The sequence below is a fragment of the Megascapheus bottae genome, chromosome 20, assembly GCF_031878675.1.
Source record: "Megascapheus bottae isolate mThoBot1 chromosome 20, mThoBot2.hap1, whole genome shotgun sequence".
Classification (NCBI taxonomy): domain Eukaryota; kingdom Metazoa; phylum Chordata; class Mammalia; order Rodentia; family Geomyidae; genus Megascapheus; species Megascapheus bottae.
Genome location: NC_143528.1, coordinates 17,709,022 through 17,781,110, shown reverse-complemented (window position 1 = coordinate 17,781,110; position 72,089 = coordinate 17,709,022).

Below are 72,089 nucleotides of genomic sequence, written 5' to 3'. Positions count from 1 at the left end.
GAAAGAGAGAGGCAGAGACTGAGACATACAGAGATATAAAGAGAGAAACTGGTAATATGATTATGGGAGGTTCAGAAATGCTATTTATATTACTGGGAAGCTAGTAATTTAATTCAGTCTGAGTCCAAAGGCCTAGGAACCAAAATCATTAATTTTAGATCAAGTTGTTAGATCTATATCATATTAGATTTGGATCATTAATATTAGATCTACAATGAAATGTAAATCTAGAATGGGAAACATAGCTATACAGAAAGATACTTTAATATATCTGGCAATTTTTTGAAACTTACAGTAAACAGTGAATATTATGTTTTTGTTTAAAACTTATGGGGGCGGGGAGTTTGGCCTAGTGGTTAAAGTGCTTGCCTAGCATGCATGAAGACTCGGGTTCGATTCCTTGGCACCACATGCATAGAAAAAAGCCAGAAATGGTGCTGAGGCTCAAGTGGTAGAGCTCTAGCCTTGAGAAAGTCCAAGGACAGTGCTCAGGCCCTGAGCTCAAGCCCAGGACTGGAAAAAAAAAAAAAAAACTTATAGCTTTGCCAATACATACATATCCATTTTATTTTGTTTTGAAGTGTTAGGTCAAGCATATAAAACTGTTAAACTACAGTTTAGCTTTGCTACAGGAAAAATGATACATGTGTTGATGAGCAGTATTGAATGACAAAAGAACGGGGAAGGGAGACCAGCAGGGCAGTGGGTGTGTGATTGGCTCCCACACACCCTGTACTTATCTACCTTGGTGTTGTCCTCTAATACAGACTCTGCTATCGAGTATCCAATTACTTTGACAAGTGGGACATTAGTAAATATAGCATGTGTGTCGACTTGAAAGAGCAGACCAATGGAGGCTTAAGTATTGCTACAGAGTCCTGAGCCCATTCAATGATCACCCGACCAGGCAATTCCCTGACGACAGCATCTTAGTCAACAGTTGATCACCTTCCAGATCTCAGAGAAGCTATATTATTTCTGACGACTCTATCACTGACCTATAGACTTACAGATGCTCAGATGAGTCGACATGAGGCTTAAACTGCTAGTAGAGTCCAGCCTTAAATGTTTATTCAGAAAATAAGTTGCCAAAAGTGGTTATCATAGTAAGCCAGTAAGTTAGGGTGGTTATTTCAGAAAGCAAAAGCTAACTGACAGTGTAGTTAACCATTTCAATTCTGAGAGCTCATTCTAGGATAGTTTATCTCACAATGACTTAATTTCATTCATAATTCTTTGTATTTTTCTTTTAGGGAAGTATTTTTACAGAGAAGAACTAGTTGCTTTATTAGGAAAACAACACAACCTTTTTAAAAACATCTATGTGTAATTAGAAAATACAGCTGTTTTGAAGTCCTAGGAACATTTTTAAAAATTCTGCGTTAACATTTGTTGTATCTAAGAAGGCTCTTCCCTAGTACCTCACAATTAAATAATTCCCCCCCTCTTGTGACCCAGTTCATATCTTACCTATGCACTTGCCAACATGTCAGTGTAAGGTGTAAGGGTACTAGTACATCTTGACTAGTCAGAATTCATCATGGAAGTCAGAATTAGTTATGTTCATTATAAAATACACTGATTTCTTTCATTATCTAGGACCAAATCAAATTTTAAAGAAATCTTACTAAAAATATTAAACTTCAATTTGCTAAGGTTGGAGAGTGCCAATTTCTGTCCAGCAATATTTGAAGAGAAAGGCCGATAAAACCTATTCGTCACAGGTAATAAAGGAGAAGTCAATAAATTACTTTTTACTACAGGAGACATTTCTGCATTATAAGCCAACAAAGGGTTGAAATGCCAGAAGCAGTTGAAAACTAAATTACTAAACACTTATTTTATCACAACAGAATGCTAATGCCAGTGCTTGATTACAACAAGCAATCCAATTGTATGAATCTGAACTGTGAGGCACCCTGGCTTTTATATTCATTAGAAAAGTTATTGATTCTGGAAAGTTAGCACTAATAAAACTACACTATTTTCTCAGTCCTGTTATATGGGCACAGACAGATTATTTGATCAATGATATTGAACAAAAGGAGAAGCACTCATTGCTTCTAATCTCTTTTCCCTACTTTTTAAATTGTACATTACTAAGAGCAGAAACATGAAGAGTAAATAGCAGCCCAGAACAAGTTCAATGTCAGTATCTCTGGATTCAACAGAAATGCCTGATAGGATTCTTCCAGCTACATTGAATTTTTTATAATGAAATTGCATTGTGTCAATGAAATTATTAAAAAGAAGGTAAAGTTTTGAAAGGATAAATGTGGCTATATATACATATATATATATATATATATATATATATATATTTTTTTTTTTTTTTGCCAGTCCTGGGCTTGAGCTCAGGGCCTGAACACTGTCCTTAGACTTTCTCAAGGCTAGAGTTCTACCACTTGAGCTTCAGCACCATTTCTGGCTTTTTTTTTTATGTACGTGGTACCAAGGAATTGAACCAGGGTCTTCATGCATCCTAGGCAAGCACTCTACCACTAGGCCAAACTCCCAGCCAAAAATGTGGCTATATTGATAAACCAAATATTAAATTTACAAAAAAGTATAATTCACTGTTGTAAATTACTTAATCAGATTCATCTACAAGTTATATAAAGTACTTCAATTGGCAGTTGTCACAACTTCAGTCAGTGCAGTATCCTTTCTGCTAAAGATTATAGCTCCTTTTTCGTTTGAACTCAGGGCCTGGGTTCTGTCACAGATCTTTTGCTAAAAGTTAGCATTGTGCCATTTAAACCCCAGCTCCACTTCTGGCTTCTCATGGTGTGGGTAGTTTATTAGTGATGTCTCAGGAACTTTTCTGGCCTGGCTAGCCTTCTCGGGTGGCTAGGATTCTAAGATGGTAGGTGTCAGACATTGGTACCCTGTGCTTGCTCAGTCTTATGTCCCTGATATTTTCACAAAAAAAGGACTAGTGTTGGGCCAGGCATGGCCTAGTGCTAGAGTGCTTGCCTAGCATTCATGAAACTCTGGGTTCAATTCCTTGGTATCACATATGCAGAAAAAGCCAGAAGTGGTGTTGTGGCTCCAGTGGTAAAGCACTAGCCTTGAGAAAGCCTATGTACAATTCTCAAGCCCTGAGTTCAAGCCCCAGAACTGGCAAAAAAAAGAAAAAAGAAAAAGGAAAAGACTAGTGAGAACCAAACCGTATGGCTGTTGTCCAAAGCCAAAGATGAGGCCTTATGATGAAAGTTGCCTGGACTGTTTTCCTCCTTGACTTTCCAGATTCAGGATCTGTGACAGAATCAATTTTGGATGTTTGAACCACCCAGTCTATTATGCCATTTTGTTATGGGTGCCTGAACAGACAAAGAGAATGACGTTTGGCCTACGATACTACTGAATAAGTAAACTTCCTATACATCACATTTTAAAAATCTGTTCACCCACTGACAGGCATAGGGGCTGATTCCATATCTTGGATATGGTGAATAGTGCTACAATAAACACTGTTATGTGTAACTGTAGTATAAACTGATTTGTAATCTTTTGGATAAATGCTGAGGAGTAGAATTGTTGGATACCAGGGTAGCTCTATGTTTAATTTTCTGAGGAACCTCTGCACAGCTTTCCAAAATAGTTGAACAAGTTCACATTCTCACTGACAGTGCATTTTGGCTAATCCTCCCTAGTCTCTATTACTCTTTGTTTTCTAGATAATGACCATTCTAACTGGAGGGAGGTGGAATCTCGGTGTTGTTTTGATTTACATTTCCTTCACGGCCAGAGATACTAACTAAAGTAAGTTAGACCCAAAGCAAAAAAGGATACATGCTTTCTCTTATAGATGCAGGCTAGATTTAACATACAAACTCACAAGTAAATATATTGCATGGTTTGCAAATGTATATAAATATATTGACAATTGTGTTAGATTCAAGGGAGAATGCAAATAGTGTAATTCAAAGTTTGGTATAATAAAATACTAGGATGTGGGTACTCAAAAAGTATGCGGTCAAGGGGAAAAGGGTGGATGAAGAGAAAAATGCAGACAAGAATCCAAAAGTATATCATACAAAAGTAAGAAAAATGAGGAACAAGGAGGGTTTGGGAGGGACAGGTGAGAATGTTTAAAGGCATTTATCAAGACACATTTATTCATAAGATACTTTGTTCAATGGCAACACCTGTGTATAGCTAAAGATAATAAAAACAAATAAAAAATAATATAAGAATACTGGGATAGCCATAGGACTTTCCTGAATGTTGATTGTAAGTAGAAAATGAGTTTTGGACATGGGGTCTTCAATCTTTGTACATGGCCTGATCTCTTGTGTTCCTTGTCTCCCTGCTCGTCTTTATTCCAGATCCTTTGGAAATGAATTTTTTTTAATGCTTTTTAAATTTAGAATTTAATTTTCTCATCCTTCAGTCTATAGAAGTTATCTCCAATGTTGTAATCACTTTCACCCTTAAAATACAAAGGTGGACATTGACTACATTCTGAAGTGAATCTGCTTTCTCTTCTTTCCCTTCAAATTCAAAGTCCTTTACACTGCTTTATTTCCCATTATTCCTTTCAGAGAACATTTGAAATTGTCATTTTTTAAATAAGTTTGTTTTTATAATCCCTAAGCACAACTGTAATTAACGTCTGCATTGTTCATCAGACATACCTTGTGTCTTTTTCTTTCCTTTCTTTAAGACACGATGGAAACCCTTTCCTTTTTTTTAAATAACGTATCTTTCAGCAATTATTACATTAGGAATCATTAGAAGTGAACTCAAATTCTTCTCATGCTCTTATTTTGTCTTCAATTTTGAAAGCTACTTCAGCATGTAAACAATTCAAGATTGTCTACAATTTTCTTTGAACGCACTGAGGACATTGTGTTATATTCTAGACTTGTTCCTTATTTTTGTGGCTAAGCCAGCTGTTAGTCTAAATGTAACTTAGTAGGATTTATGTCTGTTTCTTCTAGGATCCTGTGACCATTCTAGGTGTAGGACCACTTTATATTATAATATGGGGCTTGGGAATTGAGGTCTATGTAAACAATATGAATTTAGGCTCCAAGCCAAATTCAGTTCAGTGAACATTAAATTAGCTGGAGAGATCTTTGTCTATTCCTTCCACCCTCATCTAAGTTAAGATAAAAGTTAGTTGGATATTTCTTCCCATATTCCTGAGTGTGGCTTTACGTAGATGATCTCAGATCTGAAATTATAGGTCACTGAAGGCAAAAGACAGCTTCCTTGCCTTCTTTTCTTTCCCTGATTAATTTCCTACTTCTCTCCTGATCACCTGATTTCCTTTACCTTTCCTTCCTTTACCCTCAAAGTTATGTCTATATATCTTTACTGAGTATTATTGATTGGCTAAACAGAGTCAAGGGAGCTACCACGGGTCAAATCAGTCCTATTTAGGGAAACACAAATCTCTTACAAAATATTTCATCTGTTACATTTAAGAGAAAATACTAACAGGTAGTCATGTGTGATTATTCTTAGTATCCATGTCTGTAACATGAAAATATATCCATTATAGTGTTGAAAAATCATTACATGAAGAGAAATTTAAAAACAACATCTCCACATTCTTTTGTTATAGATCCATGAGACAAAGAAGATGATGTAGTTTCATTTAAATTTTGCTGCGTACCAGAAAACTTGGATACAAGGCCATTGTGCAATCATTCTATTTGCTGAAGCTGGAAAAGGACATTGAATCATGTCAGCTAATTAAATGCGAGACCTATCAGAGACTTCCATGATTTAGATTTCCTCCTCAGTTTTGTTTCTCTGAGGTAATCCTGAAAATAGTATCTTAGCTAGCTTCTCTCACCTAGTCACTTATTTGGAGCTTGGAAAACTACTAATTCAATAGTCACTCAATCACACAAAGCATTCCTCTAACTCAGCATCTCATTGATGAGTTGCATAATAAAGACACCAGTACTTGCCACAAATTTTTATTGGTGACACTACTTAAACAAGGAAGTAATCCACACATGCTCTAAAACATATCCTAGGCTTAACTCCAGCAGTTACTGTCACATATGTTGAAGAGAAGACTTACACAAATAATATTTCCAACATCTAATGTGGCCCAGAAGTATGAATGGCAAACTTCTTTCGACAATCTTATTACCATGACAGCAATTTAAAAACTACCTCCATTCTTTCACACAGAAAAATGGATTTTTATCCTCACTGAAACCAGTGTATTTTACTCTTAAAAATACAAAGTTTGTGACTTAGGAATAAGGAATTTGTATATAAAACAAGTTGGTTTTTTTCTTTGCTATTTTATGAAGCTCTAATCAATCTTTTGTACTACTCTGATTTTGGGGTGACTAGGAAAAAGAATAAAACTAAAAAATAAGACAACTATTCTTTCTATACACTTAAAATCAAATAGAAGCAGTTGAACCAAATGATTCAACTCCAATCAATTATATTTCAGTGCTATAGATACTGTAAGAAAATAGGAAAAAGATAGATGTGTGCCTTTCATGAAAATTGATCAATTATCCATAAGGCAGAGGTAGTGATGTAGTGTACACTGTTTCTTAAGAAATAGTTGGCACCCAATACACCTGTGTCATAGTTATCATTTATACTTTAATTGTACAGGGGAAAATAGGTTCAGAAAACTTGCTAGGAGTCACACAGGAACCTATGATTCCTTTTATCCACTTGTATTAATTGAAATATGGTACATACAAGTGAGATCTCAAACAGTGTCCTTTCTTAGAAAGGTAGAACCAAAGTTCAGCAAAATAAAACACTAGGAGGCAGGTATTCAAAAGGGGTGGGCTAGGGTGAAGGGATAAAGGAATGAAGAGGAGAAGAGGGGTAGGGGGAAATGTAGCCAAAAGTTATCCTACAAAATTAAAAAGAATGAGGAAAGGGTATGAGCAAGGTGGGTGAGAATAATAAAAGGAATATATTGATCAAAATGTATTCATAAATTTCTCCATTAAATGGAATAACTTAAAGATAAAAGAACAAAATAGTGGGTCAGGAAGGATTTGGGACAATTTTTATTCACTGATCTACCTTGCTTTTCCTGCTTGTCTCCTAATTCACTTTGGACTTTTGATCTGTGTGAGTGTGTGTGTGTATGTGTGTGTGTTGGGGGGGAGAGGAAGAGGAAGAGAAACCTTGGGCTTGAATTTTTCTTGGCACTGTTTCTGAGCTATTTTGCTCAAGGCTAGTGCTCTACCTCTTGGGTCATAGCTCCACTTTCAGGTTTCTGGTGGTTCACTGGAGATAAGAATCCCATGGACTCTCATGTTTAAGGTGCTACAATCCTCAGATCTCAGCCTCCTGAGTAGCGAGGATTACAATATTAGCCATCTGCCTTTAGCTGAATTATTTTTAAAGAATACCTATGTTTTACCTATTTAACCAGCAGATAAGCATGTTATGATATATAACATGTGTTCATATATTTACATATTTTTGAATGGCTAAATCCAGCCAACTCATACTTTATCAACTAGTCACTAGGATATGCAATAGTTATGAATCTTTCCTTCTACCTGTCCAAACATTTTATCACACCGTGTTTGCTCTTCCCTCCCGCCCTTTATGTTGGTATTGATGGATGAATTTAGCCTGAGTGATGTCCTTTAGCTTTTTTCCTCAAGGCTTCAGTCAGCTCTATCATTTGAATCCCTAGCCCCATTTCCAATTTTTTGGTGGTTATTTACAGGTAAGAGTGATTTTGAAGAGCGATCTTTTGATATCAACATCCCAAGTACCGAGAATTACATGTATAAGACATTGCTGCCTGCCTGGTATTTGCTCTTTTATGAAAATAATGCCATAGAAAATCATCTTGCCTTCTGAAAATATCTGCATAAAGTCATCTTTTCTTCCTAACAATATTTACATGTTGGAATCCATGTCTTTATTGAGTTTCATTTAGGTGATTGCATTTATGAAGTTAATTAGTAAGACTAAAGAAGAATAATGGAGTATGTAACTGTGATAAGAGAATGGATCAAGTTAATATATTAGCAGGTAATAAGGCAAAGTAGGTCATATTTTACTTCTAATTCCAAGTAAATTTGCTGTTACTCTTCCCAGATCCTCACCTGGCACTGGTGTCCTCTCATCTAAGTAAACCCTAGATGTATTATTAAAAAGTTGGGATGAAAACTCTTTAACTTATTCCAAAAGTATCTATATTATTAATGTTTTAATTAATAATGCTTCCAGGTTTCCAATTCAGTCATTCAACAAATATTTATTAAATATACATCAAGGCTTATTCTAAATATTGGAGAAACTATATTGAAATTCCGGGTGCAGAGCGGCCACCGCGGAGAGGAAGGAATCAGGGCGCCTGAGAGCGGCTGAACCGAGCCGAGCGCCGAAGCTGGACCTGGAGGAGATGCTCTCCTCCATACGGAACTTCCTCATCTACATGGCCCTGCTGCGAGTCACTCCATTGATCTTAAAGAAATTGGACAGCATATGAAGACTGGGTGTCAGCCGTGACTGCATGGTTGAAGATCCTGACTACAGTTTGTCCTCCTGTCTGCAAATGGATAAGCCCAGAAAGGTGTAAGAGACCCGGATTGAATGGACATAAAAATTCTTCTTGTTTAGAGCAAGTTGACTGTGGTAACTGACCTTCCTAGTTAACATAAAATGATATTTGGAAAGTTTGCTCATCATGTGCCCTTAGGCCTGTGGTAACTTGGCTTCTGGGAGTGTTGGGGTAATGATAAATAACATCAAACTCCACTTTCTAGCAAGTGTCAATTATAAGGGGATTATGTCTGAAATAGCACTGTCTAGTCAGTCATTTCTGTTTACATTTTTATGTCCAGAGTATATTTGTGAAGACTCTTCTACAATTAGTTACATTTTACAGAAATCAGCAAACAACCCTGGTGACATTTAAGCACGAGACCATCTGTCTTTATTTTGAATAAACATACCAATAGAGAAAACCTGGGTTTTTATTTCTTTTCCTGCTTTTAGCTGAAAACCAACAATCCCAATCTGAAGTGTAACTATTGTGATAATCAAGGTATTAAGTGGAATTGTTCTTATTTTGGACATGAGGATTTGCTAATCCTGATAACGTGGCCTTGTGTTTTATTGGCAGTCTTCATGAAGGCAGTATTTTCGCTTAGTGCTGAGTATGCGTAATGTCAAAGAAAAAGCACTGTGTTTTTAAGTTGTTGGAACAAATGTATTTGTTAGCAGGAAGGGGTACTCTTTCCTCGGAGGTAATTACATTCACCTCATGTTAGCTAATTGTGTCTTACTATGTGATATTACTGTTACTGCATGATTGCTCTGCTTTAGATACTACCTAATTTTCCTTGGTTTATCAGGGCTTAGGCTTTTGGGATTTTGTTTTTTTCCTCTCTTTATGTTCATCATGCACATATTTCTTCCTCCAGTACAGTGTAATGTGATTTTGATTAGACCAGTATCAGTATTCCGCTGTTCATTTTCTTTTCCTACATACTTTTTTGGGGTTTTGTTTTTGTTTTTGTTTTGCCAATCCTGGGCTTGAGCTCAGGGCCTGAGCACTGTCCTTGGACTTTCTCAAGGCTAGAGCTCTACCACTTGAGTCACAGCACCACTTCTGGCTTTTTTTCTATGTATGTGGTACTGAGGAATTGAACCCGGGTCTTCGTGCATGGTGGGTGAGCACTCTACCACTAGGTCAAACTCCTGGCCCCACTTTTTTGTGTTTTTTAGGCTTTTGCCACTGAACTTCTTACCACTTAAATGCTTAATACTAAATTTCACATTGTTCAGTTTCATCGTTATACTCTCATTTTTCTTATTCTTTCCTGGAATTTTCTCGCTTGACCCTATCTGGGCTATAAGAGCCTTCTTGCCTACTCAAGAGCTGGGTTTCCTTTCCAGTTGTCCATATTGGATCTTGTTGCCTATTATATTATATTTCCTTCTTTTGATGGTTCCCTTTTCCCAGCACATTTCTGGGGAAGATAGCATAGGAGACACATTTAAGACCTTTCTGATCTAAAAATAGCTAATTTTCTTTTCTGGTTGATTGTGTACTGAATAAAGCACAGGTTGAATAGCTTTAGCCTTCAGAATTTTAAGGCCACCATATCTTTGCTTCTAGTGCTACTGCTGAGAAATCGGAAACCGTTCTAATTCCTCATCTTGTTGTTCCTAAAATATTTTTCTCTCTGAGGAGCTAGGATCTTCCCCTCCCTAATTATATTACTGTTCATGATGGTATACTTTTTTCACTCTGCTGGACACTTATTAAATCTGCTTAAGGTTAAAAGATATAAAAAAAAAGAAGTTGATGGTTGCTCCCAAGAAACTTATAATAAAAGTTTTAGATCCAGATTCCTGAGTGGACAAACTTTAGGACCCACCCTCAGGCATGCTACTATCTTTCAACAAGTTGGAGAAGGCCACTGGGGCTGAAGAAGAAACAGACAAGTGGACAAGTAGAAGAAAGATTAGGCCAGTTGTAAAGCAAAGTTCGTTAACGATGGTCAGAGTGTTGGATTTTATTTTCAGTATTGTTGAGTGGCTATTGAAGGATGGCATACTCTGTTTTACATTTTGAAAATATCACTTGACTTATGTAGAGGGAAGAACAGAAGCTGGAAGCATAGATTGGTTATTACAGTGGCCATAGAAGAAATGGGGTGCTACAAGTCCCACCAGTAACTGTGACCAGTGTGGTAGCCACAAACCATAACGGCAACCACAGGCATGTAGAACAATGAAGATACAGGACAAGCCTGGTACATAGAAATATATGAGGAAAGCCAGTTTAGCTGATAAACCAGAAATCTAATGTGGCTGAATTGTTGGAGCAGGCTAGTCTGAGGTGATATTAAAAATGCAGTATTGGAGTGTACATGAGACCTTTTGTAGGCATCAGGCACAGTTGTGTATTATTTTAAATACAATAAAATATCCCTGGATGATTTATATGTAACTTAACATGAATCACGACCTGTTAACATCTTTGTGATGTAACCTTGCCTTTTTTCCTTTCTTCAAAATTGCTGATAAAAGGAACAGCACAGTGACCCCCAGCTCCCTCAATATGGTGCTTTCCGAGATTGGAATGCCCTACTGTGCCTTGAAATGTCTTCATGTAGTAGTCATTTTCTCATCAGAAGCTTTTCCAATTTTCCAAATCTCAATTAAGTACCTACCCTTCAGTGCATACACAAACATGTACACTCTCTTATTGTACCAGAGTCTTCTTGACATAACACTTCCTATTTATTTTCTCCCAACCGGACCATTCATTTCTCAAAACTAGAAATTTTTCTCACATAATCTGTCTTGGGGACAAAATACAGTCATGGCACTGCATTAAGTGCTTTATAAATAAATATAATAATGAAAACAAATGAAGATTTCTTACATAGCAGAGGATAGGATTTTTAGAAAACGATTATAAGCTGAAAGGACTATAAGACTAAAGTAAGACATCTAGAGGAAATTGTATTTAGTAATCTGGGAGGAACAAAAACAATAAGGAAAAATTATTCAGGCTTGCTAGAGATTGCCTGTTTATCAAAACCATAAAAAGTACATGCAGGAGGAAACGAGTTAAGACCAGCCTGGGTACGTTATGAAACTATATTATCAATACCACATACATGCATATGTGGAAAAATAAAAGAGTAATAAAAATAGAAATCACTGTAAAACATAAAGAGAGTAAACAGACTGTTCTGATCATAGTCTATAAAGATAAAAATTTTAAGAAATGAGTGATTGGCAATGTTAAATGCATATGAACCTCAATTCTCATGGTGAAATGCCCAATAGATTTGGCAATTAAGATGACGTTGATGACTTTCTGAAGCCATTTCAGTATATTAGAGAAGACAGAAGCCAGATGATGAAGTCCTGCCTAATAAATGGAACATAACAGCTTCATTCTGTGCTGAGGTGTTCTGTGTTATTGTCCTGTTTTCTGGGGATGGTGAATTCTGGAGACTTGTGAATGTCTAATTTTCTGAGTGTACATGAAATCACAGATTTTAATATATCCCAAAGCAACTATGGCTGCTGCAAATTAGGATAAACTATAGAAGTAACAAGAAAAAGGGTAAGAGAGCACTTTGCATGCCATCTTGAAGAGTGAGATTTCAAAGACTAGATGAAAGGTGATTTTTTTGAACTCAGTAACAGATACCACAGCAGAGACTACAAAAAGAGATTTGTTGGTCGCCATGCAAATACACCTTGCACATATTCACATATAAAAAATATAATGGCGTATAACTCCTGAAATCCATCTCCAGTGACAACACACATCAAAAAGATTGCTCTGCAGGTCCAGTCATTGAGAGAAGGAAGGGTACTGAGGGATTCTGTGTCTGGAGACATGATCTTCTTTGATGGCCCAACTTGACCCAAATGAATAGCCTTGCCAAACCTTCTTAGTCACAAAAGCAGACGCTTTCTCCCAGCCTTTTCCACTTTCATCTTATGGGAATTTTGTTTAGGCTATTATGTTATTTTACTTTTCTTTATTGTTACACTTAAATATTCAGGACATTTAACATTTTTTTAATTGATGCAATAATTATGCATATTTCTGGGGAGCAGGCTATAAGTTAACACATATACAATTTGCAATGATTTAACCAAGCATTTCTATCTGCTTAAAATTAATCCCATCATTTGTGATAGGATAAACATACACAAAAGACATTAGGTAAAGGGAAGTAAGCTAGGCATAGAAAGACATATCTTTTTTTATATTTTTATTGTAATTAATAGAAGGATTATATTATATTCACCCGATAGAAGGTGCATTACTTAACAATCATTGCTACCCCTTCTCATATGAAAGACATATATCTTACTTGCTCTCTAATTTGTCAAAGCTAAAAAAGTGGATCTACAAGCAGGAAAGAGTTTATTAGGGATTAATAGAAGCTAGGAAGGGTAGGGAGCTAGGATGTAGCAAAGTTGAATAACACTTATCAAAATACAGTTAGAGGACCAGAAGTTTAGCCTAGTGATAGAGTGCTTGCCTACCATGCACAAAGACCAAGGTATTTTTTCCTCAGTACCACATACATAGAAAAAGCCAGAAATGGTGCCGTGGCTCAAGTGGAGAACTCTAGCCTTGAGAAAGCCCAAAGACAGTGCTCAGATCCTGAGCCCAAGCCCAGGACTGGCACACACACACAGACATACACAAAAATACAGTTAGAAAGAAAGAATGATTTGTAGCTTTCCATAGCACAAAGGGGTGACTATAGCTTATGACAACCAATTGTATATTTTAAGAATAACTAGTATAAGCCTTTTAACACAAAAATGATCCATGTTAATTTTAAAAAATCCTTACATACTTTTACTTAGTAAAGGGGAGTGAACTGTTGTACTATTGTGATGTGTTCCCTTACCATTTAGGCTTCTTCTTGACAAATTCAGAACAATACTTGGAAAATGAACTACACAAGTTGATGGTGGGAAAGGGAGGGAAAAACTGGGAGAAAGTTAAGAGAAGGGGTGACATTGCTCCAAAAGAAATGTACTCTTTCTTTGACTTAGGTAACTGTAACCCTTCTGCACATCATGTATCCAATAGCAATAAAAATACATAAAAGGAAAAAATAGTCATTTCTCCATAACAGGTAGTAGAATAGATTTCCTTTACTAGAAGATGGGATAAAGCTAAGTAGTGGAAAATTATTGAAGGACATCTTAATTACATAGCATAGAGTGATGTGTATATTGGGCAGTGATATTAATAATATACTATTCACATATATTAAGCCATGGATATCAGGTGATGTTTATTAACAATGACACAATGTATTCTTCAGAAGTTTTGCTCTATATGATTCTAATTGTGGAATACCTTGAGAAGTAGGAAGCAGATAAAATAAAATAAATTCCTAATATTACATTGTATATAATGTCAATAACTCATAGAATTTTAGAGCTATGACATTGTTTAATCTTATATGCTAATTTTTAATATACAAGTGACTGAATTTATTACTATTCATACACCAAAGTATATATAGATGTAGGAAGTGGGAAAATATTTAGTTTGTTTTTTTTTTTGTCCTGGGGCTTGGAATCTGGGCTTTGATGTTGTCCCTGAGCTCTTCAGCTCAAAGCTACCTCCCTACCCTTGAGAGATGAGTCTCACAGTCTTTAGTGCAGGGGCTGTCTTTGAACCTCGATCCTCAGATCTCAGCCTCCTGAGTAGCTAGGATTACAGGCACTAGCCATAGTGCCCAGATTATTTAGTTGTTTTTATTTATTTAATTATAATGCCCATTCTTGTTTGAGGAATAAATATTTGCCTTATAACTACTTACATTAAATGACCAGAATTCTTCACAAGACTCACAAGAGGTAAGTAATTAAATTCTGGTTTTGGCAGCACTAGGGTTTGAACTCAGGGCCTTGTTATTGCTAGTATCTCATAAGCTATGCCTGTATCAAATTCTGGTTTTAGAGATGATGAAATGATCACACAGAGAAGTAAGACATTCAGTATGACTTAGCCATGCCCTTTAATTGCACTTTCTTTCCCCTCCCCCAACTTCCCTCCCTCCAAGTTGTAAAGTTCATTTCCAACATAGTGTCTTGTGAGTATCACTGGTGTATTGGTTCAACTTCTGTCCTTTTTCTCACCATTTTGTTATTCCCCTTTCCTTCACCAGATCAGATAAATGTATATACAAAACACGTGGTACCAAAATAAAAAAGTGACAACAGGGGATAAATAAAAGGGAAAAAATGAAAGGAAAAAGAAATAACTTTACACAGCACATTAAAACTGATGCATTTAACTGCTTGGAAAACATTTGAGCAGGTGGATATTCAAGTGTGTGAAATGAACATATTGCTACTGTTTATTATAATTTTATTTACTTTTATTTGGTTAAAATACTTCAAGGTCTTTTGACATTTAAAAATGAGCATTTGTTATTTTTTTCTTCTTTTTTTATTTGGATTTTGTGTTACTTTATTTTTTTCATATATTTTTATTGTAATTAATAGAAGGGTTATATGATATTTGCCAGATAGAAGGTACATTAATTCACGTACATTGATACCCTTTCACACGCCATGGTCCCCATTTCCCTCCCCCTGAGCATTTATTTTATTGTGGTTCTCTCTCTCTCTCTCTCTCTCTCTCTCTCTCTCTCTCTCTCTCTCTCTCTCTCTCTCTCTCTCTCTCTCTCTCTCTCTCTCTCTCTCTCTCTCTCTCTTTCTCTCTCTCTCTCTCTCTTTTTTTGCCAGTGCTGGGGCTTGAACTCAGGGCTTGAGCACTGCCCTTGGGTTTTCCTCAAGGCTAGCAATCTACCACTTGAGGAACCCAACCCCCATCTTCATGCGTAATAGGCAAGCTTTCTACCGCCAGGCCAAACTCCTGGTCCTTATTATGGTTGGTTTAAGTAATGGTCAAAGCATCATTGTGAATGATAAAAATGAAAAGCTGAGGTTACGAATCCTGAACAAGTCCTAGAAATATGTCACACCATCTTATGCATATGCTTTTTTGTCTGAATCAAATATGAAAATAATTTTAAAATGTCTTATTTAATATATATATATAATTCTGATTTAAGTGTTACTAATAAATATTAATGCTGTTTTCTGACAGTCTTAATTTCCTTTTCTCAACCCCCATGGCTGGTATATTTTATGGAAACATACAATGCTATCAAGAAAAAACATGGATAATTTAAAAAATAGTTAATTAACCATGGGCACTTAGCTAAGAAGCTAAGTAAACTAAACGTATGTTTTCCTTCCCTCCCCCTCTTTTCATATGATACAGGCATGTTAGTTTTAGAACTTGTTTATTCTTATAATTTTAAGCATTCTTAGATCTTCTGTGATATATGGTAGAATTTTCTTTGCCCAGATTTTTTCCACCTCTTCTTTTCTACCATGACTGGTCCTTTTTGTGAGTGGAAATCTAAGAAAATAAAATTACATGTTGGAAAAAATTAGGGAAAATGAACTTATAGCATCAGCATAAATTACAATCAAAATTAATGAGAGGAAGCTTCTTTGCATTCATTGTGCATGTACTATTTTTAAATCTTTAAAAAAAAAAAGGACCTGTAGCTGTCACATTTTCCTTTTATTCTTGGAACACGAGGGTCTGAAAGTAACTTCCAAGACAAATAAAAGATAAGTCTTCCAATGAATGACTAGTGACAATCATCAAACTCTATGATGGTGACCCAGACCCAAGGAGACTAAAGATTTGTAACACAAAGGTAAAAGAAGATGAGAACCTAGAAAGATATATACTCCATAACCTGTTCCATAAACTTCTGAGACATGAAAGAAAATTAGGAAACATTCTATACTCTACACATGTACTAATTCATGTACTAAGTATATGTACTTTTATTTCTAGTATCAAACTCTTCTTTTTTAGACATTATAAACTTAACTGTGACTTTTTTTCAAAACAAATAAGGGATCAGTTGACTCTTAACAAAACCCAATCAAATTGAGTGAGACAAGAATCTCAAGATTGCATTCAACCCTTTGACTTCACCTCTGAAGAAACTGATTCTTCCAAGAAGTAGGCTTTCCTAGGTCATATTGTTAGTGATTGGCAAACCCTCTGCTCAAGCCAGAATCTGTTCTCTCATTCCAGCTTTGATACTGTGATAAGAGGAAATTCTGAGTAAAGAAAGCTGATAACATGTATAAGTATATGCACATACATTCACACATACACATACATACATACATACACACACACACACATACATACATACATACATATGTAGTGTCTTTGGAGTGAAGGAACAGGGGGCATGGAGCCACTGGTCACTCCAGTTGGTTAACAGTGGGAATCCAGTGGCATATGAAAATTCAAGGGAAAGGAAGAGGAGGGAGTGATGGAGACAAAGAGAGACAAAGAGAAAATGCAATGTAATGATCCCGTGTCTCAAAACAAGTGAAGATATTTTAAAAATGATATAAGTAGAAGTCCTTAAAGAGTAAGATACATGTCAGCTAAACATTTTACAACAGCACATTCTACTTATAAAGCTTTCCATCTAAAGCATCGTGTCAGTTATTTGTTGATGCACAACCCCATTTCTCTGGCACTTCTCTGCTCTTTCAGTTATATCACAAGGGGCTAGAGAGCTACAATTTTTCAGATTCTTTGGCAGCCAAACACCAATACATTTCTGGCCTTGTAAAGCACCAGCCAGTAAGTGACTGGAAGATGAGAGGAAGAGCAGGCCAATATTTTTAATTTTTGTTTTGTCCCCAGAGTGGCACATGGTCAGGGTCCTGACAAGGCAACCCTGTAAGCAGAAGATATTCCTTTATTAGCACCAATACTCCAGGGCCCTGACCCCTGCAGCATCAGGACCAAGAGCTCCTGGTTTAGGCAAAGTATTGGCAGCTATGCCAAGGATGTTAATGAGATGCTCAGAATCTTTGGGATCAAATCTGTATGGACGCAAGGTTGTGCCTTTCCCCTATAGATGTGGTAGTGGCATCAACAGTTATCAACAGCAGTTCTACATTTGCCAGTGTCTGGGGCCTCCTTGTCTCTTGTTGCTTCTTTGTTACATGGCTATTCTGTGATCAGTTTTCTAATTCAAATGGTTAAAATATTTAGAATTGTTTTTTTTTTTATTTCCTAATTGGAGCAGGGTAAACACAAGCAATGTGTGATCCTCCTACATCATGATTACGGCTATTTCTTTTTTTTTTTTTTTTTGCCAGTCCTGGGCTTGAGCTCAGGGCCTGAGCACTGTCCTTGGTCTTTCTCAAGGCTAGAGCTCTACCACTTGAACCTCAGCACCACTTCTGGCTTTTTTCTATGTATGTGGTACCAAGGAATCGAACCTGGGTCTTCGTGCATGCTGGGCAAGCACTCTACCACTAGGCCAAACTCCCGGCCCCCGATTACAGCTATTTCTATAAAAGTGTAAAGACCTTAAGCAAAAACATTTTTCATAAGTGCAAAGACTCAGTGGAAACAAGAGGTGTTTTATTGTTCTGTTCGAAGTGCTTTATATTCTGTTTATTTTGTTTGTATGTTTCCTTTTGTCATTGTTTTTGACTTCTAAACCCTTGGTTTTATATGTAAATTTATCTGATTTGGGAAAGGGGAGAGGAAGCACAAACATGGTGAGACAAAAGGTGAACTAATTCAGCAGTGAGACACAGTAGAGAGGGAGTTGGGAGAGAAAAACTGGGAGAGAATGAGGGAGAAGATGACACAGTTCAAAAACAAATGTACTCATGACCTGACTAAAGTAACGGTAACTCTTCTGTATATACCTTTAAAGTATATTTTTCCTAAAAAAGTGTAAAGACTATAGGTTACAGTTATAGAGGATACCAGAGCATTCTGAAAAGACTTCCAAGAATCTGCCATTTCACTGATTTGTAGCTGTGCTTCCGCATTGGTTAAATATTGTGATTTGATTGTGGTACCATTCATGTCTATATGCAATCAACATATACAATCTTAGAGTATGTGTGCATGCCTCCAATAATTAAAAATTTCCTATGGCCTAGAATTAAGCATGCTTGTAAGATATTTATGAATGTGAATATAAGCTATACTTGAGGGAAGAGAAAGCATATCAATCGTGCAGTGTAGTAGATCATTTCTAGGTAGTTTGAAAGTCATAAGAGCATATGAATTCATGGAATTATATTCAAGTGCCCACTTGAACCATAAGTATGCTCTCATTGAATGAGATTGTGCATTTCTGAAGTTCTACACAGAAAATTAGTTGGGTTTAACATTTTCTGCTGTACATAATAGCAAGAAGCACAGGGAGACATACAGGAAGAATTATACATCCGGAGGATATGCAGTACAGAGGACATGCAGTAGAGTCAGGAAAGTGCATTGAAGACCAGAGATAGGATAAATAGAGATTTGGCAAAAGGGCATTTATTTATTTTTATTCAAGAGGGGCATGAAAATGATTATCAGGCATGTTGGTGAAAGTTGAAAACTCGGTATAGAGAGATGGACACAATAAAGACTTTAAAAATATTTAGTCTCAGTGAGGATGAAGATATGGCTGGTGATGATTTTGAATAAAAATTACCATGATTATGATTATCTGTGCACAGTATGTTGCATGGAAAATCTCCAAAGTTGCTCATGAACTTGAAGTTGAGGAAACTCAGTATGTTCTCCAGATTTCTTTATTATTGATTGAGCCATTGAAGAGTAATCAGTGCAAAAGCTGATTTAGTAATTCTTGACAGGTATAATATTTTGAACCTCACAGAAAAAAAATGTTTATCCCAAACTGTATTCCATTTCTTCAGAGGAAGGTATGAAATCAGTTTTAAAGAACCATGGAAATAATATCAACACATATGTGTGTGTGTGTGTGTGTGTGTGTGTGTGTGTGTGTGTGTGTAGAGAGAGAGAGAGAGATGATAGATAGATAGATAGATAGATAGATAGATAGATAGATAGATAGAGTCCTCTGTTACTGTGGTTTAATCATCTGACTTCTTAAAGCAAACAGGAAGCTCAAGTTCAGGTAAAGCTGAGTGTATACTGGAGGCAGTCTTGTGGATCTAAGACAAACAAGAAGCTGGGTAAAGCAAAGGAAAATGATGAATCACAGTGTGGGAAGTTCTTACATTCAGAAGTAGTGTCCTCCCCATTTATTTCCCTCGGGTATTCCTTTCTTCTCTTGCGAGCTTTATACTACAAAGTCCCTTCTCCCAAATGAAAGGGTAAAAATAATGCAAATTGTCACCAGTCTGTATAGCGAGAACTAGCTTTTTCTTGGTCCTAAATTCCAGGCCTTAATGATATATGCAGATGATGTTAGAAAAAGGAAAAGCCATAGAGGGGTTGCACCTGTCTGTCTTTTCCTTCCTTACCATTCTTGCCTAAATCCAACAACTGTCTACTTGGAATGTAGTCATTGGCATTTTCATGAGAATGCTCAGCAGAGATCTGTCAAAGAAGCTGTATGGAGCAGGATAGGATGGGAGTGAAAAGCCAAGACAAACAAATTTATTGCTTTGCATTGATAGAGGTCAGAGATTTCTAATAAATATCTGACAGAAGTAATCTTCCTTTTGTTCACTGGATAATATTTAATTTTTTCAAGGTACCAATATTTTACAGCATTAGTGCTACTAGAAAATCCATTATAGCCCTATCTACCTATTCAAATAATAGCTCTGTCTCTACCTTATTAAAGCTGAGGTTAAAGGTTAATATAAGTCGATTGCACCCCTTATGTTCTGAGTGACTGTACAATTCCCAGATGAGGATGAACTTGGCAAATCTTGGCATTATCACTTTCTTTTTCTTTGTTTCTTTTTTTTCTTTGCCATTCCTGGGCTTGAGCTCAGGGCCTGAGCACTGTCCTTAGACTTTCTCAAGGCTAGAGCTCTACCACTTGAGCCTCAGCACCACTTCTGGCTTTTTTCTATGTATATGGTACCAAGGAATCAAACCCGGGTCTTTGTGCGTGCTAGGCAAACACTCTACCACTAGGCCAAACTCCCAGCCCAAGGCATTATCACTTTTGATTTTTATCTCAATCCTCTAAGTCATTCGCAAGAACAACATACTGAGACTTGACTTTGTATAAAGTGAAAATATTATGCATCTCTGTATCTATGTATTTATCTATTCATCTATTATATTCTATCTATTCATTATTTTCTTTCATTTGTTGTCTGAATCTCAATCTTTTTCTCAGAATAAATGCCAGAGTACCTCACAAAGTCCTTCTAAGCACGTTTGGCCTGCTGAGGTAATTCACAGGAAGCACATCCATTTGTTATTCATATAGTCAGTTCCAGTTGCAATTGCCATTTACTGAATTCCATCTGTTAGAGGTTTTTCTTGTACCCAATGGCAGCAAAAGCAGATTGTGACTGCAAGAGAAAATGTTTTCTTGGCACGGAAAAAGAATATTTGTTTTAATTGACAAGGTGTAACGTTTATGAAAAAAAAATGAATTTCAGCCATCTCATTTATTTTAGCTCAGTCTATTCAAGGCAATTATTGGCATTTGTGTGTGTGCAGAGAAAGATCTGGAAATTTTGGAAAGAAAAAAAATACAAGTCTCAAGAATGCCAACTCAAGCTGTCTAACTTAAAAATTGTGTGGTGCAGAGACATATTTGGAGGATGGATATAAAAAATTAGGATAGCAATAGAAGATCTTAGTATTCTGTGAGCTACAAAATTATTTATTTATAAAAAACAAAGGATTATTATTTTTGAAAGCAGTCTCCTCTGCTTGGCAGTGATAACATGTTTTTCTTCTTTACAAATGTATCTGAAGTCAATGCTCTCAAATGAGAAAAAAAGAAATCAATCTAGTAATTCATCCTAAGAATGATCAAATATTTCATGAATCCCTTTCCTCTGATAATGATTCATAAAATCTTATTTCTTGAAACCCTCCAGGAATAGTGGAACATACTAGGCAGTAAAAAGCAAATAATTTTTGAGATGAAGCCACCGGTTCTATTAAATGTATCACAATTAATAAGTGAGATGAGGATATCAGATGTACCATAGTTAGAGTGGTTAGAAAAAAAAGTGAAGCTGAAATGAACTATTCCTATCAGTGCAGAAAAACTAATTTCTCAAAGGAAACAAAAGCATTGGCACAATTCTCATGAGATCATTTTATCAGAGAATAAAAAGGAAAAATTGAAACATATTCTGTCCCACTTGCAACTCAATGAGTCTCATTAAGTTATTACACCATTCTAAGAAAAGAACTGTCTCTGGACAGAATCTCAGTTTTCATTTGGGACAATATGAGATGTAATCTGAAATATCCCAGGGGTAAAACTACTTGGGTATAGTAAGGGCATTTTTAATCAATACCAGTTGTTTTAAGTCCCTTGAGAGCCATATTACTCATGGTGTGTGCCATTATTGTGGGTCAATGTTACCCTCAGAGAGAATTTGCTCAGAGATGTTCCCCATTCTTTTAGCTGGTTTTAGAGACATGGTGAAAAGATCAATAGGAAATGCTAACCATTGCTTTACTCCTCTCCCAACTAAGCCAAATAATGTATGCTTATATTCAGATTTTCAGAAGCAAAAATCCTCTATACTAATATTGTGTGTGTGTGTGTGTGTGTGTGTGTGTGTGTGTGTGTGTGTGTTTGTGCATGTAATAAAACATATAAGCAAGTTCAGGATTTCTTTTTCCCTGTCAGTTTGATTAATATTGTGTAGACTCTTGTAAACCCCTAAGAATTGACCTAGGTCAAAAAGTCCATGGGGATAGCCCTGAGCATTGCTTAAGTGGCTTCATGGAGTGTTGGTATTCAGAGAATGCTCCTCCAGGTCTGTTTTTCATTGACCTTTCAGTCCTGGTAAATTCATGTGCAGTAAGCACTGAAAGTCAAGCCTGGTAGAATCAAGGAAGCCAAAGAGAACAGATGAAGTTTTCATTCCAAAGGGCACAGGCAGGAAGGAACAGGAGTGCAAACCATGTCAAATGAGGGACAGGTGGAGAAGTGGAGGTGTTTGCTGTAAGACTACTTGGTAGACAGGAAGTTGATTTGTTCAGCTTGACCTGAGGGTAACTGAGGAGAGAGCTGCCATACCCAAGAGTCTTTTCTGAAAAAACAGAGACCCTTGATACCCTAGATACATAGCAGGAAGATCTACCAAGTGGCTGGAATATTTCTGAGAAGATTAAAAAATCAGATGCTGGTAGCCTAGTGAAAAATTGTTTCAAATCTCAAAATTCAATGTTTTGTATTCTCAAATTACTTTATTTGGAGTTTGTACTTTCTAAAATTCCATCTAAAAATATCTGAGATGATAGTGGGTTTCAATGTGTAAGGAAAAGAATAGTGTGGGCCTAGAGTTTGGCCTGGTGGTAGAGTGCTTGCCTCACATACACGAAGACCTGATTCCTCAGTACCATATACATATAAAAAGCTAAAAGTAGCAGAGATCTGCAATAGAGCAAAATCTTGATACATAAGGCCATATAATGTGAAGGTAATTGAAAGGACCTCCAGGATATTGAAACAAAAGCCATGTAACGAATGATTGTTGTCCTTAATGTACTATGTTGTCTCTCATCTCCTTTGCTGTCCCTTGGTTATCTCATATTGGTATAGTATCTCACTTTGTTATCTGATATATTGAATTTATTTGTATTTGGATATTTGAAATTTGATAGGGAAGGGGGGAAAACCAAGACGGGTGGGGGGTGTGGGGGGGGGGGAGGGAAATGGGTACCAAGACATGTGAAAGGGTATCAATGTATGTGAATTAATGCACCTTCTATCTGGCAAATATCATGTAACCCTTTTACTAATTACAATAAAAAATAATAATAAACACACACACACACAAAAATAAAAAGCTAGAAGTGGCATTGTGGCTCAAGTGGTAGAGCTCTATCCTTGAACAAGCCCAAGGACAATGCTCAGGCACTGAGTATAATCCCCAGGACTGGCAAAAAATAATTAAAAAATAAAGAAAAAATAGGGTAAATATGGAAAATAATCCAATCCGCTAAAGCCCTGAGTTTTGGTATACAATATTGCAAATTTTTTTCTATGAATGACAAAATTCCTCTAGCATTACAGAGGAGACTAGCACATTTTTCTATTAAATTATTTTAGTTTGAAGGCTGCTCTGCTAAATCGGAGAACTTAGACAAAATTAGCTTTGGCAGTACAAAGTACACTGGTCACTATTGAATGCAATATATTAATCAGATTGAGAAATTTACTGAGAAGAAAAGAGATTGTTCGTTTCCTCTAGTGTCTACTAGAGCATAATACTGCTAGTATCAATTAAAAATGTCCTTCCTACATCAGAAGGCTGAATTACTGGCAAGAAATACTAGATTTGTTCCCCCTCTTTTAGTCACTTGCATATTTCTTAATCATTTTTTCCTTTTCTTCTTTTTGTCCCTCCCTTCCTTCCTTTGTTCATCTGTCCTTCCTTCCCTCCCTCCCTTCCTCCCTCTCTTCCTTCCTCCCTCCCTCCTTCCTTTCCTTGCTTCCATATTCTTTCTTGAAAAGCACATCTCAGTAATGCTTTGTAGTTTTATTTAACCCTGAAGATGAACTTCCAGGATTTCAATAGTTTTTCTGTTTGAATAGAACAGAGAATAGTTACACACTGCATGTCATACTGAAAACTCTACTATGCCTTCTCAGTTGAGAATTTGAAGGCAAAAGAATATATTGGGACATTAGGACCCCAAAAATCTATGAAACTTGCTAACATGAGGACTTGAGCTGCTTCCTGTTTAGGAAAAATACCATTCTCCAGACCTCTCTCAGGCTAAAGGAAGAGGGAATAAAAACAACTCATAAGACATTACTTCCTAAAAATGACTTGGTTAGCCTTGAATACTTGAAAGCCAGATTGAAGATTCTTGAGGAAAAAGAGAAAGAAAGCCTTGGTGTGCTTAGCAAGCTGTAGTTACTTCAGCCCTCTGCTAGGCAATTTGTCTGACTCCTGTCATATGGACAGTGTCATGATAGTCAGCACAGCAAGAAAGAAATATACTCTAAGAAATCAAAAAGGGGAGATTAATTAGGACTGTAGGGAAAAGTAGAACTTCAAGGAGAACATGTGAATGTAAGTGGTTTCTACAAAAGTTATGGAAGAAAGTACATAAAAATAGAGGAAGGGAGAACATGAGCAAATGAGATGTACAACTGTCTTGATTGTTCAATGAGTGCTTAGAAGGATTTAGAAAGAAACAGAGTGGTACATTTTAGATAGATGAAATATGATTTTTGAAGACAGAGATATAATTTCTTTTTTCCTCCTCCTCTTCTTTCTCCTCCTCTTCCTACTTTTCTTCCTCCTTCTTTTTGACAGGATTTGTCAAAAAGATTTAACTATGTAGACCATTAGTCTTGAATATGAAATCCTTCTGCCTCAGCCTCTGAGACCAAGGAAGAAAGGAATGGGCTGCTATATCTGATTAAGGCTAGAACTTTTGGAGATATTCTATAAGTAATAAAAGATAATGTCCTTTTTCTCTTAGGAAACGTTTTTTTTCAGATTAGCAAACTGCTCATCCTATAATGACTATTATAGAATATTATGGGTCAGGCAGTTTTCTAAGAGATAGGTATAGTGTTTGTTCTCCTAATCCTATATATTACAGAAGGCAAAAAATAGTAAATACATTAAGAAAAGGATAAATTATAACAAGAAATGAAAATAATGAGGTGGATAAGGGGTGGGAGTGGGAGGGAGGGAAATGGGGACCAAGACATGTGAAAGGGTATCAATGTATGTGAATGAATGCACCTTCTATCTGGCAAATATCATGTAACCTTTCTATTAATTACAATAAAAATATATGAAAAAAAGAAAACAATGAGTTGGCCCTATAGAAAAATTTAGACATTGGATAAAAAGGCCTTTGAGGAAGTGGTAGGTAATAAAGTTTGTTTCCTTGTGGAGCCATGAAGTATTCATTGAAGTACTTTTTTCAAGTTATGATGTCTCCTTTCATATTTACTTTTCTTGTGGATTAAGAACTACTGAAAATACTAAATCAGATAAGAATATATCTTATGACTATTATTTTTCTTTTTTTAGCCCAGTCTAATATCCCTGCAATTCTTTTCCTACTTCCTATATGTCATAAACTATTTAAGCATCATTTGCTGTCAGGAGTTTGTTAGAATTAAGAAAAGTCTTTAAGGAACACTTTTAACTTAAACTGGAAATGAGGAATGGTTGATTCTGATCTCAAAAAGACAGATTTTTATTTTAATTGTTGGGGTAATGTATAGAGGAATTACACTTACATTAACCAGGCAGTAGGTGCATTACTTCTCACACATTGGTATTCTTTCTCATGCTTTTCTCCCCATATCCCTCTCCCACCCTTCCCAATCATCTTATTTCCCCTTCCTTTTCTATTTCAAATAAACAAATGCACACATATATACAATATACCGGGTACCAAAGTCAGATACAGTTAACAATAAAGAAGACAGGATCTTAAAATATGAAATAGAGACTTTTATTCTCATGCCTCTGACGTAAAATTTAATAGCGACTATCTTCTCTTGGTGGCCAAGTTTTCTGTATTTGAAAAAGCTAAATACTTAGAATTTTATGTAAAATGTTATTTTAGGTAAATATGTTGAATAGTACACAAGTGTATATAAATATACTAATTGAAAATTGGTAGTGTTAAGGAAGCTCTCAGTGTAAGTCCTTAGACAAAATCAAAATTCAGCAAAATAAAATACCAGGAACCAGGGTAAGAGTGGAATAGAGTCAAGGGAAAAAGAGTGGATGAATGAAGAGGGGGAAAATGCAGACAAGAATCCAAGGTATTTCTTACAAAATTAAGAAGAGGGAAGAGGTGAGTAGGTGAGGGATGGGTGAGAATATTGAAAGTGGTGGCATTGATAGAGATACATTGTATTCATAGACTGTTTTCTTGATGTCAACCCTTTTATGCAACTACTTAAAAACAATCAAACATATTATTTTCATGTGTTGGAAATTTTAAAATGTAAATGTATCGTGCATTCCAAAAGAATGATACAAATATATCAATAAAAGCCGAACCAACCTAGGACAGTCCCATAAGAAAGGGGAAACATTCACGAGGATCTTAATGAAGAGCATTTATTTAATAATGTGACAACAGATGCTAATGAAAACCTGTCAGTCTGAGGATCAAGGAAGAAGTTAGTCTCTGACAAGGTACAGTCAGTGAGAGATGAGTCCAAAAAGGAGGAGGTGAGCTGAGCCTGAGTTTGAGGATCGAAAAAAAAGATGGTTCCACGAATTGTACCACAGAATCCAAAGAAAGATCAGGATCAAACAGGACAGCGACTTAAGCCTCCTACCCCATCAAGAAGTTTAACTTCTGGGACTGATTGATTTGCCGAGATAGTTTTCTCTGATACCCTCTACTAGTATTAGGAGAAGCAATGAAATGGTACCTGGATATATGGAACACCTTATATAAATCTCAAACAGCTAAGATGGGAAAATGGCATTAAAATCAAGCTCCAAATTTTTGTTACAAAAGAACCTTTCAAATCAGTCTTTATTGCAATGATGTGTAACTCTTTCTGAAAAATAAATGAAATAATAATATGATTTTATGAGAGATGATTGATTCTCCTTTTAAGTATGGTTTCTAGGTAATATTATGAGTCTAATATAAAGACTTTGAATAAAAAGGATCAATATTATCAAATCCATAAAATTCAAGCAATTAATAGAAATGACAAAATATAATGTGCATTGTTAAAAATAAGATAATCAGGAGACACAAGAATATTGTCAAACTAGCTAAATTTTCACTTAGTTTCAGTTTTCAGCTCCATTCAAAAAGTGTAATTATTCTTAGCAGTAAGTGCTATAAGTCTCATAGACTATCAGCAAATCTTTACTTTGATTTAGAAGCACCAATGTTGATTATATTAATGCCAACTAACTTGTTTGGAAGTCTTTGACAAATACTAATGAAAATGACAAGTCTGATACCTATAAATATGATTGGAGACTGGCCTGATTGTTTTAGAAGATTTTTTAAAAATATATTAACTAATCTGTAACTACTTGTTTTATCATGAAAGCTGCCATCTATAAAATCCTAGTGAGAAATCGCTCTGTAGCATAAATTGATTTGACACAGGAATAAATCAGTTAGCAGTAAGAAAATATGGAGAACAACCCAAATGGCACTGACTTCCATCCACTTCCAAATTCCATAAATTTTTCTCATCCTTCCATCTACTTATTTGGGTAGCTTTGGGTTTCTAGGAACAGCATCTTATTGCTTCTTTGTAAGTTGTGGGTCTAGCCTCTTCCCTGGAAGGGATCTATAGATCAGAGGAATTTGATAAGTACCTTTAATTCCAATTTTCTCTCCAAAGTATCATGTCTATTGAGTCTATCTATTTCACTTTTTAATCAGGAGCACCAGTTATATCAAATGATATAGAAAATTTGAAATATAAATTTAGAACAATATAACAATGTTATGAGTAAACAACAAGCCCTGCGAGGTTACTTGAAAAAATTTTATCTGTTCCTGATTATACAATTAAACCAATGTGCTATCAGTTTTATTCTATTAAAGTATCATTTAATTTTGACTTTAGTGGACAATATATTTTCAAGCTAATAAATTTGAATCAAAGCATAAAATAATATTAATACATAGTAATAAACTTCTGAAGCCATGAGTTGACTTTTCATAAAAGGTAAAAAAAATACAAACTTTTGGTTAAATAGACTAAGAAAAAATAAAGAAGGATTCAAATATTTAAACTTAGAAGTAAAAGTTTCCAATTTATAGAAATAGAAAGAATCATAGGAGACTACTTTAAGATGTAAGTCAATAAATTAGACAACATAAGTGAAATGAAAAAGTACAGAGAAGTTCACAAGTGACACGGACTAAATCATGAAGAAAAGAAAAATCTGAATAAATCATTACAGAGTAGCAATATGAAATCTTACGACTATTGAAATCCTTCCTCCCCAACACACACACACACACACACACACACACACACCGACACATACATACATACACCACAAATCAAGTAGCTTCACTAGAGTGTTCTACTACAAAGTTGTTTGCTGAGTGCCAGTGGCTCACTCCAGCAATTGTAGCTACTCAAGAGGCTGAGATCAGAGGATTTCAGTACAATGGCAGCATGGAAGGAAAGTCTCTGAAGTTCTTATCTACAATCAACCAGCAAAAAGACAAAAGTGGAACTGTGGCTTAAGTGGTAGAGTGGTAGCCTTGAGCAGAAAAGCTTAGAGACAGTGCCCATGCCATGGATTTGACCCCAGGACCAGCACAAAAACAAACAACAACAACTAAGCAGTCGCTTAACCAGGGATGCAAATGATTTACTCACTGAAAATTATAAAATAAATTAAAAGAAGATGCAAATTAATGAAAGATATCAGTGTTCATGAACTAGAAAATTAATAACATTAAGGTATCAGTATTACTCAAAGTGAACTTCCAAGTCAGCAGAACCTTATCAAAATCCCCAAACTATTTCTCCATAGAAACAAAAGCATTCTACAATTTCTGGAGATTCAGAATAGTCAAAATAATGAGCACTTTTATAAAGTCACAATACACAGTGGAAAGCTTAAAAATTGACTTTCACATGGATGACTAAATTGAGTTTTCATGGAGCTACAATACACATTGCAAAGCCTGGAAATAAACCCTCACATGGATAGCTAAATGATTTTTATAATAAAGCTAAGATCATTTTAGCAAAGTGATGGAAATACTTAATATCTACATATCAAAGAATAAAATTGGAACACAAAATGGGAAAATGGAAAAAGAAAAATACTCACAATAGCCAAGTGATGAAAACAATCCAGATACCTACTACAGGTGAATGGATACAAAAAATGTGGTTTTTATATATACAATGGAATTGTATATAGCCAACAGACAAGATAAAATAATGGCATTCGAGGGGAAGTGGATGATTCTAGAGCGAATCAAGTTGAGTGAGATAAGTCAAGACCAAAGGAACAAAAGGCACATGGTCTCCTTGATATGTGGTTATCAGAACCAAACAGTACAAGAGCGAGGACTCAATATTTGCGTACCCAATGCTAATAACATGGTATTGGAAATATAAACCCAACTACATAGACATGAAAATTTATGACTCTGTAGACCGAATGTTTTATTACATATTATTAAGATGTATCTATGATATACAAATTCTTAGCCTAATTTTAATTATATTCTAAAATCTAAGTGCCAGTGATTATATATTGAGATTCCCTTCTTGAATACTTATTTGTTAAATATGTCATTTGAAATATGATGTAAAAATCAATGTTAATAAATTGTTTAATAAAAAAAATGATGTTAGAGACTTATCTTATACCTCATGTGAAACAAAACGAACCCCAAAACTCAAAAGGGACCAAAGCCTTAGTTACAAGTCTTTTATAGTTTAAAATTATAAACTTTTAGATAAATTCACACAATACAGCTTTGTGGGATGACCTGACAAGTTATTACTTAGAAATGATACAAGTAGTATAGGGTACAAAAAAAAACAAATATACTAGACTGCATCAAAAATTTGTTTTAAAGTCTGTATATTAATGTACACAGCCAACAGAGTAAATGGACAACCACAATATGGGAGAAAATATTTGAGAGCAATGTGTCACTAAGGGATTAAAATCTATAATCCAGAGGAAACATTTCAACAAAGCAATAAGGGAACATAGACTCAAGGGTTTCCCTCATTTGTCAGAATTAGTACAAACCTTGGACTCTCCTAGCAGAGGTTTACAATAGGGCAAAACCTAGATACCTAAGTCCATATAGGATGAGGCTAAATGAAAGGACCTCCAGGATATGTAAACTAGAGCCATATAATCTGTGATTGTTGTTCTTAATGTACTGTTATTTCTCATCTCTTTTGTTGTCCCTTGGTTATCTCATATTGTTATAGTATTTTATCTTGTTATTTGGTATATTGTATATACGTTTATTTGGTTATTTGAAATAAGATAGGGAAGGGGGGAAAAACAAGATGAGGGGCAGGGATGGGGGAAGGGAAATAGGGACCAAGACATGAGAAGGGGTATTAGTGTTTGTGAAGTAATGCACCTTCTATCTGGCAAATATAACTGCAACCATTCTATCAATTACAATAAAAATATATAAAGTTTAAAAAGCAACATGATAAAAACATGATAAAAATTAAGTAAACATTCCTCTGAAAAGTAGATATGCATATATAAAAAATAGCTAGGGGCTGCACATATGGTTTAGTGGTGGAGTGCTTGCCTAGAATGCATGAAGACCCGGGTTCAATTCCTTAGTACCACATACATAGAAAAAAAAGCTGGAAATGATGTTTTGGTTCAAGTTGTAGAGCTCTAACCTTGAGAAAGCCCAAGGACAGTGCTCAAACCTTGAGATCAAGCCAGGACAGGCAAAAAATTCTTCATGTGTTAATAAGCACATGAAGGGATGCTCAACACTGTTACAGCTTTGAGTAATGAAAATCAAAGCCATAATTAAATATCCACTTTACACTCAATAGGATGGCTATCATAAATGTGTGTACCACCATTCTGGCTGATTAAGTTTATACTTTTGGTCATTAAATGTTTTTTATATCTTCCATGCTCAATAAAGGAGAGGTAAATATAAAAATTTAAGATGTGCTAGAAATTAAGAAAGACACCATTTTCCCAATAAAAATGAACCATTTCAATTAGAAAAAAGTGAAGATAATAAATAGACAGACACAGCCAATAGTTTAATAGAATGTTGTTCAGTATGAAATAATAAAGTCCATTGATTGCTATATTCAAGCTTTCAGCCCTTAAAGAAGATGAAAGAACCTATGAAAACGGCAACCAAATAAATAACTAAATACCTCTCTCCCTTTTCAATTAGATTCCAGATGTTGGTTCTTTTATCTAGGAACATACTACAGTATATCTCAAAGCAAAATCTCTACACAAAGCAGAGTAAGATTTTTTTCAGCTAACTATTGACTCTCCAGAGGTAAGCTACATCAGCATTTGTTGATGCCATGCACACAACAATGGACTATATTTGAATAAAATTCCTAATGGTATCAAGAATGACCCCAAGTGAAAAATGTTTGACATTTGTATTTATTCAGTACTACAATGTAATTTTATAGTAAAGTGTTCTTTAGACAATCAATTTCTTTTTTTAATAATTTTTTATTGTGATTAATAGAAGGGTTACATTATATTCACCAGATAGAAGGTGTATAACTTCACAAACATTGAGTCCCTTTCTCATGACATGGTCCCCATATCCCTCCTACCCTTCCCCTTCTTATCTTGATTTTCCCCCCTCCCCTATCCAATTTCAAATAACCAATTAAGCACATATAAAATATATCAGATAACCAGGTGAAAAATTGTAACAATATGAGATAACCAAGGGATGGCAAAAGAGATGAGAGATAACATAGTACATTAAGGACAACAGTCACTCATTATATGGCTTTTGCTTCCTTCTCCTGGAGGTCCTTGCATTTAGTGTCATACTATTTGATCTAAGGTCTCTAGATTTTGTTCTATTTTAAATCTCTGCTAGGAGAGCCCAAGGTTTCTACTGATTACGGCAAATGAGGGAGACTATTGGGCCTATGTTCCTTTGAGTCTGGCTTACTTCACTTAATATGGCAATCAATTTCTTATTGTTTTGTTGAAGGATTCCTTTTGTTTGCTAATAACTGGGTTAATTTGAAGGAAAATCTTGTTGTGAACATTATTTAGAAGGAAAAAGAACAACTATGTTAATAGCATTGTGGACTCTGGGTGCTGATCCATTAAATATGATTAGTCCAAGATTTGAAGGACTTTTTAGATAAACAAATTTACCAGAAACAAATGTAATTATCTAAAAGTTAAATTTAGTTACAAATAGGATTAAAATGTTTTTCTCCAATTCATGCTTAAATTTATCTAATGACATACAAATCATAGTAAGATATGAGCATAAAAGCTTCATTTATTCTGAGAAACATGTTTAAGGCATACTGAATGGCATAGCCAATGTAGAATGTAAGAACCAAGGTTCACCTTTGACATAAAGGAAAATGTACTTCAGTACCTCAACCTTGACAAAAACAAACTCAAAATGAATCAAAGAACTTAATGTAAGACTGGGAACTAGAAGTTTTATGGGAAGTACAGAGAAAATACCTGAAGATACAGGCATATGGGCATCAGTCTCCTGAAGAGCAACATGAGAATTCAGAAAACTATAAGGAGAGCTAACAAGTAGAACAGCATCAAACTAAAAAATGTCAGTAACAGGAAGAAATAGTCTATGGAAAAGGAGAAAAAAAATGTTGCTAAAACTATCTAGCAATGGTAATAACCAAACCTCCTCAGCCTCATCAAGTTAACTGATTCATTATCCATTCTTAAAATAATAATAACAATTTAAATTGTGGGAGTGGGAATTGAGCCTCTTATAGATGCTAAGTGAGTTGAGTTACATCCTAGATTATTTATAATTCAGGTAGCATCATTTTCTTGAATAATTTCTCTTAAGATGATACCCTCATATACAATCATTTGCTTCATTTAAAATTCAGGGCTTGCTCTATATTTATTTTTGTTTGGCTATTAAAAATAATAAGCAAGAAAATAAACAAGAGAAAATAAGCAGTTTATCATTGGTTCAAAATTCAGAAGAAATTATGAATAAGAAATGATTTAAAATGTAAAATTATTAGAAAGTGTATTCACTATCTCGTCTTGGAAAAATAATTTTCTTTAAAAGGAAAAAATATTTTCACTAAATATTACAAAAAATATTAGTTTTATTTTTTATCTAATCAAGTTCATATGTATGTATTTGCCCGCTAGGTAGGGACAATTGAGATGGCCATTAATATGTTCTTCTTTTCTCAAAGTTTTAATTTTGCCAAAAATTGTAAAAATGATAATGTTTAATAATATTAGTGACACTTTCTTCATTTTTTCTTAAGAGTATGATATACGCATACTGGTAAGAAATATATTTAATAGAATGGAGATAATATAAAATAAATAGCCTCTTTTAGCTTTATTTTAGTTCTCAAAGTAAATGGTTCCTTGCATAATTTCACTTAAATGCCATAAATAGGAAATATGTATAAAAACAAAATTTCATCATAAGTGAACTATCCTAGATATATTTTCTATAGTTTTTATAGTAAACAGGATATCTTTTCACCTGATTGAATATTTACTGTACCATTATTTTTGGTGATAGGGGATTATTATTGTTTGTACTAAAACTTCAAAATAAGATTCTACAAAGGTATCAACTTTTATCAGTAGTGAGATTAATGGATCAATGATTTCTGAAGACAATTTTAATTTATTTTCTTACATGGTAATATCAAATGGGTCATTTTATAGTAACTGGTTTTAAATTGTTATATAGCAAAATTCTGACTTTAGCCAGATGATTCGTTTTGCAAATGAATACATCTAATTTAATAAATGGGAGTTGTTAGTGAAAAGGTCTTTTTGTGTAGTAAAAAGGTCTTGCTTCAGCTTGTTCAGGTTTGTAATTAACTATGAGTTTCTATATATTTTAATATGTAAAGAAATACATATTGTACATATTCTCTCCAGTTGATTACTTTAAAGTGCATTGTTTTTCATTAGGTAGTTTTTTGTATAAAGTATGAGTAATTTAGAGATCTTCAATTTGGATATTTTTTCTTAGAAAGTTTGTAATTTTGTACCTCTTAGGTTTGAAATCTCAAGAGAATGAAATTGTAATTCAAAATTAAAAATGGACTCTAATGTCTGAATTGCATTTTTCATTTTCTCCTTCTCTCTTTCTCCTTTCAAAAGAAGGTCTTTTCCTATGTCAAATCTGGACTAAGACTTATGATCCTCTGTCTTTACCTCACAAGTGTATCTGTTTTGTTTTGTTTTGTTTTTCATTTTTAAACATCTCAGTCCAGCTGAAATAGGCCAGTGCATTTTTTTTCTGGTAAATTAGGAAGGATTGGGATCTGTGTTTAAATAAGTGAGCATGAAAATGACTTGTGGAATCTTTAAATAATTCTTTCTCTGCACCTCCCCCACACCATGTTCTGAAAAGAATGCCCTGAGCACTAATATCCTTTCATATCATATCACATCCCCTAAAACTCAATCTCCCCTACTCATATTGTCATTAGAAGTTAGCATTTCATCATTGCAGCTCTTGGTGTTTTATGGTTAAATAACACAAGAAAGGAAAGAGACTAATTGGTCAATCAGACAATTACACCAATACAGCCATCATTTTTTGGAATATTATGACCTATCTTCACATACGAACTTGCTACATGCTGTGCTTGTCAATTATCAAAGAAAACAGGTGCTAGGTCAAGATGCTGACCCAAGCAGTGTCTGCTTTCCTGTTTTACTAGGTAAAGCCATCATCTCTCCTCTGCTTCCAATGGTGAAGAAACCTATGGATTTGTAAAGCAGGAAACAAGTTCAAATAAGGTCAAATTCCTGAAGGCAGCAGGTTATTTCTTCTCCTAGGTCTGTTCCTTTGACCACTTGTGCTCATATCTATTCATGACGCAGGGAGTGAGGGCTGAAAATTTCATTATGATCAATAATTCCTTGAAAGTGCATTTAGAGAGTTGCCAGCTTTTTAGAGTCATAAATTTAGCAAAATAAGAGAAGCAGAATGTCCAAGGACCCTAAACAGCTCCTTTCCCCCAACTCTGTCATACCAGTTCTGCATAATAACTCCAGTAGTTACCAAATTGTGAATAAATTGAAATCAGAAAGGGCAAGAAGTTAATATGTTTGGGCCATAATCAAAGTGATACTAACAGTTTCTATGTTTTAACATGTCTTTTTTTTCTTTTCCTTTATTTATCAATATATTTTTATTGTAATTGTAATTAAAAGAAGGGTTATATTATCACCAGATAGAAGATGCATTACTTCATGAACATTGATACCATTTCTCATGTCTTGGTACCCATTTCCCTCCCCTCAATCCCCCACCTTGTTTTCCCCCCTTCCCTATCCTATTTCAATTAACCAATCAAGCATATATACAATATATCAGATAACAAGGTGGAACACTGTAACAATATGAGATAGCCAAGGGACAGCAAAAGAGATGAGAGATAACATAGTACATTAAGGACAACAATCACTCATTATATGGCTTTTGTTTCTATATCTTGGAGGTCCTTTCATTTAGTGTCATACTATATGGTCTTATGTATCTAGGTTTTGTTCTATTTGTAAAGCTCTGATAGGATATTCCAAGGTTTCTACTGATTATGACAAATGAGGGAAACCATTGAGCCTATGTCCCTTTGAGCTGGCTTACTTTACTTAATATGATTTTTTTTCTAAGTCTTTCCATTTCCTTACAAATGGGGAGATGTCGTTCTTTCTGACAGCAGCAAGTATTCCATTGTGTATAAATACCACATCTTCTTGATCCACTCATCAACTGAGGGACATCTGGGTTGGCTCCATATCTTTAATATGGTAGATAGTGCTGCAATGAACATCATTGTGCTAGTGGCTTTAGTATGTCCTTGTTTCTGGATGATTGGGTAAATGCCAAGTCTGCCAGCATCTGTTGTTATTAGATTTCTTGACTCTGGTCATTCTAACTGGAGTGAGGTGGAATCTTAGAGTTGTTTTGATTTGCATTCCTTTTATGGCCAGAGGTGTCGAGCATTTCTTCATATGTCCATAGGGCATTCTTATTTCTTCTTCAGAGAAGATCTCTTTTAAGTCTTTGGCCCATCTTTTATTTTTTTTTAAATTTTTTTTATTGTAATTAGTAAAAGGGTTACATGATATTTGCCAGATAGAAGGTGCATTAATTCACATACATTGATACCCTTTCACATGTCTTGGTATCCATTTCCCTCCCCCCCCATACCCCCCACCCCTCTTGGTTTTCCCCCCTTCCCTATCAAATTTCAAATATCCAAATACAAATAAATTCAATATATCAGATAACAAAGTGAGATACTTTACCAATATGGGATAACCAAGGGACAGCAAAGGAGATGAGAGACAACATAGTACATTAAGGACAACAATCATTCATTATATGGCTTTTGTTTCAATATCCTGGAGGTCCTTTCAATTAGCTTCACATTATATGGCCTTATATATGGCCTTTTGGTCTATTGCAAATCTCTGCTAGTAGAGCCCAAGGTTTCTACTGATTATGACGAATGAGGGAAACCACTGAGCCTAAGTTCCTTTGAGTCTGGCTTACTTCACTGAATATGATTTTTTCTGTCTTTCCATTTCCTAACAAATGGGGCGATGTCATTCTTTCTGACAGCAGCATAGAATTCCATTGTGTACAAATACCACAACTTGTTGATCCACTCATCAACTGAGGGACATCTGGGTTGGTTCCATATCTTTGCTATGGTGAATAGTGCTGCAATGAACATTGTTGTGCTAGTGGGTTTAGTATGTCCTTGTTTCTGGATAGTTGGGTAAATGCCAAGTAGTGGAATTGCTGGGTCATAGGGGAGTTCTATGTTTAGCCTTTTGAGGCACTGCCACACTGCTTTCCATAGTGGTTGAACGAGTTTGCACTCCCTGGCCCATCTTTTAATGGGGTGGTTTTTTCTTTGGAGTTTGGTTTTGGAGTGATTCAAATTTTTGAGCTGTTGATATATTTTAGATATGAGGCCTTTGTCCATTGAATAGTTACTGAAGATCTTTTCCCTCTCTGTAGGCTTTCTAGTTAATTTGCTAGCTATGTCCTTTCCCATACAGAAGCTCTAAGGACCAGAATTGTAGATGACATTCTGTGTTTTCAATATACAGAATTAAGCCTTGTTAATGTTGATGTAAGCATTACTACTCATGTTAACCATAGATTAATTAGAAAAATTGTCTAAATACCATCTAAAATTAATATGTGGAATTCTTTTTTTTTCCAGTCGTAGGCTTGAGCTCAGGGCCTGAGCACTATCCTTGGACTGTCTCAAGGCTAGTGTTCTACCTTGAGCCACTGCACCACTTCTTTTCTTTTTCTATGTATGTGCTACTGAGGAATTGAACCTGGGTCTTCAGGCATGCTAGGCAGGCATGCTACTACTAGGCCAAACTCCCGGCCCAATATGCGGAATTCTTAATTCTTTTTTCTGCATATATATATGATGCTTTATTAAAATTATTGCAGATATTAACATGGACAACATAGTATGTTGGTATTGTATGCATAGTGGTGTGATTAGTAAAGAAAACTCATATATAATGATTACATCTTTACACACAGACCCCAATCTCTCCCAACTGTTTTATAAAATTCTTTTATTTTTGAAATTTTAATGAATAGTAGTTTCTAATATCGTTGTCAAAGACGTACTTATAGAGAGATAAACGGGCCTTTTCCTCTCTTTCTATTTTTGAGAAGTTTTCCCTGGTGAAATATACTGGAATTCTTATTTTTAATACCACACACACGTAACTGTTTGGGTAGAAATATAAAGGCATGTGACAGCATTTGAAAAGCAATAACACACACAGTTTTCAATAGTGCTATGTAAGTAGAGCTCAGTCTTCTTTGGTGAGAACATTTTCATCATTATATCTAGAAAGGACCAGGAGTCATCATATTGGTATGAAGTTTGTCTTAATCTTCTCCAGAAAATAGAGATGGGCATTGGGGTGTATGCCTGTCAATCTCAGGAAGCTGAGGAAGTTGAGTTATCAAATTGACATCAGCCGCTTCACACAATGTGATGTTGTTCCCTGCTGAGCTTGACAAAGGGTAAGAAACTGGAGAAGGACAAACTTGGAAAGTAAGGGGTTTTACTTGGTAGGACTCAATTTCTGGCAAAAATAACAATGACAACCTTTGAGAAGACATCTGAAAATACACAAAGGAAAAGTAACAAATCCGATACATACTCTATTGGGCATCGGGTCCTGAGTGCTCTCTGAAAACAGTGCATTTATATAGTGACATTGTTAACTATAGGATGGATGCTATGTACCTCTTGAACTTAACATTCTGGAAATTATGAAAGAGAATAGAAAAGTACCACCATTTGTTGTGAAGCTATCAAATGTCAGAGGTAGTAGAATGTGTACACAAACTCATCACACTCCATCTCAGCCACATCTTATGCAGCCTGTGTTAAAGCTAGCATTCTATGAAGGAATCAGTTCGGGATCATGACAGCAGGATAGTTTGCTAACTATAACCCTGGTCTAGATGAGGCAAAGAATCCTCCATTTTTCAACTAAGCTAGTTCTAGGATTAGACATATTAAGAAGTGCAATGAAGGGCTAAAATTAGTGATAGTTCTAGTGAGTAAGGATAAAAAGGACCATTTGCCTTGATTTGACTGCATGAATAAATCTAATACTAGCTTGATGGTTAAGGTAAAACAGAGAAAGGAATGGGGTTGGAAAACTTGAGTTTAAAGAGGAAAAATAGCAATATGAAAGTTAGAAGTGAGGAAAGCTTTTCTTTTCAAAGTCATAAAACAGTAGTCTTGAATTTTTCTTTTTTCTTTTTGATTAGACATTGTTTTTCTTAAACTCAGGGCCTGAGCACTGTACTTGGGCTTTCTCAAGGGTAGCAATCTACCACTGGAGCCATAGCACCACTTTTGGCTTTTTCTGTGTATGTAGTACCAAGGAATTGAACCCTGGTCTTCATGCATGCTATGCAATCACTTTACCACTAGGCTAAACTCCCAGCCCCTTGATTAAACATATTAAAGAATGTAGTGATATAGTGTAGCAAACTGTAGCACTAAAGGGAAGGTTATATTTTTCTCATTGTGAATGAAATGTGAATGAGAGTTTTAGAGGAATAATAATTTGTGGTGTGTGTGTGTGTGTATGCGTGTGTGTGTGTGTGTGTGTGTGTGTGTGTGTGTGTGTGTGTGCATGAGTGCATATGAACACCAATACCAGAGTTTGAACTCGGAGTTTAATACTCACACTTGGTTTTATTATTCAAGACTATACTCTACCTCCTGAGCCATATCGTTTTTTCATATATTTTTATTGTAATTAATAGAAAGGTTACATGATATTTGCCAGATAGAAGGTGCATTAATTCACATACATTGATACCCTTTCACATGTCTTGGTCCCCATTTCCCTCCCCCCACCCCAACCCTCATCTTGTTTTCCCCCCTTCCCTATCCAATTTCAAATAACAAAATACAAATATATCCGCTATATCAGGTAACAAAGTGAGATACTGTAACAATATGACATAACCAAGGGACAGCAAAAGAGATGAGAGATAACATAGTACCTTAACGACAACAATCATTCATTATACGGCTTATGTTTCTATATCCTAGAGATCCTTTCATTTAGCGTCATACTATATGGCCTTATATATCAAAGTTTTGCTCTATTGCAAATCTCTGCTAGGAGAGCCCAAGGTTTCTACTGATTATGACAAATGAGGGAAACCATTGAGCCTAAGTTCCTTGGAGTCTGATGAGCCATATCTTTATTTCTGGCTTCTTGCTAATTAATTGGAGATAAGAATCTCATAGAATTTTCTCCTTGGGTTAGCTTTGAACTGGGATCTCAGCCTCAGATCTTAGCATCTTGAGTATCTAAGATTATAGATGTAAGCATCCAGAACCTAACATGAATAATCAATAAAATATTTTTATTAAATCCAAGTTTATGTTTGTTTTTAATAGCATAACATCAATTCTATTGAAAGCACAGAAAAATGCTTTTAAAATTCTTTTCACAGGAAAAGATCTCAGGGGCATCTCATTTGCGTTAGAATTTCATGTCATATTTGAACACAACATTTTTTTTGCTGAAGGCAATTTTGTCAATCTTTAAAAATTATGATACTAGGAAATATTTTTACCTTAAAATATATTTCCCCATAGCTATTCAAGATATAGTAACATTGAATAAAGTTTTCTTGGGTCATTTTCTATATTACACTTATCAGATGTAAGTAACTGTGCTTGCTACAGAAAAAGAAATTAATTATTTCCTTTTATGATACAAAGTATACTTATTTAGAATATCAAAGATATAAAATATATAGTACAGATGGTTAGTAAGGATCATCTGCTTCTGTTCATAATTTTAGTTTAAATATTATTGTTATGTATTTTCTTAATTATTACAAAGTTACTCTGAAAAAGAAGATGTAAAAAAAAACAGAATATTTTTTAAAGAAGATAATGGTGGAATTTCTTATATTGGTACAGTATTTCACCTTGTTATCTGATATATTATATATATGCATATTTGGTTATTTGAAATAGGATAGCGAAGGGGGAAAACAAGATGAGGGGAGGGGTTGGGGGGAAGGAAATGGGGACTAAGACATAAGAAAGGGTACCAATATTTGTGAAATAATGCACCTTCTATCTGGTGAATATAATGTAACTCTTCTATTAATTACAATAAAAATATATGGAAAGAAAAAAGAAGATAATGGTGGAATTTCTCTTCAATTAGTTCCTCTGTGTGTCTTAGTATAGCAATTCTTTACATCATGAATTTGTAACCACATTTTTGGAGTTATGTGAAGACATTGATGTTTAGTGTCTATTTCAGGAAAATTCAATCAAGTCACCCTTGAGAGGTCATTATGATTTGGAAGAGGTGAATTCATTACTATCCACTATTTATTTTGCAGATGTGAAGGTAGTTTTCCATGGCAGTAGATTTTATACATCCATAAGTCTACAGAAATTTCTATATATTAACATTCCAGAACTCCATGAAAAAAATCATCAGTCTTCTGCTACCTTGGCAATTTAGTTGTAAACGAATTCATATGACAATGAATATCTCAGAACCCGTGAAAGATTAAGAACAATTTCTTTTTTAAAAAACATTATCTATTTTTTATTTTTATTATCTTTAATTAGTTGTACAAAGGAGTTGTCATTCAACAAAGTTTATATGTTTATAAATATGTAATGCATCTTCATTGATCTCTCCCCTTTCAACATTTTCACCCATGCCTCCTGACCTACCCTTCCCATCAATTGTCTCAATTCTGAATGATTTATGATGAATTTCTGGACCCCAATTGCTTATTACCCAACTTTATAATTCTACACATACATAAATGAAAAAAAGTGTAGACAATTTTCAGTTTTTAACTGATTTTATGGTTTTTTTAAAAATCATATGTAACTTGATTAAATAACTCCATTTTATTTTTTTCCTATTGAGGGGCCTTAAATTACCAAGTTTTTCTATGTGTGTAGTTGGCTTTATTTTACAAGTACATTTTTAAATATGGAGTAATTGCTTGGCCAAATCCAATTTAAAAATTGAAGATATCATATTCATTACTCTGTGGATAATTCTTCATGTACATTTTTCTCTGCATATATACATATTTTGCATTTAATGCAAATAAATTTCAACTTACAAAAGCATATTTAATGTAACAGCTTTAATTCCCAATGTTTCCCTTTTGGATGTAATTTTATGTAAAGGAATGCAACATTTATCTCTGGTTTAAACCACAAGCTTGCTTCATCTGTGGACAGTATGTTTAAAGAATTCAATTTATGATACCTTGTGGGAATTTTTTTAAGGTGAACTGTATATCAAGTAGTTTTGTGGTTTTTGAAGGAACATTTTGGCATTCAGGGCCATTTCTTATGCTGTGCAAAGCAGTTCTTTGTGTTTTCTAGGGAGCAAACTACTTAAAATTCATGTGGAAACATTAGATGTCATATATATATTTGGAATAGCCTCCCAATTATTTCTCTACTTAATGGAATGTCCTGTGAATTCACAAGATGGATAGTCAGCTATTTTGAATCTACCAATTATTTCTTTGGAGGACATGGTAAAATCTTTACCTCAATAAATGTCTTCACGTTCCTAATGTAGCCATTTTCTCTTTCCTCCAGCTCTTTCTTAGCAGGCAGGAAGAACAAACATATAAACTATTGTAATGCAATAATAGTATGCCTTTGCCCTAGGAACTGAACAAACTATGTTACTCTACTCCAGTAATTACTGAACTTAAATAATTGCATCCCTTCACACAGAGTGTGAAAGCCTTTGGGGGAGATTAAACCTGTAACCTTGTGTGTACTAAGCAAGCACCATCACTGAGCCAGTGCATATCCTTGAACAGTTGGAAAATGAAGGTGTTTCTCATGTGCTGTGTGTGACACTCAGAATGAGAAATTTACGATTACTGTTAGGAATCTGTTGAGTCACTTTGACCTTGATGATCCCGTCCAGGGAGTGTTATAGAACAAGCAGGATCTAGATGAACCCGATAGCAGCACACTATCTACTTCGGAGCCCACTGCCATGTCGGGAGTCACAAGGAAGAAAGAACCACTGGCAAAAGCTTTAATGTATGTCCAGTAGTCAGAACCAAGGATGTCAGCAGGTCACAGTGGAGGAGCGAGTGGAGGCCATTCTCTAGAGTAGATGCCCCAGGTAGGGGGATTCAAGGTACTGCTCAGTATTAACCCAGACATAAAGTGAATCTTTGCCCCTGGAGGCACAGAGGAAAACAATATACACCTATGTCTTTCGTGCAAAACCTCATATTTTCTTTCCAGCACTGTTCAAAGGACAGAGGAAGACTCAATCCATTGTCAAATGGACATGATTGGCAGTTTCTGTCAAAATGAAGGTAGGGCTAGTATTTGAACGTACGCCATTGACTGAGGCCCACAGGAAGGTCAGTTTTGCTAAACTCTCACAAATGTTTGCTCTTGTTTATGGACCAACATTCCAGAACATAGCCAGGCAATTTAGAATTTCTAATTAATTTTTCATTTTTTCCCCTAGTCTCTGTTGTGTTCCTTTGGTTGAAATATGAACTCTAGGCACTCCAGTTAGAATGGCGAGGATCAGGAAAACGAATAACAACAGATGCTGGAGGGGATTCGGCCAGGAGGGATCACTACTACACTATTGGTAGGAGTGCAAACTCGTTCAACCACTATGGAAAGCAGTATGGCAGTGCCTCAAAAGGCTAAACATAGAGCTCCCCTATGACCCAGCAATTCAATTACTTGGCATTTACCCAACCATCCAGAAACTAGGGCATACTAAATCCACTGGCACAACAATGTTCATCGCAGCATTATTCACCATAGCAAAAATATGGAACCAACCTAGATGTCCCTCAGTTGATGAGTGGATCAACAAGATGTGGTATTTGTACACAATGGAATTCTATGCTGCTGTCAGAAAAAATGACATTGCCCCATTTGTTAGGAAATGGAAAGTCTTAGAAAAAATCATATTAAGTGAAGTAAGCCAGACTCAAAGGAACTTAGGCTCAATGTTTTCCCTCATTTGTCATATCAGTAGAAACCTTGGGCTCTACTAGCAGAGATCTGCAATAGAGCAAAACCTTGATACATAAGGCCATATAGTATGAAGCTAATTGAAAAGACCTCCAGGATATTGAAACAAAAGCCATATAATGAATGATTGTTGTCCTTAAGGTACTATGTTATCTCTCATCTCTTTTGCTGTCCCTTGGTTATCTCATATTGTTACAGTATCTCACTTTGTTATCTGATATATTGGATTTATTTGTATTTGGTTATTTGAAATCGGATAGGGAAGGGGGGAAAACCAAGACGTGGGGGTGGAGGGGAGGGTAATGGAGACCAAGACATGTGAAAGGGTATCAATATATGTGAATTAATGCACCTTCTATCTGGCAAATATCATGTAACCCTTTTATTAATTACAATAAAAAATTTAAAAAAAGAAATATGAACTCTATTTACAGTACAATCCCCTTTCTGGTATTAAATTGTTTCCTTGGGAAGCCTGTGTCCTTTTAGGTAAATTCTGCATATATCAGTTTTGTTTCAATTTCTTCTTCTCCAATTTGGTGACTATGTCTGAGAGTTGGACTTCAGATAAACACAAGAAGAAGGAAGTGCATCTTCTATCCACTCTCTACTTAATCCCTATCTTGCGTATCCCCTTTTCTATAGATGTTGCAACAATTTACATTTCCATCAGTAGCATACAAAAATATACTCTGTCTTAGTGAACATTTTTCTACAATTTTCAGGGCTTTGGGGCTAGAGTTTTTGTTCTTGATGTAAAATGATTCATAAACTTATAAAAGAAAGGTATGTAAGGCTTTCTATTGAAATCTAAACAAAAAAATAAATCAAGGGGCCTATATTCTAATTCCCATAATTTTATCAATCAGTTTTTATTCTTAATGTCTTGAAGGTTATGAATGCAAAGAATATAATCAGAGAAATACATTCTAAGTGCACCTAAGATATAAGACAAAGTTTAAAATTCATTATTTGTTGTTTTTTTTTTTGAAAATAAGGCTTTTTGTATGAAAGGCCTTACTTACAGGTGAGACAAACTCTCTGCAAAACACTGGAGAATGAGCACTATTGAGTTGAGAAGAAACTTGTACTAATCATAACTTCTTGTACATGGTTACACACCAGTGATGGAACATATCCTCCAGAGGACTGCATAGTAGTTACCATGGATGCTGTTTGCTAACATTGACTGTTTTGTTTAGTTGCTTATAGGAACTTCATTCTGCCACCCATCTGTTCTTTCATCAATGTAGCTTGGGGCCAGCACTATTTCAGACATTTCTATGACTTTAGACCCCTCACTCTGTGTGCATGTATATCATGATCTAGAGCATTTGGTGCTTCCATATAAATGGAAATATTCTCCTCATCTTTTCCTCTCTGGGTAACAATGTGGAAGAAACACAGAGTGTCTATGTTATTTTTGATCAATTCAACCACTCCACAATATATACAGATCTCAAAACATCATATTATACATGATAAACATGCATTTTTTTTCTCTGTGCTTACCTTAGGGCTTGCACTCAAGGTCCAGGGGCTATCCTTGAGATTTTGTGATCAGGCTAGTTCAAGTCCTTGGGCTTCATCTCACAGGATCTTGGCACTGTCCGTTCTTCTTGTTCAGGCTAGCACTCTACACCTTGAGTCACTTCTGAATTGGCTAATTGGATATAAGAGTATCACAAACTTTCCTGCCTAGACTGACTTCAAACTGAGATCCTCAGATTGCAGCCTTCTAGGGTAGCTGGAATTACAGGTGTGAGCCACCAGAGCCCAGGTAGACATTATTTCTGTTAGTTACTTAAAAACGAAAGCAGCAGGTTTCACCTATAATTTTAGCCATTTGAGAGGGTGAGACTAATAGGTTTGCAGTTTGAAGCCAGAATCCATCCATAGTTGGGTACTGTGGTGCACTGGGAGACTGAGATTGGGAAACTTATGGTACTAGGCCAGGTTAGACAGAAATGTTCTTGAGACTCATGTCCAGGAAAGGCAGCTGGATATAGTGACTTATACCTGTGATCCCAAAGACAATGGGAAGCCTGGAGATAGACGAATCATGGCTGAGCCATATGTCTAGGTGAGAAGAGAGATGACCAATAGCATACTTTCTAGTATAGATACACAATGAATATTGTTTCAATGAATGAATGATGGAACATATAAATGGTTTAATTTAAGGCTGATAAAAGTATTTGTCCTCTTACTCTATATTGCTAATAAGTGACTCCTTGTTTTACCATTCTTTCATGCATCAATGACAAATTGCTTCTCTGTTCTGAGAGGTGCTTTCATCCTTCTTTTCATCCCTAGGTAGAGTCAGTCCTAACTTCTAGTCTCTAGGTACCTCATCTTTCCTTCCAGTAAAATCAGCCTCATTTATTATATTCTTTCTGTTATCAAATTTCCAGATATAAGAGTTGGTTAGGCCTGAGCATTCTCCCTCACTAAGAGAAAAATCATATCACAGCTATAACTATAAATTTAACCTGTCTTTATATATGGCATTTCATACCTATCGTATCATAAAGATACAGATAGAAATAATACTGGTATTTGGAAAAATGAATTTATTTACACTTTTGATCAACATCATGGAAAGAAATTCTCAAGCTGTCTACTTGTCTACCACATGTTAGTACTCATAGCAAAGATGAAACATGAACCAGGAAATAAACTTGTACAGATTTAGCTGTGGGACCAAATTTATCTGAACTGGAAGAAGTTACGTGCTTCTTCTGGGAAAGATATTCTTGCGTGTGTATATAGAGAGTGGAATGGCGACTTTATTACCAGCATGGTGTTTCCAGCAAGAATTCTAATTCTGAGAGTCCAGTCCCTGATTTAAAGCTAGCTACTATCCAATATAGAAACAAAATCATTAAAAAAAACTTGCTTGATCTCCTTATTTTACTGTTACAAATAATCCAATCTAAAAAATATGGTCTGACAATTCCAGCATTCAAAAGGCTAAGGCAATTGAATCATAAGTTTTAGTAAAGTCTAGGAAAAATAGCAAAACTTTATCTTAAAAGCAAGGTTACAAACAATAATGTTTCATCTGTGATTTCCTATTTGATCTATTTTTTTGGTTTTGGTAATAATGTATTTGATTTTTTCTTTAGAACATACCTGGACTATGAAGAATGGATAAAAACATGAAATAATTGATAGATATAACAGAAAGGAGACTAGACCATTATAAGATCTTATAAAATGCTCGATCATTATGATTTTTTTTTCTTACAGAGAGCATTATCCATTTGGGGCCATAAAGAGTAAAAAAATATTTTTTGTATTATATTGAGGGGTTACAGTTATATTCACCAGATAATGAACATTATTTCTCACACATTGATACCCCTTCTCATGTTTTTGTCTCTATTTCCCTTCCTCCACGCCCTCCCACTCATCTTGTTTTCCTTCCTTCCCTTTTCTATTTCAAATAAATAAATAGACTTATTAGTACAAACTTAGGACTCTCCTAGCAGAGGATTTCAATAGCTCAAAACCTAGATATATAAGGCCATATAGGATGAGGCTAAATGAAAGAATCTCCAGGATATGAAAATAAGAGCTTTATATTATGTAATTGTTGTTCTTAATGTACTATTGGTATTTCTCTTCTTTTTCGTTGCCCTTTGGTTAATCTCACATTGTTACAGTATCTGAATTTGTTAGCTGGTATATTGTATATATGTCTATTTGATCTAACTTCTACTGTGAGTATTTTTACAGCGAATCTCTTCATTGGAATAATCAATGTAACTTTCCAATGACCTATTCCTGTGAGCACAGGAATCAAATATTGCTTATCAAACCTTGTTTTACAATTCTCAGTTCATTTCATTTTCATGACATCTCTATTATTTTCCAGTCTGTCCATTCAATCTCAGACAACTTTTATTAGCTTGTAAAGCTTGAGTTCTATATGTGGTTTTCCCCTCTTTTCATTCTAGGTAACTCACCTAAATTATTTTATTCAGGACTATTTCAGATTCTGTTAACATGTTCCTCATTCACATTCCTTTCCTATAGCTTCCAATTCTTAACTGCCTTTTGGGAAACTGCCAAAAGGCACTTCCATCTTAATACATACTAAAATGGACTTATAAACCTTAGGCTATGCCCTTAACATATGTTTTCTAAATTAGTGAAAGACATTTTGGCCTATCCTGTTTTAGGCTGTGTTGTAGAAGATAACTTCGTTGTCAACTCTCCCTACCAAAAAAACAACAACAAACCCATCATATCTCATTCACCTATCTGATATAACCTAAACATTAGTATCATTTTTAATGAACCATTTTCTTGTTTTCATTTCCCATATGCCACTAACCATACAGGTTTGTTTCTGATCTAGATAATAAAGAACTAGCTCGAGAGCTCTTAGATCTATATTCCATTCAAAAGATGTTGTATATGAGGCAAAGCCAAAATGTTGATCTGAGAGCTTCCAATTATCAACTCAAAGGACTCAGCAGAGAGGTAGAAATGACTGCTGACGAATCAGAGTTATCAAGTGGATTTTGAATCCCACTTAAATGTAAGTGGGTTTGTACCTGACAAACCTGTATACACAATTATTATAGGGTGTCTGTGGCTCTGAGAAAGTATGGACAGTCTAAATAGACACATTTAGACAGTCACATCTTCTGTCCAGCTCCTGGACACCTGGTCATGTTTATGGATTTTTCTCTCAAATTATCTCAGCTATTGGATTTATTCTCTTCTCTCCATTGCTGTCCATTGAAAAGTATATTTCATGCAATGCTCATTAAAACCTTTAAGAGTAGAGGTTAAGGCCCAAATCCTTTGCATGTGAGGAAAAATGGTCTATAATTTGACCCTTTCATTTCCAATATGCTTTCCCTCTCTCAAATCTTTTGAGAAACTCTTCTACTGAAGACACATACCTTTCAGATTTCTTCATGGATTCCACAACCCCATTTTTGATTGATTGTCATTTCTGTCTTGGTATGGCTACCACTTTATCAGTTGTGCTACAGTCACTTCACAAAGGCCTTCATAGAGATCTTTTGTGAGGCCCATCATCAACTGTCCATTTTATTTATTCCCTCACTGTATCCCCTGGTCCACTCTTCTACCACACTGTGCATTGTATCTTATCAGCTATGTATCTTTTGTTATCTATCTATCATCTTATATCCCTACTATCTTGTATAGTATTTGGTGTGCAAGCAAGTATTCAGTAAATATTTGTAAAACAATAATCATATAATGTGTTTTTCTCTAAGGTTCATTCTGTAGAGCATGGCAGCTTGAGCTCTTGACCAGGATTAATTAACAGGAGCTTAAGTTTCCATTCACGTTGAGTTTGACAAGATGCCATGCATAAAATTCACTAAATAAATATATGCACAAGCAAGCATAAAGCAAGAATGGCACATCTATGAAGAGTATAGGTTCTGTGGCAGATCAGAGTTCAAAGATGTAAAAGGCTCACTGAGAGAAACTTGAGTCTTCCTATGTCCCAAATCATTATTTTTCTTTTTCTATTGTATCATCATTTGTTATTTTATTATTTTTGGCAGTTATTTAAGGTCCAGCAATTCAATCATGCATTTTGCTATCCATTTTCTTACTCTTCAAAAAGAATAAGAACTCTGTTATTAGTTTTTTTCATAATTTAAATAAATGCAGTTAAATATTTTCTAGTATATTTAGAAATCATAGGTTGCCTATAAATTAAATGACTATTTAGCTCAATCATGAAGATAATTTAAAAAAATGTTTTAACAGAAGAAAATCCTTCCAGTTGTGGACTATCTTCAGCTAATGAAATTATTCATAGAGTCCAATGCAATCAGGATACTACTTTGCAAATAAAAACTTTTCCCTGGCCATTTATTAATTGGCATATTTTTTTCTTTTTTTGCTGCTAAAAATATTTGAGCTATTTGTACATCCTTGATATGAACCCTTTATCTGTTAGATAGTTTACAAAGTGGGAGAAACCCTTACTGAACTGTTTCCTCTTGCAATTCCTCTCTTTATTTTGATTAGGAGCTTAATTCCATTTAGTCATTTAAAGCAGGTGCCCACTTCATAGCTGGATAGAGTTAGGTAATCAAATCAAGTTAGTTTATGCCCATGAGAAAATTTCAGTCTAATACCAAACAATTGACAACCTAAATATTTTTCTAGTTTCCATCCCAATACTTTATTCCTAACATGACAAAAAATTAGGATCTATGGAATTTATACAGCCTTCATCTAACTCCACTGCCATAAACCATGGGTGGATCACCTACAAATCTCACATTGTAATCAGCAACATTTATCTTTGTTATTGTCACCTAGGGTCTTTATCCATGTTGAAATAAGAGTCTTATACTATGATGCCTTACAGTTATGCTAGTTCAAGATCAGACATATGACTAAATAAACCATATTCTGCAAGGCCAGGGATGGGCAGCCAAAGCATCTCCTCCCACAGCTGTTGGATGATAGAGTGGGATAAAGGTCATTTCCTGCAAATACTTGAGTTTTTAAGAATCCCATAGGCACTGGAGGAATAATTGAACTCAACAAGCAATCAATCATATGTGAAGCTTGTGAACTATATTGAAGAACCAAAGGTTAGTATTCAATGTCCAAATTCATCCAATTGTGAAGATAGTGTGGAAATGAAAAAAAAATCATTTCAGTAAAGTTTGCAGTGAATAATTCATATGGAGCTGAATATGAAGCCAAGAGGGATTTTTTCTGTCATTCTTTGAAAATCCTTGCAGAAGAAGACAAATATGGGAAATTAGAGTCTCAAAAGCAAAAATTTCTTGCCCAAGTTGTGGTAAAGTACTGGCTTTAAAGAGGCTATCCTTACCTAAACTTAATTATTACTTAAATAATAAAGTAATAATGATAGTTACTTCTGAGCACCCTACTAGGATATTTAGTTGGAAATTTCATTTTGAAAGACTTTCTCTTCCTCTAGATCCCAGTACTATTACTGCTATGGAAACGTAAAGTAAAATGTAAACTTTTGCTCTCTAAGACACTTAAAATATTTTTATTGAATAATGAATATTTTGTTATCTGTTCTTAGTTCCCTTTTTTAATTCCAAATTCTTATTTCCCTTTAAATTCCAAGTTCTTAATTATTACTCCAAGCCTTCTCTTCTGAACACCCCCCAAATTTCTTGAAGACATTGCCAAAGGTGACTTGTTTCTCTATACTTAAATATGAAACTTGTAATGATGACCACATTATTTAATTCAAACTAAAAAATGGACACTTAGGCAAAAACATTGACCACTGTGCAGATGTCATTCAGAGTTCAACCATTTTTAAAGGAATATGTGTCTTCTTTTTTTTTTTACCTTTTGTAAGTATAATTCTTTGAAATTTTAGTATATAGATAGAGGGAGAGAGACATGCTTAATAATCACTATATGAAAATTAAATTCAAGGAAACAAAGTATGTGACCACCAGCAAGATAATTCTTTACATGATACTCTCCTCTTATTTCCCACCTCCCAACTGCTTTCCCCCAGAGATCTCCATCAACCTAATATTACTTCCTCAGGAATGGAATAAGACACACTGTAACACCTTAAGTTTGTCTTTGTTATTAAACCCTTGAAATCCAATTTCCTTTGTTGCACATATCAACAGTTTGACATTATTATATTGTAGAATAGTTTGTTTTTCTATACCATGTTCAAAGGATTTCAGAGTGATTTCCAGTTTGGGGTTGCTATAGAATAGACAAGGTAACTATGACCATATCTTCCTTTCCATAGAACAGATATCCAGGAGGAAAATGCTGTGTGCTAAGTCAATTTTTTCGTAAACTTCCAAAGTACTTTTCAAAATGATATGCCAGTTTATATTCATTTAATGTATTGGAATTCACACATCTCCCTCCCTCCTTGTCCACTAATGCATTTTCTTTTTTTATTGTAATTAATAAGAGGGTTACATGATATTTGCCAGATAGAAGGTGCATTAATTCACATACATTGATACCCTTTCACATGTCTTGGTACCTATTACCCTTCCCCCCAAGCCCCCCACTAATACATTTTCAATTGACACTTTAATTTACATTTCATTCCTAGCTAATGATAACAAACATTTTTCATGTGCTTTCTTTGTCTTGGGTACCTTCTTTGGTAGTGTGTAGGGTAAATCATTTTGGTTGTATTTCTATTGTTGAGCTAAGGGAATTAAATATAGATATTTGTATATAATATGTATATATATATATACTTAGATAAAGATTCTTTTTCAGGTGTGTGATTTGAAAATATCTTAGCCATTGGTTAGGACATTTAGCCTCTTACTATCATGCAATGATTAACTTATTTATCAATTTTATATCAATTTATTTTTCTTTTACCACTTTTGGTAAAGCTAAGAACTCTGTCTCACCTTAGCACTCTAAGATTATCTCCTGCTTTATTCTAGAAGTTTCACAGCTTTACATTTTACATTTTAGATGTATAATCTGATTGGAGTTACTGTTTAAAGTGGGAAATGTAAGTACAGATTCTGTTTAGCCTCCAGTACCTGCTTTTCAGTACCGTTGTTGTAAAGGCCAGCCTTCCAACATTGAAGTTTTGGGACTTTTATGTTGCTGTACTTGTGTGGGTCTGTTTCTAGAGAATTATCCTATCCATCGATTTATGTGTCTGACCCTCTGCCAAAACCACACAAGAGGTGGTTTGCTTAAGTTCCTCCTGCTGTACCACCTGGCTACTTGTTTTTTCTCCCCCCCCCCTTTTTTTTTCAGAAATCTGGGCTTGTAATTGAGCTCATTTAACACTGATCAGGAGACAAAGAAAGAGTTGGAGAACATAAAGTCTTTGTTCTCTTACTGGTGAGGACTTTTCCTAGACTTTCAGGTACTGGAAGCAAACTTACTTTCACTGCCTGTCTGTCTGCCAAAACCTGGATTTGGGGAGAGCAGAACAACATGGGAATAGGGTCTCCCCTTTTTGAATCGACATTCCCGTCTCTCGATCCAGAACCAGGCGCTCTTAGGACTGTTTCTGAAATAACTGGTGGTCACTTTTTGTTTCTAAAGGTTCAGGCCAGAAATGGACATTTGTCCTCATTTGAATAATGACTATCAGCTAGCTAGTTTTCCGAGCCTCCCAATACCTAAGCCACTCATTCACTGCAGAGGTAAGGCTGCAGGCACAGACAGAGCCCGGGTGGAGTCTGCTTCTTCCATTTTTCTCAAGTCATAAACTGTATGTACCTAGTTAATCCATGCTTTGTCGTTTCTATTTCTACAATCTACCTCTCACATTTGATTTATTACTTTGGTCTTTCCAATGATCCAAGCACAAGAAATTTAACAAGTGACTGTAATGGAACTTATTAGAAAAATCATAAAATTTTAGGACTGGAGAACAACTTAAAAGAGTTATAATCACTTCTCAGCTTCCAAGCTAAGATTAAATCACTAGCCCCAAGTCATTCTTAGTCCTGTGATCTTTCTACTGTGTCATGTGCATTCAATAGACACCAGAAGGCAAGCCATTAATTTCTCCTTTTTATTGTAGCTATTAAACACTTTGGGTGTGGGGGAGATGTCATATATCTTGACTATATTTTACTCACAAAAATCTGCCTATTTTGCTGAATTAAGTTTGAATTTAGGCACAGCTTTCTATGGAAATATGATGATATAAAGTTTAAAATAATCTCTTTAAACTGACATTACTTTTAGTCAGTTTTGTTGGTAGTCTGGACAGAAGTTTTAAAAGCATAGTTAAACATTACTGTATTTGAAACATGAAAAAGTGTTATGTGTCAGAATTACTGACTCCCTTGTATCCTGTGATTATAAGAGTATTCTGGAAATCATGTTTTATAAAGTTAAAAAATGTTCTTCCATTAAAAAGAATAAAACAATATACTGCTTGCTTATATTTCTGTTCCTCTATCTTTGATCATTTTTCATTGTTTGGCTTGTCAATTAGCATGAAGATACACCTTTACACTCACATACACACACAAAACCTTAAAATATGCTATAATCATATGAATAATTCATGTTAAACAAAGTATTGAGGAAAGTAAATGAACTTTTATTTTTAGCAATGCAGATTCATATTCAAAATTGTTCTGTGTAGGGATGAGTTCTTAATATCCAAGAAAAGTGTTTGAACCCTGAAGAAGTATGAATGAAGCAGTCAACTGATCTTTTCAACTAGATTTTTGGGGGAAGAATGTATAGAATAAATGAATAAATGATGGTCAAAAGGACAGAAAGAACAAATATAGCTCAGTAGTAACTATGGAAAATAAAGACCCCCAAATGACACATTTATCAGAATGGGTCCTATTTTCCATTGACTAAGCACTGAATTTAGATATCGGTAGGAAGGATTTTAATACAAAAAGGCACAATAATAACTGGAATTATATATAATCATATTATATAATATATTATAGCATTTTATATATGTATATATCATACCCCAACAATAACCTCCTAGAGATAATTACTTGTGTTTTCTGAGAAGGCTCACAAGAATAATGAAATTTTATTCTATGAAGAACTTTACTGTAGCTTCTAAACCCACTGGGAAGAAAATAATTTTTGGCCTTACAAAGAATTTTGTAGCTTCTGAAAGTATCTGTGTAGTTTTTCTCCAAGTGATTCGAGTCCTTAGGAAAAGAACAATGTTCTCACATTTGTTCAAAGGTATTCAGTGGAAACAGAAGGCAAAGAGTAATTTATAAAACATGGATACCCTTTAACATTGGATTAAAAGGAAGTCTGTAACCATTCTCTTCATAATTTGACAAAGAGGATTTTCTTGGTAGCATACTCTCAAAACATGCTTCATCTGTAGGACTATTCTTATGATTTTTGACAGTTAAGCACAGGTGTGTGGCATTTATAGAGTAAGTTATCTAAATGTTTTAAATACATATGATTTAACAGAGATGCTACATGCAACCCACATTCCAGAAGCAGTAAGATAAAGCTCCACTACAAAATCTTCAAAGGTTTGATAAAATGATAACAAATATCAAAGAAAAGAAAGTCATTTGCATTTTAAGGCTCGCAGTCATAAGGACCACTTATAACTTTACAAATATAAAGTGAAAAATGAATAATTCCAATGAGGAAAATAATGTTGCACAAGGAAATTTCTATTTTACTCTTTCTTCCCTCAACATGCTTATGTGGGTATTTGTGTTTTCTTAAGCAGTTGCTTAAGATAATAAACTTTCCATTGAGTTTACACCAAAGACATGAACATCACTCACTAATCTCACTAGAATTAGTTTACTCCCAGGATTTTAAAGACAAAAGGTCATTACAATGTATTCATGTACTTTCACAAACAGAGTTTGGTATGCTCAAGTAATCCTCTTTCTACTTACAGTTTTCAGAAAAAAAAAGAAAAAGAAAGATACACTTGTGGTTAAAAAATGTGGGGATGCAGCTTTAGTTCAGTGAAAGAGCAAATGCAAGGAAGGCCCTGAGTTTGGTCCTTAGCTCTGGAAAAATAAATATTCCTTCTTATCAGAGAACAACAGAGATGGTCCCTATCTGAATATTTCCAAAAAGTGTCATACTGCAAATTACTGAAGTGGTTCTACAAAATTGGTTTGTCCTATTTTTGAGAATGGAAAGCCTTTACTACTTTTTACCTTTGTAATTAATCTGAACATAGTGCATATTACTGAAATTTATTGAATGGCTCAGAATAGTCAATTCTCTAGTATAGTATAGGTTAGTTTGAATGAGTAGTTCTTTCAAGATTTTTAAACACATGTCCTGCTTAAGAACTTGAACTTTTGAATGTGCCAAGTGAAGTATTAAGGCCAACAACCACTTTTAAAACTAGTATATCAGTACTTTCCATAATAGCTACAAGTAATCAAATGTGGTTACTAAGCGGCTTGCTCCAGGTATCCTGATGCTTTTGTTTCATAAGATTCCGGAATTGGGTCTGAGTAGTGACACTTATTCATTGATATTGACTTCATTGTCTTCTTCATAAACCAACTATATTTCCAAAGTTGCCACAACTGTAAAAAAAAAATAAAAAGGCAAATATCCTTTCTTTTTCCTTGCTCGTCCTGGTGGTAGCACCTACAGCCTAGGAACTTTCCCTGAGCTTTTGTGCTCAAGGCTAGCACTCTGCCACTTGAGCCATAGCCCCAGTTCCAGAGGTTCTGGTAGTTAATTCCAGACACAAATCTTAAGAATTTGTTTGTTTGTTTGTTTTTACCTGAAATAGTTTTGAACCTCAATCCTCAGATCTCAGTCTCCTAGCTTATGAGGACTAGAAGAATAAACCACCAGGACCCAGCAAATAACCAGATTTTTTTTTTTGCCAGTCTTGGGCTTTCTCAAGGCTAGAGCTCTACCACTTGACCACAGCATTACTTTCTGCTTTTTATGTATGTGGTATCAAGGAATTAAACCCAGGTTTTTGTGCATGCTAGGCAAACACTCCTGGCCTGTTTTTTGCTCTTATTATAAGTATTAAGTCCTACTTGGAAATAGAATGATAATGATGAAAATTCTTTAAATATGTCTACTGAAAATACTCTAAAGATATAAATCAATATAGGATATAAACAGAAATCTTACCATTTCCATTTTTGTTTCAAACTTTGTCCTTAAACTTAGCTTTTGTAGTTTAATTAAGATCCTGTCTTGGCTATGTGTGACTTTATGAAAAGTACCAAGTTAACACCATCATTTACATCTTTCATTTTTTTTCACTTTGGAAAGATTCTTCTGGGTAACCAACAAATTTGAAAGACTGTGATTCATGCTAGGTATATTATTACCTTCAGACACACTTTGTTTAAGCAAGTGAACAGAATGAAAGCATCTGAACATTCTCTGCAAAAGAATGCTTCAGTTTTCATCAGCAAAGACCCAATTTGTGTCAGAGGGTAAAACCTGCCTGATTAGATCTGTTCAACAAAGCCATTAAACAACTTTCTGTGTTCTTGCTCTCTCACATTTCAGATACTAAACCTTTACTGAGACAGACTGAAGCCTTCCTAATTATTTCCATTATCATCCAAGAAGGATTACGAAGGCTTGTCCTCTCTTGTAATTCTCAGAGTTCTCCCTGAAAATTATATGGCCATCTAAAATGTCTTTCTCTGACTTTATGACCTGATTATTATTTAGACTCTATCCAGCAGTGAACTTGAGGATCATGCAAATGTGTTCTTTGGGAAAGTCATTGTGGAACTGAGTAATTTGTTTTATGGGAAACCAGAGAAATTTATCATCAGTCATGAGAAACTTTTCATCAGCACTTTTTTAAAGGACACATATTATTAGGCAAGTTCCACTTTAGCTGTAGCAGAAACCTTATCAGAAATGCTATTATTAAGCCATGCAAGCCTATTATAATATATTGTCTAATATTATAGAACTCTCTCCTCAATACATCTAATATTTCCTTTGGCTTTGGTATCTTATATGTCACAATCTAAACCAAAACAACTCTGGAAATGTAAATTGTATAGCACGAACCCAAAGTTCAAAAGCAGAATATACTTACAACTCACTTTGAATAGATGCATACAAATTTAAGCGGACAGAAGGGGCCTACTTTTATTACCAATGTTATCCAAAATGCTGACTGTGATTTTATTCACCAAGATATTCATAGTTCATAACCTGGTGAGATAAAGTATACTCTAGACTTTCATTCACTAATATGGTATTTATTAAACTCATATTTGTCCTAAGGTACACTGAGGAACAACATGTCATTGTGTGCTCATAAGGAATTTATTGCCAAACAGAAACAAAGATAAGAGAATATTTCCAAATAGTGAAATAAATGACTGTAGAAATTTACTCTGGGTGTTTTGAGTATACCTTGACTGCATATATTTATCAGGAAAAGTATTGGAGTGAGAATTAATCAAGAATAAGGGTCTGAAAGTGTCAGAATACCTCAGTGAGATGTAACCCTTGGGTACAAGAAAGCTGTGAAATAGACTTAAGGTCATTTAATGGAAAAAATTAATGTAGAATGTGACCTTTACCATGATGGTGATGAGAAATATCATTGAAGGACAGTGATTTGACCACATTTTAGCATATAAATATCACTCAGGTTAGTTAATAAAGGATGTTTTTAGACAGAAGTAGCAGTGAGATAAATACTGGAATAGGAAAGAATTATAGTAGTGGAAAAGTGTCTGCATAGAATATATAATAGAACAGTCTCAGCCTCTTCTAATAGGCCATTTTTAAAATTATATGTGATAAACATACATTATATGTACATATATGGTTTTTTAAATGTTCTTTGATTCTCAGAGGCCATTTAATTATAAATCATTCTATGTGATTGTTAACACAGTATGGAACTCTGAAACATGCAATATCTGTGTATTATTCCTCAGTTGTTTTCTGTGATCAATTATTTATCTTTGTCTTCTAAAATGTAATTCACTATTATAACTGTCTAGTTCATAAAGTATACTATACTAGTTCAAAGATTTGCTTTATTTTTGTGCTGAAAGATAAAGATAAAGGCTAACATATACATTTTTGTTGTTGGCAATGGTGATATCACAAACAACAAATCAATAGGGAAGAAAAAGAGAGGCCAAGAAAATCATGTATTAAATACAGTAAGAACAGAGATGTCTGAAAAAGGAGAGTTGTGTTTGTGTGTGTGTGTGTGTTTGTGTGTGTATACAGGATGAATGGTGATATCACAAACAACAAATCAATAGGGAAGAAAAAGAGAGGCCAAGAAAATCATGTATTAAATATAGTAAAAACAGAGATGTCTGAAAAAGGAGAGTTGTGTTTGTGTGTGTGTGTGTGTGTGTGTGTGTGTGTGTGTGTGTGTGTGTATGTGTGTGTATACAGGATGAATGATAAATGTAAGAAAAAGGTTCCGAATAGAAAAATCTAAGCTATTTTAATTATTGCTTGTTCAGAGGCAATAGTGGCAATATATAGTTTCAATAATTAACACTGTGTGTGGCTCTGTATGTTTTCCATTATATATATATATATATATATATATATGAGATTAAAAGTGATGAAATGTTATTCTAGAAAACCGTATAACCTATTGCAAGTTTTATCCACTTGGAAAAGAGAAAATGAGGTTCTAATGCTGTTATTAGTGCTAGAGGTCACACTCACCACCTTTTGGGGCATCGAATTCCATAGCTCTAAAATGATAAAGCACACCCTAATATATGTCTCATATGGAGCTGTCTAAACTGAGATAACAATTTTGGAAGTGGTTTTGAAAAAAAGTAATGTGCAAGGGATTCCATAGTGATTCAATGCAGGGAGTTACTTTTACTAAGAAATCAAAGAAAAGGAACAGAATTCCCTCCAACACAATGGAAAAAAAATCCTGCAAGAATGATAAAGAATTAAGATTACAAAAGGAGAAATTTTATATGAATACTTTATTTGACCCTATGAAACTTCAGTGGAGTCTAAGAATGCATAAAGTTCTGTGTTGTAAAGATCCATGCTTAGAATTAATTCCCTTAGCATTTCTTGTATGTTCTCTGTTCACATCTGTTGCACACATGTCTCTGATTTCCAGACACCATCCATGTTTTCATTAGATACATTTTCATTGTTATTGTGACTGTTTGTAGATCTGTCCATAAAATTTGCCCTCACACATTGGTAACCGATTCCTGCAATTACCTTGTAATTTCCACGTAGTAATTTTAGCCTTTTTCTGAATATATAAATATAAGTTTATTTTATCTTTGCTACAGCAACTTACACATATCTTGAGACCATTTAGATCATGTAAGATCAGAATTAATATTCCAAGAGCCCATGTAAATAATTCTGAATTATTTATCCACATTGGCTAACTCCTGCAGTTAAAGCATGCAAATAATAAACACCATTTGTTTTACTCTCCACTCTTGCTACCAAATGTTTTCTTGAGCCAGTGTCACAATGAGTTTTTCAGTTTGGAGATTTTGCTCCTTTTTATCTTCTTGTCAAGATGTTAATTCAAAGGAAATTTATTTTTTAAAAAACTGCAGGAAAAAATAGTGTTTGGTAAAGAAAAGACTAGCATAAAGGAAAGACTGATAAAGTGGAACATATACCCTTGCACACCTACTAGCAATGTATGACATTGATAATGTTTTCCTCTCCTCACCCTGGAGGTCAAACACTGACAAAATTTGGATATTATGCACATTCATGAAAGTGGAACCAGGAGGCTTGATACCTCCTGGAAAGGATGAAACCAGGAGAGAGAATGACTCAAGATGACTCTGAACAAAATGCACTATATATATTATATATATAATATATATATATGGGCATGTTAGATGAAACTCTTTTGTACAACTAGCTAATTCCAGACTTTTGACTGTATTTTTTGTTTTGTTTTATTTTTGGAGGTACTACAGGTTGAATTTAGGGGCTTATGCTTGTTAAGCAGGCCCTCTATTTAAACCAAGCTGTTATATTTTTGAATAGTGTCTTACTTATTGACGGGGGACATTTCAACTATCATATTTCTATTTATACTTTCTACATATTTAGAATGATAGGCATGCCATCCCAGCTACTGGTTGAGATGAAGCTTAGCTTATTTTTTGCCTATGCTGATGTCATACTAAAATTCTCTTGATCTCAGCCTACAGAATATGCTAGGATTGCAAGCATGAGTCAGCCTACTAACTCAGTTCCGCTATTAAGTGTAATTTCCTTAAGAAGCAGAAGACAGAAATGGTAGTCATTGTTATTCTCAGGATGTGTTGTTTGCAGCTGTGATTAGCAGAGACAAAAATTTAAAAAAATAATGGAGGGAGATTTCGTAGAACAAAAAAATAAATGTGGAGTGCTGGGGCTTTTGCAAAGAAGAGAACCCTGGGAGGTGGTAGGATTTGATGGATAGCACAGGGGAATAATTAAAAACATGATACTGGGAAGTAAATACAGCCAACACAGGTGAAAAGAGCAGAGAGAATTATTATTATTATTTTTTTTTTAGAAAACTGCTGTCCTCTTTTTACTATTTGCCGAATGAATCTTTGTATACACTGCATAGTGAAAGCCAGCTTTGTAAGTAAATCAATGAGCTCTCTGTGTTGCCCCATGATCTTTATCAGCTCCATAACCTAAAATCCTTGCCTGCACTCCATTTCAGGTGGTTGTTGTAGGAACACCTTAGCTTCCAAGCCCAGTGCTTGTAGTGGATGCAGAACACTTTTCTTCTTATCCATGTGAGTCCATTAAATTCATTATTACCAATACTGTTGCTAGAACATACCTAGTGGTCAGGACAGCATCCATTTTCTACCAAGTCAGGTGACTTGATATAGGGGGTTTCAAATTTTATATAAGCTTATGATCATAAAAGAACATTAGAATGATTAGAGAGAAAAGCACTTAAAATGGCAGACAAATACAGCATTTTCTACCTATGGTGCCACAAGTAAATTAGATATGAGGTGAGACCTTAGTTCCCAGAGTAAAAAGGGAAGATTAGAGTAGAGAGAGCCTGTAGGTTGTTGCAAGCCATAATTTTATCTCCTTTTATTTGAGAGGCACCTACAAAAGACTCTTTCTGGGAGCATCATAGCACTAACCAAAGAAGAATTATGCCTTCTTACTGTATTAACCATAACTATACTATCATGATCAGAAAAATATGCATAATATATAGTAAGTTATATATGTACATTCTATATTATATTAATAAGGATATGACAGTGAATAAATATACAGACTAGATTATGAATAGCAGACTTGCAGAGAGAGCTATCACAATGAGTGAAGAAATTAGTTGTTAAATTTTTTTACACAATATGTTCCATCTCACTAAAAATAGGAATACTACCCAGGCTGGCTTCAAACCAGAATTCTCAGATTTTCTGATTAGCTAGAATTTTAGATGCAAGCTACCAGTACATGTCAGATTTCAAGATTTAAATAGAAAAGCTTTACATTGGACTGAGAACTGCCTACCAAAGGTACCACTTGTGTTTATGAATTAAAGACAAGTGTTCATTACCTAAAGCTTGTGCATGTCTATGTGTGTTTGTGAATGTCTGTGGTATAAGTGGTATATGAGCATTTGCTCATAGTCGTCACATGCAGAAAGCAGAATAAGAATGATTGTAATTATCATCTGCAGTCTTAGTGATGAATGGAAATATGCTGTTCCAAACAAGGAAACAATTTCACAGAATTTCAGAGTCCAAAAGATATGCTATGCATGGTTTTCTTGATAGGAAAGAAAAGTGGGGTTCATTGATCAAGAAGCATTGTATTCATAACATATGGAACTGCAACCTGTTTTTACAGCTACTTATTGTTTTTTTCACAAAGAAGGAAAGGTGATAATATTTCAGTGCTCTACTGGAAGCTAAAGTGGTATTTGGGTGAAGAACAAAGACTTAAGGCCACTGTGGAAATCAAGAAATGTTATATAAATGTCAGCCATCAAACTTAGGGAATATTGATTGATTTTTTAAAATAATTTAGAAGTAATAGACAATGGGCATTAGACCATTTGATAGGGTTAGTACTTTAGATGTTCACAAAGTTCATGACTAAAAGAAGATTAAAGTGCTTTATGTCCCTTCATACTGAGCAATTTAAAGGTTTTTCCTCTTCTCACAGCTATCTTTAAAGTCTATGAATTAAGATAAATTAAATTAGGATATTGAAAAAATATTTACTCATAGGGTTGTTGAATGAGTTTCTTGTGATGGTGAGTAGAGGTACTCAACAGAATAATGACCCATGGGCCTGTCTGGGAGAGGAATTCATCATGTGCTTCCATTGATCCATCACCTGTCCCTAAAACAATGTCATTTATAAATCCATGATGCACATTTCATGAATATAAAGTGTTTACTGGACATGAGCAAAATAAAAATAACTTGTCTTCTACCTTAAGTTTCTTTCTTTTTTTTTTTTTTGCTGATATTACAGAGTACTGGAGACTGGGAAATTGATCCATAAAAGAGGCTCATTTTGGCTGCAGTTGTCTAGACTGAAATTTTGTGGCCACATTTTGTGAAGACTTCATGCTGCTTTACTGTTGGACAGAAAATAATAAAGGAAGTTAGCACAAAAAGAGAGGAACCAAAGGAGTGGGTGTGCTTGCAACTATATCTTTTCGTGATAATGAATGTAGAAGATGGAAAAGTCCCACACTGTTGAAAGGCATTAACTTATCCATGAGGGCTCTGCTCCCATATTTTAAATAACTTACACTGGAGCCACTCTCAACCTTACTGCACTGAGAAATTAAAGTTTCATAAATAGGAATGAAGTGGCTATAATTCCAATATGATTTACAACAACACATAAAACAACTAACGCATTAATCTTAGCATTCATCAGTTTTCAGTTTGGAAGACAATGGGGCCTGACCACTGTATGAATTAAGTCATCCTTTATTTGAAGACTATAACCTGAATCTCCCCCAAATTATGTCATTCAACCTAAACAAAAGCTGAAGATGAAGATTGCCAAACAGAAAAGTTGTATTTCTTATGTAAATATGCCTAATCAATCACATTTGCTCAGTTCCTTGATCTATTGCTTGTTCTTTCTTCCAAAAGACAATTCTGTTATGGGTATTTCATTCGTAAGCTGCCTCCACTTGCAGAGTTTTCTATTGTTCTGAGAAAGTATTTGAGAATGGCACAAGTGAGCATGGGAGGGTTTATAAACATGCTCTGAGTTTGAAAAAAAATAGTATAAACAATGTTAAATGTTTCCTAATAGGCATTGGAAGATGAGTTCAAAAATTATTTAATTTAAAAAAACCATATGTGGCTTTCTTTCAGCTGCAGTGCCATTTCTGGTAAAATGAGATTTTCATGAAAGATATTAAAATCATATTGCATTTAAATGGTGCTATTGTTTCAATCTTTCATCAAACAAGGTCATTTCCATTTAGAAAAGTTGATATTCCCAAGGAACATTTTTGTACTGAAAAGTACCTACATTTGCTTCAACTCTAAAACTTAATTTGAAGATACCCAGACCTCTAACTTTATTCCTCGAGACTAACTGCTCTTCCAGCTCCCAAGAAAGTCTGAAATAAAGCTGTAATTAATAAACCTAGCTAAAAGACATTTTATCAAAGGATGCAATTTCATCATTCTTAGTAAAAGATCATGTCTCCCAGATTTCAAATTAACCTTGTGTATTTTTCTTAATACAGAAAAAGGTTGCCTATAGACATTTGAAAGAAATTCAGGGGAACAGTTCATTTACTAGCAATTTTGAGGATCTCCCCGCAGAGACACAGCAAGAGAAACCGGTGCAGATGAGCTTTCATCTGAAGTAAAGTTGGACTGAAGGAAATGCTGCGCCTACAAGCAGAAGATTTATTTTGGCTCCTGATTTCAGAGCTTTTAGTTCATCCTTGCAGGAAGGAAATCATGAATCAGAGACTCTCCTATCATGATATCCAGGAAATGGAGCTAGAGAGAATCTGAGCTAATGATCTTCACTTTTCCCGCTTTACTCCATCTGAGCCCATGGACTGCAGAATGGAAAGCCATCTGCTTTCAGGAAGGACTCTCCCTTGCCCGGGTACTTAATCTTCCCTGGAAATGCCCTCACAGACACATAGAGATTTCCCTTACTAAGCTCTTGGCTCTCAATTCAATCAAATGGACAATTATGATTGGTCCATATAAACCCATTCCCTGTTAATTTGACATTGAGACAAATCTAGGCAAGCCCTAGCATTCTATCCTGGCTCCTGGAAGACATGTCTGCCTAATAATGCAAAGAAAAAAATGCAAGCGGTGTCATCTCTAGAAGTCCATAATTTTAACAGACCAAGCTTAAATCAAAAGCCCAAGATTAAAAGTTTCTTTGGAACTGATCAAACTTAACCATGACTCTCCATAAAAACCAAAGACAGTTCCAGGACAAACATTCTCATTCCAGAAGGAAGAAACTGGACAGAGAAAGGAAGGATGAGACCAAACACGACCAAATTTCAGCAGGACAAACATGAAATCCTATTACTTCCTGTCCAGAATTGAGAGAGTATCTTGGTGTGAGCTTTTTGTCTCTAAGTCTCACCTCTTGGAGATACATGGCCTCTCTCTCTTGGGTTGGCCTCACTTTCTGTCTGCAGCTTCTCCTGGAAGACGTTCTACATTCCTGGCATATTTCCTACACATATCCAGCTAATCTCTCTTGGAGATGACTCTCTAGTGAATCTGTGACTGCTTCTTAAGAACTTTACCCATTGAAGGCCCAGGGGCTGCTAGCAGGGGTTCTAACTGCTTTGTACTGCCTGGCATCTCAGTTTCCTTGGAAATACAACTGGAAGCCTCCATGATGCACCACACCTCTTGCATTCTGCACATCTGTGAAACCAGAATCATGTGTGTGAGCCCAAGCTATATTGCTAACTCAAGCCAAAGAAGAGTTCTATTGAACTGTAGCAACCTGTGTGTTCATAGATGGCTGAATGTGGGTTGTACTTCCCCATATTAGCCGTAATAAGCTGGAATCCTGGGAACTTTGCTCTCCACGAAATATTTCAAATGAATTTAAACTTTTACACCCTAGAATCTGGGACAGGTAGGACTAGGTCAATTCTGGAGATGTTTTTCTTCTGTTTTGATACAAAGCATTCAACTGCTCTTGAAATCTCTAACCTTTTCAGCATCCATGTTTGACATTGCTTGTTGCTGGGCAAACTATAACATTTTTTTCAAATCTTTCCATTCCCCTCCCCCCTCTCACTTTTCTCACCATAAACTGACTAAAAGCAGCCTGCAATAATCATACCACAGCCTGAATTCTAGGTCCACTGAAATTTGTTAAGCCATATTTGTTAATTCATTGCTTTTAAATTCAGCATCCCAGGAGGGTACAGGGAAATTGGAGACATTGTTTTTTTCTGACTAACTATTGGTTCAGTTGCCAGGAGTTCTTATTTCTATCTTAAGTCTCATGAGAACAGTCTTTTCTGTCTTCATTCCCATCAGCATTTTGGTGTGCCTTTTCTTTCTTTCTTTCTTTCTTTCTTTCTTTCTTTCTTTCTTTCTTTCTTTCCTTCCTTCCTTCCTTCCTTCCTTCCTTCCTTCCTTCCTTCCTTCCTTCCTTCCTGCCTGCTTGCTTGCTTGCTTGCTTTTTCTCTTTTTTTCTTGCTAGCTTGCTTTTTTTCTCTCCCCCCTTCTCTCCCTCCCTTTCATTCTCAGCATTCTGGTTTTCTGAACCACACAAGGGCTTCATAGTAATCTCTGTTAATTGCATTTTTCAGTTTAATTATCCTGCATCTCCAAATCATTTCAAATTCCTTCCCAAAGCCAGTTCCAAACTATTGTGAAGCAAATGGTCCCCTTTAATCAAAGCCTTATCTCAGTTTATCTGGTAACAATTTTCTCTAAGTCAGACCTTCACTGCTATGACAAAATGGCTGGCCAAACAATTTAATGGAAGAAAGATTTATTTTAGCTTATGGTTCAGAAATTCAGTCCATCCTGGCGAGGAGATCTGAGTGGAGCAGAGAAACACATTGTGGCAGTAAGATGAAGAGGGATAGAAAAATGTATGTTTCTGTCTCTTTCCTTCTTCTTTTCTGTGCGTGCTTGTGCACGTGTGTGTGTGTGCGTGCGTGTGTGTGTGTGTGTGTGTGTGTGTGTGTGTGTGTGTGTACTGGGTTTGAGGCTTGAACTCAGCATCTGAATGTTGTCCCTCAAGTTTTATATTTTGTTGTTCACAGCTAGTGTTCCATCACTTGAGTCACAACTCTACTTCCAGCCTTTTGGTAGTTAATTGGGAGTAAGTGTCTCAAGGGCTTTTCTTGCCTACGCTGCCTTTGAACCATGATTCTTAAATCTCAACTTTCAGAATAGCTAGCCTTATAGGATGAACCATTAGTGAACTGCAGACCTTTCCTTTTTATTCCATGCAGGCCTAAGCCTATGCAATAGTGCTTCACAGTTCAGAGTAGGTCTTCTGGCTTTCGTTTTTTACTATGTCTGAAAATGCCTTCATGGACATACCCAGAGAAGTGCTTTCCTACTCTTCACAATCTACTCAATTTCATAGCAAACTTTCTAAGAATTAAAGTAGAAAAGCAAATATGTGAAGTCGCTGTTATTTTGTGATAACAGGAAGAAAAATGGCCTATATAAAGGACAAATAAATAAACTGCTTGAATTAAATACTCAAAAATAGCTTCACCTTTCTACAAATTAAGGAATGTACACTTAAGCATGCATCAATAAATTTACTTCAAGCAGCAAGGTTGCATTAGGTAGGCAACCTTCTTACTGATAAGAAGTTCATATCGTTAACCATTCTCCCTAAAACTAAAAAGAAAAACAAAACACAAATATGTCAAATATGAAATTTTGATAAGATTCAAAGTGTCTATCATGTTTACCGATGGTTAAAATTATAATGGCTGATCCTTCCTCAAAGATTAATTTCTGCAGAATAGTCTGTAGTCTGCCTTTGGATATCTGCTCAAAGACTACATTTTCTCGAACAGATATTTAATTTGATTACTAACATACGATAAACAATTGTTGATTATAAATTGCTCTTTTGAAGACTTTATCAGCAACTTCCTTTTGTTGGCTAACTAAAATTTTGTCTTCTTTTTTTTGTTAGTCCTGAAATTTGAACTCAGGACTTCATGCATGCTAGTCAAATGCTATGTCTTGAACACCTCATCCGCCCTACACTATTACAGTTTAGGTATTTTTAGGTAGGGTCTCACATTTTTTTTTTGTTTTGCTCAGTGCTGGCCAAGACACTGATCTTCTCCTATCTACAGTCTCCCAAATAGCTGAGTCTGCAGGCATGCATCACCACCCTCAGGTTACGGATTTCGTTGGGGCCTTCCTTACTTTATGCTCACACTGTCTTTATACTGAGACCGTCTCAATATGTCTCCCAAATAACTGAAATAATAGGAATGGGCCATCATGTCCAACACGATCAAGTAGAATTTCTTTGGGACACTATATGTTAGATGAATTTTATCACATTAAGTCAGTTACTGATAAAATGTGAACAGAATCAGACATTGGGAAGACAAATGGAGATTGCACAATTGCCAAACTTAGAACATCCTATTTAAATTTGGGAGAAACTGCATGTTTTAGCTATTTTTGTTAGTATTCAAAAAAAGACATTAAAAAGCACTTCTATGGGGGCCGGGAGTTTGTCCTAGTGGTAAAGTGCTTGCATAAGCATGCACAAAAACCCGGTTTGATTCCTCCGCACCACATACATAGAAAAGCCAGAAGTGGTGCTGGTTCAAGTGGTAGAGCGCTAGCTTTGTGGAAAGCCCAAGGACAGTGTTAAGGCTCTGAGTTCAAGCCCCAGGACCGGAAAAAAGCACAATTCTATGGTTTCTAATGCTTGTTATTGTTCAAAGTAATAATCCATGAAGTTAGTTAGGTTATTTTGTTCTTATTTCAAGTAGAAAGTGGCATTGAGCCAGATTAGGACTCTGATAAAAGCTTTAAAATTACTTTGAGGTGATTGAGGAAGGATATATGCAGTCTGAAAGAAGTCATGTGTACTTTTGTCAGAGTAAATGAAGACTTCTGAGTTAAAGCACACACTTAGAACATTGAGTTAGAGAAAATGACAGTGTTCACACTGGTAAAAATGAAAGTCACTCATGTGCCATTATGTAGATATAAACATATGTAGTAACCAGCTATAACAGAAAATCAGTCAAAAATACATTTAAATTAGCAACAATAATGCATGTATAGCAAAAATACAACTATAATAAATAATCTTCCAATTCTGAAGTTGTTTTTAAATTAAAGATTGAAGATTACAACAAAAGGCTGGGAGGGATAGAGCAAGGGAGGAAGAGAGGGGAGAAGAGAGGAGAATACAAAACTTTCACAAGTTAGTATTAATAATAATTTCACAGTAAATTTCAGGTATCATTCAAACATTTGCCATAGTTTAGTCTTAGAACTATTTGTAATTTATGTTATATACAAAAGTAAATGCATGCATAAACTCCTTTCCCCTAATTTTCTAATTAATTGGTACAAATAGAAGAAATAATTTACTTATATATTTGGTTTGATTAATATGCAAATTAAATAGAATGTAAAATTTAGAACCATAATATGCAAAGTAAGTGTTGATTATGTTCTGGTGATTTGATGCTTAGAGAACATAGCAGGGGCCATAAGAGAAATGTAAATATAGTTATTGACCTATTGTGTTGGTGACAAAAGAAGATTAGTCTTTTCTCAGGAAGGCAGGGATTAGCCATGCTGGAAGATACTCATTGCATTCCAAATTAGACCATACATTGTATTTCTGTCACTGAATGTTTTCCTTGCTTGCTGTGTGAGTAAAACAAATTGAATGTAGGTTCAATGTGGATCATTCAGACACCTTCTTTCAAAAGTAATTATAGTCTTACTCACTTGAGCCCAGATAATTACATTTAATGTAATCTTAAAAGTGCCCCCAAGGATTATTCTCCATTGGTAAATACATAAGAACTGGAACAAATTGGCTCTCTTGATCACTGAAGTTTAGCGGAACCAGGGATGGAGGGGAATAATGTTGAATAAAAAAACTAGTCTCATACTGCAGATGATAATAAATATGTATTCTACACAACACTTAAGGGATTTTTGTTCAGTTGGGACTAGTGCACAAAAAAGTATTTCATAAAGATATATCTAATGACTAGCTCACAACTCCAGGCCCAGTGACTCCTTCCACAAGCTACTTCAGTGGCCAGACCAGGTTGAATTCACTTCCATCTCACAGCTAGGGAGTACAGAAGAAAAGAAGAGGCAGGATTTCACAACCTTCTTTAAAAGAATGCCCCCAATGACCTAAATACCTTCCATTGAGCATCATTGCTTATGGTTTCTATATTCTCCTAATAGAATCAAGGTGAGCAAGTCCTTAACATGTGTGCCTTTGAAATTATTCCAGATACAAATTAGAGCATAATTTGAAGATATTATGTTAAATTCATGAATATAGTTTTCTCTAAAATTTGATTTGAAGCATAAAACCCTGAGGTTTATGATAATTAACATTAAACGGAGTTTAGTTAGGCTTCTCATAGAGGTCTGAATGTATCACTATACACTCACTGTGCACGGGGCCCGAGTAGAGTATTTAAAGGAGGTGAATATTGAACATCTACTGAGGCTATTTTGATCAGTATTGTCCAAAGATACAGATATGACTATGTGATAGGATCTGAGCTGTTTTAAGACTTACCGCTTCTACACATTGCTAAATTGTTACCAAGGCAGAAGTCAACCTTTGTAACTTGGAATTCTCCGTCACTTACAGCACTTCTGGCTAGATGAAACCAGCATCCATTTTTTTTGTTTTAGCACAGTTATGGAGGGAAAAAATGTAGAGAAGAAAAATATGGAAAATGAATCTGTGTACTTAGACTGGAAAAATAATCCCAAATATTTGTGACAAGCCTCTATTTCTCACCAACAAGAGATCATTCTTTCCAAATCTTCCCTGGCTTGAAGTATCTTAATATATATAATTTGATTAGTAATCTAATTATTTGGATAGAGAATTAGAAGACTCTTGTCCCCCAAAATACTGAGTGAACATTATACTTTTACCCTGTCAACCTAATATGATTCTGTGAATAGTATAAAAAGTGACTAATGTATTTTCTTTCTTCACAGAAAAAAATCACACATCTCTACATTTAGTTAAAAATATATTTGAAATCTAAGTCTGACACTTCACAGCCAGACAATACACCTGGAAATCTACATCTTGAGTCATTTCTCCAAAGAAGTCCAAATAGTAGAAGCTAAGTTAGTTTTTGTTACAGTGGCAAGTTCTTCCTGGTCTCCTCATTTTGTGTTAAACTGAAAATGATATTCCTGTTGGAAAAGAGAAGAGTTTTGTGGGGTTTTTTTCTCAGTTTTTCCCAGTATTGCTTTTAATGTTAGTGCTGACATAAAATATTCTTTTTCAAAACTTGTTTTTATTGTAAAGGTGATATACTGAAGGGTTATAGTTACATAAGTCAGATAATGAGTACATTTCCTTTTAAACAGTATCATCCTTCCACCATTTTCTCCCCATTTTTTCCCTCCTGACCACCTTCCTCCCCCAAGTTGTATAGTTAATTTCCAACATATTGTCTAGTGCATATAACTGCTGAATTGGTTCACATTTTGTCCCATCCTTTCTGTGCTTTCCCTTCCCCTCCTTAAATCAGATAAACTTATAAGACAAAGGGTACAGAAATAAAAAAACAATGACCAAAGAAAAGAAAACCACAAACAATACAATAAAAACCCTTTTGTTGCATTTCTTGGATTTAATTTTGATAAACATCATTTAATATGAACATATGTACGAAGCTATTGAGTTTGTGATCCTCTCTTAAGGATATACTCCTTTGGTCTCACTGTGTGAATGTTTAGAGATTTGAGATTCTTGAGGGAAATAAAGTTTCTCTTTTCTTTATAATCACTGTATTTAGCTAGTTCTAAGGATATGAAATCCTAGACAGATAGACTCATGTTCTTATATACTGATTGATATTTTCTTATATCTATCTATCTATCTATCTATCTATCTATCTATCTATCTATCTATCTCCCTAGTATCTCCCTACCCATCATCCACCTATCTTCATCCATCATCTATTATCTACATAATTGCCTTCCCATTCAACCCTGTACTTTCCATTACATCATGAAGATTGATGTTAATGTCAACATTTATGTATTTATTGTTAAATTTGGTATTTTATAAATTTAAATACACAGAATGAAGTAGAATTGTTATAAGTAGCATAGACTCATAGCTATTATTAGAACTATAGCTTATAACACTTTAGTTTCTATCCACAATGATTTGTTCATTTAAATTAATTGTAAAAGTAAAGATATAAATTTCTCTTAAAAAGAGTTGAAATGAAATCTCTAATTCTGTACTGAAAGTCTCTTCATTAATACCAACAAAGTACACAGCACTTACTAAATCTGAAAAGCAAATTGACTTAGCCCAGAAAGGCTTTTATTTGTGAGATTTAAATGTCTCTTCTCATACCCAACAACTTGTACTTCAATTAATTACTCAGATAACTGGGACTTCAAGTTCTTTCTTTATAAAAGATAGCTTTAAAGACTATTTAAAACAAATAAGGAGGAGGGAAATGGGGACCAAGACATGAGAAAGGATATCAATGTATGTGAAATAATGCACCTTCCATCTGGCGAATGTAATGTAATCCTTCTATTAATTACAATAAAAAATATATGAAAAAAAAAGAAAAAACAAAAAAACAAATAAGGAGAGAAGGAATGTACTCACTCGCTAACAAATGTA